General features: G+C 31.5%; 9 protein-coding genes across 13 annotated transcripts in view; 7 read left to right on the forward strand and 2 right to left on the reverse strand.

Moving 5' to 3' along the window:
- Window positions 1-944, forward strand: part of LOC126841318 (uncharacterized) — a 10,681-nt gene extending 9,737 nt beyond the window's left edge. Inside the window, exon 3 of the mRNA XM_050577718.1 lies at window positions 118-944. Within this exon, the coding sequence (XP_050433675.1) occupies window positions 118-291 (174 nt within the window). The 3' untranslated portion in view covers window positions 292-944. The remainder of the gene's footprint in view (window positions 1-117) is intronic.
- The window catches only part of LOC126841317 (uncharacterized protein CG3556), a 23,362-nt gene extending 19,877 nt beyond the window's left edge, over window positions 1-3,485 (reverse strand). For both annotated transcript variants that reach the window (XM_050577717.1, XM_050577716.1), the window contains exon 1: window positions 3,263-3,485. In XM_050577717.1, coding sequence (XP_050433674.1) covers window positions 3,263-3,437 — 175 coding nt within the window. In that variant the 5' untranslated portion in view covers window positions 3,438-3,485. The remainder of the gene's footprint in view (window positions 1-3,262) is intronic.
- An 8,591-nt stretch (window positions 3,486-12,076) lies between these two features.
- On the forward strand, window positions 12,077-16,106 carry LOC126841338 (uncharacterized). The gene is made up of 3 exons (XM_050577754.1): window positions 12,077-12,328; window positions 14,022-14,228; window positions 15,273-16,106. Exons 1-3 carry the CDS (start codon window positions 12,299-12,301, stop codon window positions 15,456-15,458), a joined length of 423 nt encoding a protein of 140 aa, XP_050433711.1. The 5' UTR covers window positions 12,077-12,298; the 3' UTR covers window positions 15,459-16,106.
- Window positions 16,107-21,434: 5,328 nt separating this feature from the next.
- Window positions 21,435-35,279, forward strand: LOC126841349 (ethanolamine kinase 1). The gene is made up of 7 exons (XM_050577765.1): window positions 21,435-21,687; window positions 29,596-29,925; window positions 30,969-31,097; window positions 33,133-33,395; window positions 33,713-33,954; window positions 34,263-34,488; window positions 35,017-35,279. The coding sequence occupies exons 2-7, from the start codon at window positions 29,797-29,799 to the stop codon at window positions 35,084-35,086; spliced, it is 1,059 nt and encodes a 352-aa protein (XP_050433722.1). The 5' UTR covers window positions 21,435-21,687; window positions 29,596-29,796; the 3' UTR covers window positions 35,087-35,279.
- LOC126841350 (uncharacterized) lies at window positions 24,066-27,345 on the forward strand. Its single transcript, XM_050577766.1, has one exon. It carries the CDS (start codon window positions 25,965-25,967, stop codon window positions 26,571-26,573), a length of 609 nt encoding a protein of 202 aa, XP_050433723.1. The 5' UTR covers window positions 24,066-25,964; the 3' UTR covers window positions 26,574-27,345.
- A 1,799-nt stretch (window positions 35,280-37,078) lies between the features above and the next one.
- Window positions 37,079-38,510, forward strand: LOC126841411 (FGFR1 oncogene partner 2 homolog). The gene is made up of 4 exons (XM_050577882.1): window positions 37,079-37,548; window positions 37,620-37,868; window positions 37,943-38,089; window positions 38,178-38,510. Exons 1-4 carry the CDS (start codon window positions 37,414-37,416, stop codon window positions 38,232-38,234), a joined length of 588 nt encoding a protein of 195 aa, XP_050433839.1. The 5' UTR covers window positions 37,079-37,413; the 3' UTR covers window positions 38,235-38,510.
- On the reverse strand, window positions 38,391-40,821 carry LOC126841412 (signal peptidase complex subunit 3). The gene is made up of 5 exons (XM_050577883.1): window positions 40,535-40,821; window positions 40,382-40,457; window positions 39,365-39,451; window positions 39,183-39,286; window positions 38,391-38,644 (listed from the first exon to the last, which is right to left on the reverse strand). The coding sequence occupies exons 1-5, from the start codon at window positions 40,675-40,677 to the stop codon at window positions 38,524-38,526; spliced, it is 531 nt and encodes a 176-aa protein (XP_050433840.1). The 5' UTR covers window positions 40,678-40,821; the 3' UTR covers window positions 38,391-38,523.
- Window positions 40,822-43,057: 2,236 nt separating this feature from the next.
- LOC126841408 (zinc finger protein 501-like) lies at window positions 43,058-49,329 on the forward strand. Of its 3 annotated transcripts, XM_050577877.1 has the most exons (6): window positions 43,063-43,729; window positions 44,227-44,406; window positions 45,343-45,522; window positions 45,987-46,181; window positions 47,910-48,919; window positions 48,953-49,323. In XM_050577877.1, exons 2-6 carry the CDS (start codon window positions 44,246-44,248, stop codon window positions 48,991-48,993), a joined length of 1,587 nt encoding a protein of 528 aa, XP_050433834.1. In that variant the 5' UTR covers window positions 43,063-43,729; window positions 44,227-44,245; the 3' UTR covers window positions 48,994-49,323. The 3 variants fall into 3 exon arrangements, with proteins under 3 accessions (XP_050433835.1, XP_050433834.1, XP_050433833.1); XM_050577876.1 differs by having other exon boundaries at window positions 47,910-49,323; XM_050577878.1 differs by lacking the exon at window positions 44,227-44,406 and having other exon boundaries at window positions 43,058-43,729; window positions 47,910-49,329.
- A 7,190-nt stretch (window positions 49,330-56,519) lies between these two features.
- On the forward strand, window positions 56,520-59,177 carry LOC126841414 (uncharacterized proline-rich protein-like). 2 transcript variants are annotated; one of them, XM_050577891.1, is made up of 5 exons: window positions 56,520-56,635; window positions 57,858-57,872; window positions 58,170-58,184; window positions 58,448-58,610; window positions 59,059-59,177. In XM_050577891.1, the coding sequence occupies exons 1-4, from the start codon at window positions 56,569-56,571 to the stop codon at window positions 58,606-58,608; spliced, it is 258 nt and encodes an 85-aa protein (XP_050433848.1). In that variant the 5' UTR covers window positions 56,520-56,568; the 3' UTR covers window positions 58,609-58,610; window positions 59,059-59,177. The 2 variants fall into 2 exon arrangements, with proteins under 2 accessions (XP_050433848.1, XP_050433847.1); XM_050577890.1 differs by lacking the exon at window positions 59,059-59,177 and having other exon boundaries at window positions 58,448-58,774.
- Window positions 59,178-66,526: the final 7,349 nt, after the last annotated feature.

Genomic DNA, 66,526 nt, shown 5'->3' on the forward strand with positions numbered 1-66,526 from the left:
GCGCCCACCGGAGGGTTAAATCGCTGCCGCGTACAGGGCGTTTATGACGTTATAGCTGTGTATATTTTTACTATATTATGGTTTGTGTACTATTTTTGTGTTATTTGTACATTTCAGACGTTTTATACGACCGCCGTGGGGGCAATCTTGCACCTGGTATCGACGGTGATCGTCGTCTTGGCGATATTCAACCGAGACTGGACGTGGGACGACAGGCTGGTCGGTGGCATATTCATCGCGGCCAATGCGGCGGCCTACGGATGGGACTCGTATCGCATCGTTATGTCTTAATTAAACCGATAGCAATATCAGATTGTGTAACACTGTTATTATTGTTAAGTGCATAAACCAAAAAAAAACCCAACAAGTGTCTCAAAAAAAAAAAAAGCGTGAATTAACGATTAATTCCATATCGTGATCACGATCCGGATCGTGTAATTTAATCAGTGTTAAATTAATCAATTGAAAAAACAGACAAGTCGCTTTTTAAATGAAAAAAAAAAAAATGGCAATTTTGTTGCCAAAAAATTCGTTTTCGTACAAAACTATTCTGTTATTTATTTTTAAATACGAGTAATATATTGTTAAGAAAAATTTAACATTTATTTTAGATTATTGTTTTAACTTGATTTTCTTAGATTTAAAAAACAAAGTGACTTACCTGGGTTTTCCCCGTTTCCTTTAACTACAACCAACGCCGGCGCACACTTGTGCGTTCATTAACGAATTAAAATTAATTTATATTAATTTATGTGTACATTGATTTCTTAATGACGATGTGAATAAACTAATGTGAATATTAATTAATTAACGAGAATGTGAAAATTAATTTAATTATGCGAACGTTAGGATAATTAATGCGATTATTAGTTTAATTATGTGGATATCGATTAACTAATGCTAAAATTAATTAATAAATGTGGATATTAATTGATTAACATTAATTTATAACTATGTTTTGGTCAAATATAATCAGGTGTGCTCAATGATGCACAGTGTAAAACCCACAACAAGAAGAGCAAATAGTTAACAGTATAGTAAACGCAGTATAGTTATTGTATTATTCACAATGTAATAATAACACTTGTACAATAATAGATTTAAGACTTAATTTCCGGCTCAAGATATTTTTCAAAATGTATATATTACTATTTTCCTCGTTTGAGTCTTTGTGGAAAATTTACAAAAAAAAAACCAGTCGAGTAAGTACAAAATGTAATATATTAATTATTAATTGATTAACTAATATTAATAGATTAATTAATTAATATTAAAAACCGTCGTACCTACGTCACGTGACATTATATTATTATTATTTATTAAGCGTCTTGTCAATAGGTATCTTTTTTTATTATTCGTTTGTAAGTCTTTAATGTTGTTATTCTTACATTTTTATTTTGGTGACTTCTTTGTGTCTTTTTTCCAAAGTAGTTGTACAGTTTTTAGCGTTTATTTTTAGAAAAAAACGTTTCGATTCAAAATAATATTTACAAAATAACACAATATGGCGACGATTTATAATTTGTTTATTTAGATTTTCTTAGTTTTTTTTTCTTTCGGATTTTACATTCAAAGCGAACAATTTATTTTAAACGGAATTATTGTATAATAAAATAAATATATATATATTATTATTTAAACGAGCTTTTGTCGACAAAATACAATAAATATACTTTGTCGATACTCGATACACATTCAAGTTGGCGTCGCTTATTTATTTTAATTTGTGTTGTGTTCAACTACAATAAATTGTTATTTTTTTTTTTTTGTAATAATATTCGTGTGGTTGTATTTTAATCGAAAGCCTATTTACTCTGAGAGCACACTTAGGGCTTAAACCAATCGATTTGTATTTTTTTGCATCGTGTAAACAATTTAAAAAGACATAATACGTTTTGTATGGGAAAATCGATATTTTTTTAATCTACTTAAACGTTTTAAAATAAAAATATAGTGGAATTGTCGTTTGGCAGTGATATTTTTTAAAAAGTATTGGTCACTTCTGTTCTTTGGAAAACAAAAAGTTGTACGTTTACTTATTTTTTATTCAATTATTAAACTTTATATTTAATTTACAACCCCCCCCCCCCGTTTTGCGGCAACCACGTTGTAATTGGGTTTCCACATTAAGATTTTATTCCTGGTCGGAATTAATAATTTCACAAGTAAGTATACGTTTTGTTGAAAGCGAAATGTAGCAAAAAACACAATATAAATCAAATCAAATGTCAGCTTCTCGTTTTGGGAAAGCACAACTTTTCCAAAAACTTATAAGTTAGGAAATACTTTCAGACAGAAACTCCAACCTGAGTTTTGAGTGTAAAATAATTATTGAAGTTAAAAAAAAAAAGAAGGTTTTTTTAGCTAAGCAAACGGTCGCTGTGGGTAAGTAATTTTCAAAAATATGTATGTTTAATATAGGAAAATTTGACAATTATTGTTTTGAATAAAAACTCAAACGTGTAAAGTGACCAGTACAACTGTGAAATTGTACATTATGAGTTTTGAAAGAAAACTAGAGTTCTCCTTAAAATTTTTTTTTTGTAAATTTAGTTCATGACTTTTGTTTGAAATGTTTTTTTATTGTATTTTTTTAAAACATTTTAATCGATATTTGTCGTCGTTGCGGCAATTAATTATAATAATATGCAAATTTTGGCTTGGTAACGTTTTCACCCCTCAAAAAAAAAAAAAAAAATTACCACACTGCCACCAGGAAATGTATTCATTTTTACACAATATTATATTGTGTTATTTTTTTTTGGTGTTATTTTATACAGTGAAACTTTTTTTGCCGGTCTGAAATCACTTTTACCTGATAATAATTGTCCAGACACAACTTGGCCAACTTCTAGGTTTGTACTTATATACTTATAGTCAACCAAAATATGAAGAGTACAGGGGCAGAATAGGAAAAGGCCGTTAAGCAATACATTATTTCTTTAAACAGGGTTTTTTCTTAGATTAAAAAAAAAAAACAAGGGATTTTTCTTAATTTTTTCCTGTACCCTTCATATAGTTTTGAGCGGTACCCTCTGAACTCTGTCGCCTATGGACATATTGATTGATATATAAATATGTGTACTTAATTAAATTGTTTACTTTCTTAAACTGTTGATCTTAATAATTGTATACTAAGATAATTGGGCTACAAATAATACATTTTATAAACTATATATATATAATATATTATTTAAACGTAAATGTATTGTTAATGTTTGATCGTTTCGGTGTTTGCATATTGTATTGGCGCGCGGCTTACCCGACTTATCTTTGACCGCGGTCTTCTGGGCCGGCTGACCGGCGGTGGTGGCCAGGTGGTGCTGCTGCTGCGTGGCCGTCGCGGCCGCTGTCAGGGCGACTGCGGCGAGCAGGACAGCGTAGTAATAGTATCCGGCGGCGGTAGCCGGCGGCCACCGTGGACGTCGCGTAGCCATATGACTACTACTGAGGTGGCGCGATGCGGCGGACCCGGGCCATTCGAGCGACGGCGGCACTGTGTGCGGTGCCGCTCCGTCGGTGTGTCGCGCTCGGCCGTCGCGGGTGCCGCGACGCCGCCGCTCCGACCAGTTGCGCCGCGTGCGCGTTCGATAAGCCGGCGGCACGGCGCGGCCACGCCCACCGGCGGTCAACCTGACGCCGCCAAAGGGACGTGCGTGGCGCCCGCACGTCGCGGCATAACCCATATTGTGTTACCGCCGTGTTACACCCCGGCACCAACCCGCCTCTCCCCTCACCGCCGACCGGTGTTCGGCACTAAAGCGCGCAAAACATAAAACGCATCCCCTTTGTCTGCGCTGGGGTGGCGGCGGCAGCGGCCGGCCGAATCCGCGGTGCCCAAGAGACGCCTGCCGCCGCCGCCGGACGGCAACGAGAGCGAGTGCTTTTTGGCCGCGATCGAAAATCAATGTGTGTACGACTGTATTGGAGCAAATAAGGAGAGGGGGAGGTTCGAAAGAGCTGGCGATAATTCCCTATGAAGAAAAAAAAATTAGCATGATAATAATAAAACTAGAGAGATTTTTCGCGTTTACTCGTCTGTTCGAGTAACGTACTCGTGTTTACTCGTGTACACACCGTTTTACTCGGTTTGTTTGCTCGTTTCGCGTACCACCGGCTTTACTCGACTTATTTACTCTTTTAGTTAATTAATAATTTAGTCTCGTGTTTTTTACTCGTTTACTCAATTTATGTACTACTCGTTTTACGCGAAGGGCCGCGCTAAATACTCGTTTTGTTTACTCGACCCGTTGACTAATTCACTCGGTTTGTTTGGTGACTCGTTTACTAGTCTCGTTGTTTGCTCATTTAGGTACTCGGATCTATTTACTTTTATTCTAGATCTGTTTACTAGATTTTCTTTACTATATACACACATTTCGGGTGACGTTTTATTTACTTGTGCACCGTTTCCCTCCCCTATCGAGGCAAGTTCCTTCCTTTGTTTCAGGTTGTTTATTCAATTTTGAGACTTTTTCTCAGTTTTGTGATATTTATCAACAAAACAATATATATATATATTGTTAAATTGTATACATTGTTTTTTAATATGTATCTTTGAAAATAAATAAAAAACAGTGATAAAAAAAAAATGTTTTCTTGAACAAAACAATTTTGTAAATAATTGAAAACTTGATTTAAAAAAAAAAAAAAAAAAAAAACCATCGCTCGTCCGTTGTTTAAACCGAGACGGAACAAGTTATTTTGTTATTGTCAAGAAAAAAAAAAATCAATAAAAATACCAAAAGTATTTTCACTCGGAAAAACGTTAAAAAATTCACTTCGCTTGTGCTGTTATTTTTTTTTTCTCTCGCCATTGATAAAACAAATAAAATGTAAACACCCCAAAAATTCCCGGATAAGTATATTATAATGAATATACCCTGCTGTGTGAAATTAGTATAATAATTGTCGGGGGCGGATCCGGAGTGCGTTAACGTGATCTGGGGGGAGGATTTTCAGCAATACAGACAATATGTTATGTGTATTATGTTCAACTATTGGAAATACCTGAATATTTTCTCAAACGAATAAAGGAATTTAGCCGAAGAGACAGCACCTATCGCAGGTAAGTCCAAAGTTATTTAGCAAATAGCTTAACCGCGCAATTTCCGGCGAGTAATTCAAAATTTGCATAATACGAAAAGTGAAATTCATTCCGAAAGCCACTCCAAAGTCAATTTAAACCGCCCAAGTTTAAAGCGTTATAATCAAAAAGTAGTTTGTCGGAAACTCGATGAAAATATGTATATACCTACCTAACACTTATAAGCTACTGTAGTCCTTGTAAACGCAATGAAAGTCACGCAGGCGGTTCTCTTCAGTCTTCTGTATTTAATATTATTAATATTGTCCTTTTTTTTTCCATTGGATTTTTCTACTATATTATATTGTTTGAAGCAGCTGTCATCAAACGACCAAACTGTCAACAATTTCCAATTACACAGATTAGAAGAAGGGGAACCAAAGGAGAAGAAAGCTGATGGCGTTAACACAGATCAGACAAAACCAGACGGTGCAAATGAAAACAAACCAAAACTCTCCTCAACTCAGAATGACCAATGGTAGAAAACAAATTCCTTCTATGAGAATAACTGCTTGTATTGCTTGTCGTCACCGGTAATTATAAAAAAAAATACTCGATTACATAATATATAGTGAAATGTTTTGTACGATAATTTTGGTTTCTAGAATGTGGTCACACTGAGTCGACGCTAGGGTTTTTGTTATCAGTATAAATGACCTTCCTGGGTAACTGATAAGATGATATTAGATAAGTGGCAGAGAATCTAAATAATAAATCATTTTGTCGAATGAATAAAAAACAAAGCTTTTAAACGAATAACAATAATAATAACATTTTTAATTAAACCTTTATTTCGAGGTTTTTCCTTAACGGTTGAGAGAATTGTTTTTTTTTTTAATTTTAACGGCTTATATTGTATTTCCAATTGATATTATCCCTTTTGAGTATTCGTAACATTAATAATATATCATTATATTGTTTACAAATCGAATAAATTAATTCATTAACGATACACTGATTGTTTAGTTGAACAAGTCTTAAGATTTTCATTGTATGGTTTTCGGATATTGTGATTGTTTTTTTGACTTCTTGGAAAGTCGGCCGCTATTGAAATACTTATCGTTATTGTTTGTCGCTAAAACAACAATAAACGAATGGGCTGTGAAAGAGTATTTTTAATATTCCAATTGGGGAAGCTCGGCAAATAAAGGATGAATTTAATATCCGGCCCGAAGGACCGAACGTTGGCGTCTTATTTGAATTAATATCGCAGTAAGAGCGACTGCTATGCAAAAAAACAGCTGGTATTACCTTTGTTTATTTTGTTTTGCTGCAGAAGACTGTATTTTTTAGAATAATATATTTATGTCGAAAGGCTCGAAGGTTCGTCGCTGACGCTTTCCGTGCATATAGTGATGGCGTTTACCGTGCAAAGTGCAAAGTAACTGAGATTTTTTTTTGTCAAACTAAAATACATAATCATACACAGACGGATGGATTAATTATTGTTATCGTTCCAGGGTCGAAGGGAATTTACGGCCCAAGGGATGCGGGAATTTACACCCCTCTCGTCCGGTTCAATGAAGGACTCCGGTAAAATTATTATTACTTCGACCGTACTCGTGGCAATCAAATTTATTTCATAATGTCATATGTCTACACCGAGCTGGTACATCTGTATTAGATTATAAAACTATATACCGTGTGCGAGTGCAGCACCACGTGTAATGAACTTTCGCGATGAATTTAATAGGGTTAATAATAAATTATTATAAACGGGTCGGCTGATATTAATTTAGAGACCACGGAGAGGTTTAGCGGTTTAACACATTACTCCGGGCCGTCGTCAGCCGACTTATTGCGAAAATTCCCTCGGTTATTCACTCTGTAATATATATATGTATATATGAATCAGCTGTATACCGCCTACCGAGTTGTCTCTAATGGTGCGAGAAATATAGCTGTTCTCAAAGTCCATTTCAATGTTCCAACAATCGAGTAACGTCCAACGTCATGGCGCAGATGAATAATTATATTGTCAGCGGTTTACCGATGAGATTGAAAATTAGATAAATTGCCGGTGGCTTCTAGCTTTTCTTTTGAAACACACAACACAACCCTAATAGCACCAAGAGAACACGGGCAGTGTGATTTCTGTCAATGATTTCTGCTAAGGATTTCCTACACCAACCAGTGGGTAGTCCATGCTGGAATCCTGATGTTATCTGGGATCTAACGGAGTGGTAAAAAGATATCTTTGAGCTAGTGTCTTGTGTGTGTCAAAGCCTACGTGCAGGTCACGCTTTTGGGAGACAAATATGAGGGGATTAGGGTTGACGAGATGGAGACAGAAAATCAACTCTAAGTTCATGAGTAGTGTTTATGCGTGCAATTTCTCCATTTTCTTTGATAAAGATCAAGTTTTACTACATATTTCCGTATATCATCACCACTCTACATCTGTCGTCGGTCTATTATTCACACCTCGAGAATAATAATTCGGTTCGACGGTTTAAGCAGACATCAGGAGGGTCAGTGACACATCTTTGCCAAAAAAAACCGATATCGTTTATTGTATCAACCAAAGGTCACCACCATGGGGATGTGCGGATGTTTGTGTACATAAGGAAGGTCCCCGTGGAATTGAAATGAGACGGACTTACCGCCGCCGTTGTTTGCTGGCAGCTTCAAACTTGCCCCTATCCCTTTTTCTCCCCTTCTCCCTTTCCTGTACACACACACACACACACACGGTGCCGTCTGCCTCAGTCGATAATAATACACGTGGCGCCGGATTGACCGAAACGACAAAAAAGGGGGAAATATATAAAGCCACGACGACAAGAACATATAATAAAAATATTATTATTCTCCGGAGGGGAAAAAAAATAGAAAATACCGCAGATTCGTCGATACCCAATCAGATGTCTATTGAAATCGCATTATTATTATTATTATTATATTCTCAGCTGGTCTGTTGTCGTGCCGGACCGTCGCTGTTTCTGGTGAAATTACATACATTTCCATACTACTCGTATGTTATTGCTTACTACGGCGATATTGACAAAATATAATAACAGAAACTGGATGGCATCGAGAACTAAGTTCAACAGCCCTCGAACATACAGGGCGATCCATGTATCTCGTCGTTTATCCGATCTCTGCTGTCGGATAATCTAATTTTAGTTTGGCAATTTTATTAAGCTTATATTCATCATGTTGTACAATACGAACTCTGATTGGGGCGAAAGTCAGTCGGTATATCTTAACCCTTTGTTACGTTCGTTATGATGATTTCTACCCTGGGCGACCGTGGCGGACTTACAAAAATATAATATTCTCTCTTGGTAAACACATGTTATGCTGCGCAAAACAGTTTATCGTTTAATTGTATTTTTATTAAATTAAAAAAAAAACTGACGCAGAAGGCTGAAAAAAAATTATGGCCGAGCAGAGATTTTGGCACGAGATACGGTTTTTTTTTTTATTTGTTTTTATTTGTTTTTGCTACCCCCAAGAAAACGGATACCGTTGTATATTGCAATCGATACAAGAAAAGCCACAACGAGCCCCCCTCCCCTCTCATTCAGTTGTTTATAGCAGCTTAAATGCACAGTGAACGGTACAATAGAAACTGTATGAAATCGTCAAAAGGGAATTTACTAAGGCATTCGCGTGGGGCGGTGATTAATTTTCAATTGTTCAAACTTGGAAATAGAATTTCGATAGTCGTTGTGATATTACATAATAATATGGTAATAATAATATTGGCATTCATATGGCGGTTGCAAATAATTTGGACGAAAAATGTCTTGACAAGACTGTGTGCTTTAGACTTCTCGGAAGAGCCTGGGAAAACTGGCGAAAGGGTTATAGTTGGATGGACGAATTACAGTTGGAAATTCCAAAAATAAAATTGAGCTTGCCCGTCATCCATCGTTGGATACACCGTACAATGCAATTATTGGGAATCTCTGCTTTTTTGTCTTCCTTTATTAAATCATACAATCTGTAAATTTGATGTTTACAAAGAGATTTTTTTAAATCATTTACCATTCAATTACCCCAATTACCGTTAGAGCACCTCTTTGCCACCTGCGAAAAACGTTGCAGCTACTTACCGGTTTTACTAGATTTATTTATTTGGAAACGAGCCTTGAATCGTTATCAGGACTTTACATTTATAGCTATACCTCACGAGCAGAGTTGGCCATTATTTAGATAAAATGTTATTTAAAAAATGATTCTAATAAAAGTTGATTATTCATACAGCCACAATAAAAAATGTCCATCTCTGCTATCAAGTCCTAGGATTGTGCCTAAGAAACCGCCCTGGGAACAAGGGTATTATTAGATTAACAGGTATTCAGTCGACATAGACATTCATCCAACAGGTATATTCAATCAACAGGTGCTGTTGATTACACACTATGCAGCAATAGTATGTTAACAACTGCCGCAAATATTTTAATAGACCATATCAAGTATCAACCACCCCAAAGAGCGTTCACCCTAATATTTAAACGCACTGTTACAACGGTTTTTTTAATTTAAATTGATTTATTTTCAACGCCTAACAGTAGTACATTTTTGTAATATTTATATAGATGTGAACAAGTAGACTGTTGTAACCGTTGGGGAAATGAAATGTGATTAGTTTAGCCGTTGTCACGCGAACTTGAGAGTGTTGCAAGTGAATTAGCGCGTTTCTTAAGCCGGATCTAAATGGCAGGAGATTGAATGTCGACAGTATTTCCGGGGTCTCGTGTTTCCCGTTTGTAAACTTTTCCAGCTATATATCACTTAGGCTTTATCCCCTGGGTGGCCTCGTCGGAATTTAATACCGAACTCGATTGTTTTGTATTTTTTTTTTTTTTATTCGCCAGCAGTCCGTAATACAACAACAAACGTTCAAGTATTTTTTTTTTTTTTTTTTTAAATATATTTCAAAAATATCTGATCGACAATTATTTAACCGTTTGTGTGTGTTTGTGGGTTGGTCAATAAATACAATATTATTATTACATTGACCGCGAATAGAATAGAGTAAGAGACAAGACTGACAAACGAGGAAAAACTTGCCCGTCTGACACGAATCGTCGCGGTAATTACACTTATAATGACTACACAAAAATTGTTTTTTGTTTAAGTGCCTTTTGCGCTCAAGTCGTCACATTTGTCAGACGAGTTTGTATTTTATACCCTATCGCACCTTATTAAACAACACTGTTAACGATTCTTTTTTAGAGGAATTAGTTTCCTAAAAAAACATAAATAATAATAATAATAACGTCACACTGTTACACTGTTTATTTACAGGTTTGGAAAATATCTATTTATTTTTTTAACACACTTATAGCCATTGTAATTGAATCATACATTTAAAACTATTAATAATTATTCAGCAATTACAGTTTTGACAAAAAAAAAAAAAATACTTTGAAGCGCAAAAAAATAATTGTTATGTTTCAGAAAAGGATCTCTGTGAATCTATAAGAATGTATTTTTCTTGTGTTAATATTATTATTTATGATTTGTGAGCAAAACATATGAATAGGTTCATTTTTGAACATTGTTAAATTCGTCATTTCTATAAAATATAATAATAAAATAAATTGTTTTTTTAGTTATATGAGCAAACAATACAAAAAAAAAACAACTACCAAACCATATTCAAATTATAAAAACGCAATAAAATGTTTAAATAAAACCACTCGGCACCTGAAAATTAGATTTTTATCAAAAAGTATAAATTTGTAGTTAATAAATTCAAAATTATGTATTAAACAACGAACCGTTGATTAAATTAATAAAATACAAATAAATATAAATAACAATAATAAACATAAATAATTTAATAAAAAATAATTTTGAACAAAAAAAAAATGGCCAAGGATGTTGCACAATATATTTTGCACATTTTTTTTATCATTACACCAACAGGAAACGTTATATTTAATATAACCCATTAATGTTATTTAATGTGGCATATTAACCATGATATTATGTTTTTTGTTTTAAAGAAAAGAACCTTTTTTTTTAAAAATAAAATCTAATGCAATATGTTATTCTCTGAAAACAAAAGACATATATGTATGTACAAATAAAAGTTAAAGGATGCTTTTTACATTTTGACAATTTCGCTAGAAGCATAGTAATGTATTTATATTATTGTTATAGTTCTTTTTTTTTTACATATCTATATTTTATAAAACACATTTCCGGGTGTGGCGAAATAGAGATGGAAAATAAATGCTGTCTGTTCAAACCAAAACCGTATAGATGGTGAAAACTATATAAAATATAAAATAATAGTATAGTATAAATAATTTTATAGACAACGACGATAGGGTATTGGGTGTGACTTGCTTGTAAGTAAGCTAACTTAATTCGTTTGTTTATTCTTATAATTTTCATGCGTTAGAAATAAAATGTTAATGTGCTATTTACGATTATGGTAAGAAGCCTTGTGTGCTATTGAGAATTACCTACTTACTCGCTAGATTTGATGACCAGATTTGAACATAATGTTTAGGTTTTATTTTGTTAAAAAAAAAACTCATTAAATTTAGGTGACACCCTGTAGCTGTTATACAGTTGGATTAACTATTTAACTATGGCGCTATAGTTAGAAATTACTATCTAGGTGTTATTTTGTATATTTTTTTTGGATAAGATATTATACTTCTTTACTAATTTCGCTCCAAAATGCTGTGTGTGTGTGTGTGAGATTATATCAACAGGTATTGTCGATCATGGTATAAACAGAGTTGTGTGCGTCATTATGCAGTAGTAAATACAATGTAATAATTTATAATTATATAAAATATGACCTCGTTAAAAAAAAAAACGTTAAAAACAGCCGTAGTAGACTTGGGCGTGTGTGTGTGTGAATGGGAAGCTATAATAGTATTAATATGTATTATAGTCCATACTAAAAACCACAGCACACCGTTTTTAGAGTGGAACTACAGCAAGTAGTAGTGGTAGGTATACCTGTAAACGAAGTCTGTGTTGTACTGTACGGTTAGTCAATGTACAATGTTTTGAAAATAAAACACTATTAGAAACCAGTAAAAGATAAACAGACTAGATAGCAAACGGTTGGGTAAAAAAAAAAAACACAGTAGAAATGTGATAGCCGTGCCATCATATTATTAGTCATTAGCTTGTCGGACAGTCGTGTGGAGTGTACTATACAACGTTGTTGGTGTAGTGATAATCATTTTTTGATAATTTTTAATTTGTTAAGTTTACCATTTCAACGAGAAAATGTTGATATTTTTAAGGATCGCCCTAATCGTAAGTACTAACTAGTATTTGACTAATTAATTTTAGACACAGACGTTGTAAACATAAGAAAAGCAGAGTAGGGAGAATGTAAACAAAAATAATGTTTGACACTGTTTTTGGAAAAAAATCACTATTTACAGATGCCCCTCCCCACCCCCCCTTTTGTTTGGGGACCAAAGGCCATCTTGTACTTAATTATTTATGCTTTACAAGTTTATTTATTTTTTTGGTGCAATTGAATTGGCTCCAAATTTTGAATTGAACCCACTGCACTGTGTCATGAATGTCTAGTACATTTTCAACTTTCACTTCAAGTATATTTTGAGAACCACTTGTTGTTAGGAGCCAAAATTCAATTGTATATTCTTTAGGAGCCAATTCAATGCTTGTCATTTTTTTTTTTATAATACAATAATCGATAGATTAGAATATATTATATATTTTTTTTAATATGTAACTTACTTACCTAACCTAACCTATTTCTACGACTTATATATATATACATTACTTACATGTATTTGAAGTGAATTTTTTTCATTTCTAGATCTGTCCCTGTATTTTGTTCTCGACTATTGTGGCAATTACACCACTCGATCCCGATTTTAACCTATTGTTTTAAATACATTTTATTTGTATGCATAAAACAGTAACCATAACTCATCATAATATTTAGTTGTCATTTTGCCGAACGTTGTACTGCTAAATGTAAATGAAATTAATTGTAGCACAGTATATTACACTAAATTATTCATATGATATTGGACTCTGTGCGCTGTTATTGTGCTCTTGTGTTATGATTTATCGGTCCACTATAGTATGGTCCATTAATTTCCACTACGGTAAATGTTTTTGGTAATTTTTTGTTTTTTATTGAATATACAAGAGGTCAATTGGGATAATTGCCCAGGAGCGGGGCAGATGTAAATTTACAATTTATTTATGTGTACACTGTACAATAACAAAGACAATTTGTTAGTCTTCTTTTGTGTTGTGCAACACAAAATCGTGGAATAGTTTTTCTTGAAAAATCGCATTCATTCTATTTGCTTAAACTTGGCCCAAAATAAGAAAAGTTCATCTGGGGAGGTCCAAGAAAGTACCTGACAAAATGTTGTTGGATGTAGGTTCTTGGCGTATTATTACTTAAAGGCCAAAGCAAATTTTACCGCATGGTTCGGTACACAATAATTATTACTCAATTAATAGTGTTGAGATTGTCTGCGATTTATTTAAATTGTTTTTCCCGAATAAACACTCAACTGTAGATGTTTTGAAACGACAAATTTGTAAAGTGGTAGATAACGTGTATAATAATTATTATGCAATACAATTCTCAGATCCGCGCACAAACAATGCTGCTTTTAGCCGGTTAACAATGTAAACACTACAAGTCCCAAACGCTTTGGATTATGTTCGGCGATAAAAAAAATGAACCAAACGTGTATACTTAATGTAGTCGTTTGTCATATTATTATGTCTAATATAAAAAAAAAAATGAATTTGTAAATTATTGTTATTAGGTATTATTAAAATATGTACTCACGTTTTTTTCCCTTTGAAAGCCTGAACAAAAAAAAAAAAAAAATGAATACTTTTATAAAAATAATTTTTTTATGAATTATTGTAAAAAGGCTAAGAACAATAGTAACAATAGTTTTTTTATTTAAATTGTTATTAATTGTCAACATTTTTTCCTCCACAGGTTTTCCCATTACTCATAGCTATATTTATGGCCGGATTTCAAAATCACAATCTTCGCGATTATCTTTTGATGCTCCAACTTCAGGCGCACCAACCCAATTGGTTTAACAAAGTTATCGTCACCCAGGTTACGGTGTACGTGTGTTTGTTCTACAGCGTGTTAATCGTTATCGGTGAAATGATTAAAGAGCCCGTTTCCAAAAAACTGGTAAGCCGTTGTTATAACCTCACAAATCGTACGACGATAGTAGCTACATAGACCCGCGTGTAATACTGAAAATGGCAGCTTTTAATATTAACACCTATAATATGGTTTACGACTGGGAAGACGTTTCAAAGTTTGCCAAACACATATCAACTTGTGGTCCTGTTGTTGACATGTGATAAGAGATAACGGGTGGAGATAAAATAAGAGATAGGGACGATGAAAGATAACGAGTGATAAGAATGGGTGATAAGGTTAGAGGAGTGGTTTGATGCCATAAGACATATTCATGATTAATAATTTATATATTTATCTTTGATCAGGATAACATTTGGGTTTTTTTTTTTTAGGAAAGCGCAATGTGTTTATTATTTATGAATTGTTTTTAAATGAATTTTAAATTATTCGAGATAATTTTTTTAACTATAAATTTTATATTAACTATACAATTTTTTATTCATTGGCATAGCTACTATCAATTATGTTATTGGCGAATAACAAAATTATCTATTATTTGTTATCTGATTAGTTATTCGTATTTGCCCAACTCTATTTTTGATAATGTTATATTATTTAAAACGATGGAGACAGAAAAAAAAACCAGTTTAATACGATTTTTTGCTGGCAGCACATTTTGTAGAACAAGACGGACAAATCAACGCTGTGTTAAGCCTGCACAATATGCTTTTAAAAATCTAATTTACTCACTGAGGGGGAATAAGTCTGACGTAATAGTGTATTAGTTTAAACTGTATTAAAGTTTTAATAATAAATGTGTCGATAATAAAGTTTTTTACAATTACTTTTTTATGTTCATTCAAGTACTTTAGTTTATTTTTATTTTTGGTTCAGGGGTGTATTATATTTTGGCAAATCATTTGTGCCACGTTTTAAACTCACTTGATTTCTTTTATAGAAAAGGTAATAAATGAGATTATATTTTTTATAGGAGTTCAGTACATAAAAATATCTGAGAATCTGGAAAAAATTCAAATTTGTCTAAAGCAAACCGGTTGTGTTTTCTTTTAAACTTAAACCCTTTTTCAGGTGATTTTTTCGACCATTCTGCTGACAGTATTTTGTCTGACCTCAACGTACTTCCTTATGCAACTGCACAAAGACTTGGAGAAGTTTGACTTGTTGTTGTGCTCGTCGGCGTTTGCGATCACCGGACTTCTTTTTACCTGTGACGCAGTTATCACAACTCAGCAAATCATTGCAACGAGTCGATAACACCCATTCGACTGTAAAATGTATACTTTATGGTATTTTGCATCCTAGAAATAGTTATTATTATTATTATTTTTGTGCAATATAATTATTTTACCTTTAACTAAGGTATAGTTCATAATATTATTATATTGGACTGTGATTATTATTACTACTTACCGTCTTACAAGGTTGACAATGAAAATATTTTGTTTTTTTTTTGTTACAACAAATTACAATTTTTTTTTAATATATAAAATCGACTTTGAAGGCGAGCGATAGTGTGGCCACTTTAAATCAAAATTTTTTTTCTTATGTATGTTTGAAAAGTATAATCCTAAAGAAATTTTAATATTTCATAAAATGATTGTACATAAAAAATTGAAATTGAAAACTAAAATACTTACTAAATAAAAACGATCGCATAAAATAACAATAATTGCAATGACAATTACTTTGATGGAATGCGATATCGTCATTTTGGTAACACTGCAGCTCTCCTTTTTTAGCTTACTTCATGACACCGTTTTACTCATTGCTACCTTGCTGTATTGTTTATATATTTTTTAGAACTGCCATCAAAATGATGGCCGACAAGGTATCAATCAAGACTGTAACAATAGTATTAAAGTAAATTTGAAACCATAATATAAATCTATGAATTTTTTTTTTATCTTATTATCGATTCATTTTGTTTTATTCAAAATGACCGCCAAAGTGTTATAATATTATAAATCTGTTAACAAACTACCATTTATTTATCCGATTGTTTTTTAGTATTTCAAATAAGTCTTATATTATTATCACTGTGTGATAAAGTGGTATGTGATATATCTACCGCATAAATATACATATAATATTATTATACATCTATATTATATGCGTTGTAAGATACATTTTTTTCAATAGCAATTATTTCTTTCAATAATCAGCAAGTTTGATTAATATTTATTTGCAACCAAAGTAAAATTATCAGAAGCCGAGTAAGTACTTATTAAAAAAAAATAAAATCTATAAAAATATAAAAAGTAATTTATATTATACTTCTTGGTATTTATAATCGAATACAAATAAGTATTTTATTTACAAGTTAACGTTTTAAGTAGAAAAAAAAATTATAAGAAAAGGTTTTATAAAATAACATGTAATAATCGTTTCGAATATAATGAATTCAGAAATACAAAAAATCTATATTATTAATATTTTTATTTTTATTAAAAAGTAAATAGTACAAAAAACAAAATATGATAAAAACTTAATGTTATTTTGGAAAATCATTAAAAGTATGAGTTAAGAATCTTGGACCAAAATTAAAAAAAAAAACTTGAAATTTCAACAATTAACAATAGCGATTAGCATAATAGTTCAAAATTTAATCTCTATTTAAAAATAATAAATTTGGTGAACATTTTTTAAACGTAATTTTAGGTAATTGTATTTATATTTTTTTAATTTATTTTTTTTAATTTTTCGACGGATCTGTTTTTTTTTAATGTTTGGCATAACGATCCTTAGTTTAACCTGATATTTATTTTGTCAAACCATAAACTGATATGGAAAGCTATACTGGTAAAAAACAAAGTAATACTAGTCGTATTATATTTTTACACGTTATTCATGTTTGTTGGCAAATAACAATGACCTGAATGTTGCAATTGTTATTTAGAAAATAACGTTCACAAAACCAAAATATAAATAAATTTGACCATTAAAAGACGTGATAATATTTTTTAACCGAAATCCCAACAAGGTCGACCCTGACTTAATTGTTGCAAAACAAAAATCGATTAAATCAATACTAAATCATTGGGCAATGACAATAATAAAAGATAGTTTTTTGAATTTGACTGTTCGGTTACCTAAACCAACTATGATTATATATTTTAACAATTTTTCCGAATTTCTATTATGCAACCTTTTTATTATTATGATGATATAATAGATTTGAAATCGTTTTTTAAAATAATAATATTAAAACTGAATAAAATTATGTTTAAACAAGATTGGAGCTGATTATAATTTTGACTTAAAAATAATCACTTCAGTGCAGTATGTAGACTTGAAAGGAATAATGTAAAATCATTATTAATAATACATATATAATTATATACATTAATATAATACATATAATTTACTTTTACACTTTTCTCACTTATCAGGTTTTATACTTCAACTACTTGTATTTTTTAAATACACAAAGAAAGATGACCTGTTATCTGTTGCCTGTTATGCAATATATCTAAACTGCAAAATACCAACAATATATTATTTTGTTTTATAATTTTTTTTTTCTTTGGAAATACCGTCAATTTTTATTTATTTACAGAGTTGGGATTATTATTATATATTTTTTTTTTGTACATGCGGTCTGAACGTCGGTTATTCCTTCCAAATATATTATTATCACCTGTTTTGGGTTTTCCCCAAACAAGATCATTATAATATAATAGTATATTAGTATACGTTACACATTTTTCAAGGCTTTATTAAACATGATGGTTTTGTTTTTATTGTAAAAATTCCATTTCTCGGAGTTGATAAAACTCGATTTAATGTCGACGTCGAACTTGTCGGAAATGTCTTAGTTAATATTTTTTCCATAAGACATCTCGTTCTCCATTCCCCAAGGAACTGGATCGATTTATGGGGTTCTCGAAAAATTACACAAAAAAGCTTGTGTAAAATATACACCTCATTAGAAATCAAACTCTTCTTACGATGTAAGGTATCAGGAAAAAAAGTGATAACAGCATTTATATATATTTGAAAACAGATTTTGTGTTAAATATATATTAACTCTAAACACGGCCGTGAGTCGTTTTATGAATATTATATTTTAACATAACAAAATATTGTGTAAGCAATTAAAATTTAAGAACATTAAAAATACATTATTTAAAACCAATTTTTTTTTATTGTTTAGCTTTGTCCGTTGCAATTAATTTTTTACGAGACGACCGAAATCATATTACAGCGGTCGTAACTTTGCCGGCAAAGTATAAAATTTAACGGTTTACCTTTTTTTATTATACTTACATCATTTTTTTGCCATTCGATCAGTGTCCTTCTCGCCACCGCAGATTAGATAAAACCAGATGGACGATAATGTACATTGTCTTTTTTATTGATAGCTAAAAACCCTCCTGAACTCGGTGTGACCACATTGTAGAAATGAAATTATTGTACAAACTATTTCACAATGATATATATCCGGGGACAACAATCAATAAATTCAGTGATGCCCAGTTCTCAAGCAGAATTTTTTTTCCACAAGTGGTTACCCTGTGTTGAGAAGGGTTTAGATTTCACGATACAAAAAGGAACCATCAACCATCGAGGTACGATTTTATCGATTCGGAAGGCTTTATCGAAAGTATATTATAACAAATCTTGAACAAGTCAAAAGCACTATTTTCTACATCGAAATACAATAATTGCGCTTTTCGTTGAAAACACTAAAAAGAAAGGTATTAATCACTCGTACACTTATGTAACTATATTGTTCGCCGGTCGAGTATACATTATAGACTTTGCATTGTATTCAATACGGATAAAATACAAGCACTTTACACTAATACCGAACGATCACGCAGTGTTCACAATGAGTCACTTACCGTTTATGCACATTGCAAACGTTTTTAAAAATCCCAACCCTTTTTGGTTTAGTGTACACCTCGTCGTTCTGATGACTGTCTCGCTTTATATAGCTGGGATTGGACGGATTATCGTTTCACCCATATAAGAGTGTATACAGATAGACAGTGTTTGTCAGGGGGTGGGGAAGAGGTAAGAAAAAGATAGAGGAGGGATGGAATAGTGATAACTGATAAGTGTGCATGTAGGGGGGGGGGGGTTAGATAAGGGAAGGTATGGGCGGGAAAAGGAGGGGATGGGTTGGCGTGTACTGTATATTGTATATGGTCAAAGGGGCGCCATAAGACGTACCCCGTTGGCCGCCATTGTTGTAGACAATAAACGGTGATATTCAGTCGTTACTGGTTATAGGTCGGTTGTAAAAGAAATCTTTTTTTTTTGTTATTTGATATGACTTTGATAATACTTTAGCTTTCCTTTTACAAAACACGCTTTTATCCGTTTCAAAACTCCTTCCTTCCCCCCCCCCCAAAAAAAAATAAAGGTGAAAAAACCCGTATTAGCACACTTGCCATAACGACTTTGGTCATTCGATTCCAACTAGCCTTTTATTGCTTTTGCCAAGCACAATACACTTCCGGTATATGATCGCCCCGAGGTTCATCTCAGATTTACTTATGCTATGTGAATTTTAAACTACAATCAAATACTTGCTCACTACATTTAACGCCAACACAATATTATACACCTATAGGATAGACTGACAGTAAAATAATAATTGTTTGCAACTTAAAAACATATATTTTTTCTCTTTTTAGTATTATAATAAAAAATAGCATAAGCAATGTAGTATGTGTTAAACATTTTGTTGTATTGCGATTGTCAGATAATTTTTAAAAATCATTTACCCTCTTGGAAACACCACCCAAACAGACTATACAGAAGAGTAGTTTCCAAGTGGGAGGAAGCTATTGAGACGTTTGACCTCTTTTTAATTTGTTCCCTTTTTTTGTGAATGGTGAAACGCATACTTCACTTTCATATCTTATCGTCTGAAGGGCCTTATTCTAAAAATCTAAAGAGTCTAGTGCTTGGAACGTTCCTAAAAAGAAAAAAATAATGGGTTTATTTTTGCGTTACAAAAAATGTATTTTGTAATTTGTAATTCCTTACAAAAAAACAAAAAATATACATAAGTATAGTTTAGTAAGTTGTTTAGTTCTCGAATAATCCAATTAGTTACTTTATTCGTTCATATTGAACACATTTTGTTTCTCAGTTTTCAGATGACAATAATACAGTAAATAAAAAAAAATGTATTTGTTGAATTCACATTTTTAGTTTTCTCTTTGTACAAACTGGAAAATTAAAAAAATCCAACTTTATTTTAAATGATGTTTATTATTTTGGAAACTATTTAAAAACCAAATTAACGTTCTGAAGAAATTCTAAAGTCATATTAGGACTTAAGACTTAAAAAAAATAACAAAAAAAAAAAAAATAGATGTAGTTTGGTTGTTTTTTCACCAAAACATATTACCAAAATTTGTTGTAATTATTATAGTCGTGTTTTACTTATATCGTTGTTAATGTATTTTTATTAATGGCTTTTAAGGCGTTTTATATAGGCAATATGGAAACATTTGGTTTTTATTACATTTTGACCATAGCGGTTTATCTTATGTTTGTGTTACATAAGCTTCAAGGTGTTATTTTTACCTTTTATAATTAACCCTTAACTCACCATTGTATCTTTATAGACACAATATTTTATATATTATACACATTTTTGATAATTAAAAATTAGTTCTTGCCAAGATTTAAGGTAGCCATTACAGTGGTAAAAAAATGCTTTTGCTATGACCAAAAAAAAAAACCCTCAAGAAAAATATAAATCTCTTGAACCAAATCTCTCCGAAGTTTATCGTGCGGCTTTGCGGGTAAAACCCATGTTTTCAAAGCAGAAGTTATAAAAAATGTATACATAATATAAAAATAAAATAAATGTACATAGTGTATTGTACAAAACAGATAATATATTATGTTTTATTTTTTACAAACTGCTCGTGTGGCCACAAACGTATCGAATACATAACATGATATGAAGTTCGGGCACGTGCTTTGAATAATAAAAAAAGCATTATTATTATTATTATTATTACTGCTTGAGCTGCTATAGTAGTAGCTGTAGTCGCTGTACAGTAGCGTTTTCAAAATCGATCGACCCTATAACCGTTACCGCGGTTACGGTCGACTCGACGGCGTTACCGCGGCGGCAGCGGCAACGACCAACGTTATCAGCTGCAGCTGTGTCATATTTTATCACCACGGATCGAAATATTATATGAAATTCGCGTTATCAGATAGGTGATAACGCGTTCGAACACGGGCGGCAACTGCTGCAGCTGCTCCGGCCGTCTATAGACGTGTTGCTTAAATGATTCTGTGCCCGTATTGTATTACTATATAAAGAAAAACAATTAAGACGCCTATTTTTATATAGGGACATAAAACCAATAATAATAACAACATCCGTTTTGGAGTGTAAGTAAACGAAAATTGACTGCTTTCGGCTTGTCAGTGTGTGCCCGCACTTATCGTGGTGACGACCGGCCGCGTCCGACCAATCAATCGCGATTCGTGTCCCAACAGATAACACGTGAGTATACCATGTATTTTATTATTTATTATTATAATAATATATGCAAAGTATACCCGTTGCGCCTATAATCCGGTTTAATATCATAGTAATTAGGTAGTATCACTCCTACCTGTATACAATGTACATAGACCGCGCCGTGTACCGTTTTGGCAACCGGATTTTGGACGCAAACCTATATGATATTATACCAACTGTGTATCCATCGTTGCGTCTATTTCGCTGTCGTAAACGGTTACTGCAAAACCTATGGGAAATTATACATTTTCTTTAAGTACAGGGCGATTCATACAGGGTGATAACACTCTCTCAACACCTCTTGAAATAATCGCAATTTTCTAGTTTTTATTTTTTAAATTATTCTCAATTTAAATACACAATTAAACACATTATGTAGGTACGTTATCGTTTAAAATTTAAAAGTCGATAGACGTATGGAAAATATTAAGATATGTAAATATTTAGTAGTTTTATATAATTATTATATATTATGTAAAATAAAAGATAAAACAAAAATGTTTTCAAAAAGAAGTGTCTTGGTGAATCACCCTGTATACTGTATCGAGTTCTATGAAAAACGAGAAACTTTGATCTCTGTTGACCTTTTAATTTTTATCTTTACTATCAAAGTATTACTCGCTTGTAATAACTAATAACCGTAAAGAGAAAAAAAAAAGTAAACATCAACAAACAAAATATAATATATATATATATATATATATATATTAGATAAATCGTCGCTATTCGGAAAACAAATTATATTTAATTGCAACTGTATCAATACTCGATCAAATCTAAATTATAGCAAACTGTATCAGTTAAAACTAAATATTTTCTACCGAGCCAAAAAAAGGTCATCTTTCTACGGTTCGTTTTAGCTGTTATGGAATAATATGTGTAGATATTTAGAACGACATTGTTAAATAATATATTCTTTTTATAATTATCAGTCTCCTTGTTTAACACGATCACGAATACCGAGTAGTGTATTATGTAATAATTTTACCAAGTATTGTATTTGTAAAATATAATTATTTGTGTCTTGTGAACAATTTGCTAAACTATAATGGAAAAAAATGTAGTTATTTTCAAGGTCGATAGTTCTGAGTAAGGCAACGCTGGATTGTGTGTGTGTTTTGTCTCAACAGCACTTAAAGTCAACGTGACAAAGCAATAGCAACATCCAAGATATAGGAACGATAAAACATTATTTATAGGTAAAATTGTTGTTTCCATTTACCGATAAGGTAATTAGCCGTTAGGATTATTATTAATAGCTTATTTCTTTTTTACCGCAGGCCTCGTCCGGCTTAACAGCGTCTTTTACATTTTTTTTCTTCTGAAGAACTAAACGGTTTAAGATTAAAAATAATGCATAAAAACAAAGTGGGGAAAGGGTGCAAAAATCACAGCTAAGAATGAAAATTGGACCAGATTCAATGTGGGGCTATAACATGTACAATTTTCTTGGTTATCCAAAGTCCATTCTTTTTTTTTATTAAGGGGGTAAAAAAAAGTGAAAAATTACACTTTGACAGTAGTAGTAAAATATTTCTGGGTGTTTATGTGTATATAAATCGACGGTGAACAGTCAATGAAAATTGTCAATGTTCTAAATAAATATTCATCGATGGTAACATATAAAATCAATAGCTGTGTTTAAATCGTTAATAGTTTTTAAATACCACTTGTGTGTGTTTAAGGAGCAAGTGTAGTGCCGAGGTTTTTTATTTTTTTTTCACATTTTATGGAGTACGGTTTTGGAAAACTTCAAAATTCACTTGTGACTCAATTTACCAGCTACCATGTTTGTCTTAAAGAGAAACCATTCAAGATATTTATGCTCGAAACGTTATTTACCGTTTATTAGCTTTGTAGTGTCGTTAATGACCGGGTTAAGTCATTTTGTTGATTTTTTCTTTGAACTAATTACAAAATTTTTCTACAGGAACCTAAAAATACAATAGTTATCAACATTATTTTGGTAAATAAAACTTACTTCCTTAGATTGCTTTTTTTTTTACTCTAATATTTTTTTTAGTCTAATTATTTCTTCTTTTCTAAGGTTCATCCGTTTAATTACACTACACTATACAGTATACTTAAAAAGATGGGTTTTCTCGTTAAGTTAAAATTTTAGTCTCAATCTCAATAATTTATGTATACGTAGGGAAAATGCGGATATTTCCTTTCTCTTAAAAATAATAAACGGCTCATTAACTTGTTCCCTTTTATTAGATCGTATTCCTTTTCACATCAAAACCCAACGAACTAATTATGGCCAAAATAAACTCTTAGAGAGAATTTCGAAGTTGGTAAATAAGTCCGGTTTGGACTTTTTCCGTTACTAATCAAACATTCATAATATTAGTATTTTTTATTGGTATTCATTTTAAGTTTTAGTATTAATTATTATTTAGCATTCTTATTTGAGTAAACTTAAAAAATGTTACTTCTAATTGCACACCTATGTCTATGTTGAATATTCTACACTGTACTTGAGCCAGTTGAACCTAATTGAAAATTTGGCCGCAAACGTTTTTAAACATTTTTACTTATTTTAAGCTTTTGTCACACCACGTGCCAAATTTCAAAATTTTATATTTCTCTAGGAAATATATATATATTACAAGCAGACGTCCGCATCGATCGAAATGCGTGACGTGGGTATGAGACGTTTTGGATTATAATTTGAGTTTTGTCATTTTTCTTCTTTTTTTTTTTTATTCCCCAGAGAAAACGACTAGTTGTCGGTTTATATTAAAGCTCCTATTGTCGCGCTGTCTTCTTCGATGGATTTCAATTTTGCACGCATTGTCTGTTGGTCCATCGTTATTCTGGCCACACAATCGGCCGCGTTTTTTACCCTCTCAGATTGACAACTGCTGTTGCCGGCCAGGTCTTCGGTCGAGGTCGGGAAAGCGCATTTTTTTATCCTATCGCCAACGTCGTCGAGCCAGGCCGACAGACCCTTTTGTCTGATCAATATTTCTTCGAGTCCTTCGCGTTTCACCCGCGCGTTTTCTATCTCGTCGCCCACGTCGGCTATACGGTTCTTGAGACGTTCCATGGTGGCAATCAGTTTTTTCCTCGTCGGTTCTTTCTGAAAACACAAATTTTAACCACAGTCTCCACCGACAAACACATTGCAACGCATCAGATCCCTTTCCCACACCTTCTCCTTCTCTCCCAAGCAAATTTTGGATTGGCCACAGTCTAAAAGTTGCTCCTTCTTCTTCGTCCTGACTATTTGGGGTCGGCCACCCTTGCCCTTAGGACCTGCACTCGTCACGATCTCCCACATCATCTTCACATATACCAGCAGTCTTTAAAGCGTTTTCAATCGCATCCAACCACCTCTTTTCATGCTTTCTCTTTTTACCTTTTCATTATTAGATTACTGCTTGTGATTCCTATCTTCGCCGCATAGTCGGCCACAACACGCTCTTGTAGAACTCGCATTTAAGTTATTAACCACCTTTCTGTCACAAAACACCAGACGTTCCTCTTCACTTGATCCAACCGCACTTAAACCTGTGTTTGACATCCTCACCAAAGCCACTGTTCATCTGAACAAAAGTTCTTAAGTACTAAGTAACTATCAACATCTTGTCATTTTTTCGCCTTGTCAACCTCTTGACCTCTTCCCAACTCATCTAATCCTAAGTCGCTTTTCTTCAGGTGCTATTCTTCACACTTCAATCCTCGAGTTAACTTCTTTCAAACTTTCAGTACCATCATGTATCTCCGTTGTAGCTGTATCTATTACAGAATCCTGGTGCACACCAACGTACCGTTTTCAAAGGTTGTTCGTTGACTTCACGACACAAACGCTCGTCGAAATACTCTGGCGGGTTATTGTTATTCTTTTCGGTTGCCGATATTATTTTGTCCAGAAGTAATTTTCGCTTTGCCCTCGACAACACGTGCCATTTCCACGGATCACACTCGTCCGAATGGTCGTCGACGTACACGTGTCTCTCTTCGGCTACCAGAATTGTGTTGGAGGCGATTCGCGATTTAGTCAACGACTGTCGTACGGCCGCATACGTAGTCATACGGGCTGAACGGGGTGACCGGGAAGAACCTGCAAAGTTGAAAACAATATTGGGTTTTTTTTTTACACTCCAGAAAACAAACGGTCCGACGACATCAACACCGAAGAACACGTCCGGCTCGTTTCGAGGGTAACGCGTTAGCGGACGGCTGAAAATCAACAAAACGCGGTTTTGTACGGAAACGCAGTGTAAAATACATCAATAAATACTTCTAGTGAAATGGCCGAGGCGAATTTGCCCACAGACACTGCGGCCGTCGCCGGCAAAACCGCCCGGAGTCTGTTCTACGACCTGTACCGGGTGGGACCTCCTTATCCGAACAGCGAGCTGGAAAAGCGCAGGAGAATACTGAAGATAATGAGAACCGACAAATCGGACGGACCCAAGCCGCCGGCCAGACCGCCGTTTTGCCGGCCCTCGAAAGACATGCCGCTGCACGAGGTGTTCAAAGACATAATGAACACGGACGCGTTCGTCATGCGAGCCATGGAAAGAAAGTTCACCTGCGAATACCCCAAGTGGCAGGTAAACGACCACAGGCTGGAGAACGTCGTGGACCCCGCGATAATGACCGCCCTCAAAACCGCTCCGGACCGCCGACGCGAGAAAGACAAATCGCCGCCGACTACCGCCAACCTAGTCGGTCAGGCCGACAACGCGAGCAGCAAGTTGAGGAAAAATCTCTTGGAAAAACCAAATCCGAAAAATATGCAGACTTCGGCGGCGCCGGTTGTTAAACAGATAAACGCGGACAAGCCGGCCAAAACCGAAAAGACGGTAGTCAAAGAAAACAAATCGAGAAGAACGAAAAAGTCGCCGGCCAAATAGATTACATACCAAAGAAAAAAAAATCAAGTGTGAAATCAAATTTTAAATAAAATCTTTGTTGAGAATTTCTTAAAATTCCCTCCACAAACGCGTAGTTCTTATTCAGCGTTGGAAAAAGATCAATATCTCCTCGAAGGAAAGACATTAGATCGTGGCAATTACTATTTCTATCCTCCTCCCTCCCTTGCCCTCCCCTCTTCTCACTTTCCCCATCCAAAAGACAAGGTATTCAGTAAAACAAGCTAATTTCAAATTACAAGAAAGCGCACAGATGTTAAAATTGTTCAGAAATAATAAAAAAAACTTAAAATCTCTAAAGACATGTTAATAGCGATGCTACATGCCATAAAATTGTATACATCAAAATACGAATTAACGGGTATCATCAGTCTAAATTACAACATTTTAGACCACCAGAAAAACCAAAAAACTAAAACGGCTACAAAATCTTCACTTGATGTATTTCACTTGTAAGCCAAAGATATTTTCTATTTAAACATGAATGTGTCACGTCCATTTTTAACATTATTCGGGTCAAACAAAATAAAATTCTTTATCCCATTGGCGGCTAAAAATGCGTTTTGTATTATCTCTGTAAGTAATAGTCCAATTTTACTGATTGTTTCACCAAAATGTAGATCATTTTTTACTTAATAAGTAGATAGCTTAAATATAACCAACAAAATTTATATTATATTATACCTACGATTTCATGTCAATCTTTTATTAAGGAATAACAGTCAACCGGTATTAGGAATATACTATTGTTAAGTGGGGCTGTAAATGCAATTTATTTTATATTTCAGTTGCTGTTAAAAGAACCATTAACGTGTGTCAGATGTACCTTATTTAATTACACAGTACGTCTACGTTTATTCGGATGAAATGAACATTTTTCAATTGGAAAACACAAAACAAAAATAATGTTTAATAAAAATACCATTTAGATTGGTTGTGCTGTTTGTTTACAATTATTATTACCTTGCTGCTCGACGTTAAAAAAAAACTGGTAAACAGACTTTTTATTTTTATTTTACACAGCTCAAGTTAATTTGTAATTTCGAAAACAATAAAGTAGTACTCGATCGACTTAAATTCGTTTCATAAAAAAAACAAATATATTGACATATTGACATTGACTTCAGTGAAAATATAATCTTCGAAAAGCCTAAGTTGGTTTTCTTTTTTATTGAATTTCCATTCTAATATGATATACGGGTGGCGTATAAGATAAACCCTAAAACATCTCCTAAACCGCTTAACTTTCCGTCGGAAAAAATAAGAAAAGAAAAAAAATATTTGGAAAAAGATTAAAACAAAATGTAACGAAGAAACCGAAGTAATCTTTTTTTTCCTCCTAAATACCATGTTCAACATTTTTTATTTTGCCATAGTAAAAAGAAATGTACAAGGTTGCGTTTTAATGTAATAAATTGATTTTTGTAAATTATTAATTCGATAATTTTAAAGTATCCTAGTAAACTATTTAAAACAAATATCTATCTATCTATATATATATATATAATTAAAAAATGCTTAATGCGTTGTAATGTTAGGAAATTAAAATAAACGTTAAAGCATCGTATTGTAATATATATAGTATAATAAAAAGTATTAGCCAATCATACATAAGACCCGAATAGTAAGTATTATAGTATAGTTGTATAGATAACAGTTGTTGACTAAAAAAATTAAATGTATTTGTATTTTTTTGCGATTTAACAATCTACTTAAGAATAGATTTATGATATTCTGTCAACAATTTAATATAAACTATACATAATGTGGTGTATATTATTGTAGTTAATCTAAATTATAGCCAATAAAATTAATCTAACCTTATTGTTGAAGCGTTGACTCGATAAAAAAAAAGCTTATCCATTGATTTTTACCAGAAATAAATAAAAAAACGTTTTTTTCGGACTTAAAAATACTGCGATTATTATCTATCTTTCTATAAAAAAAATTAATAAGAATAAAATACAACTGTAATAAGCATATTATATTGTAATTGTTGTATCCGAAGATTTTTCATAATATGAATTGGACTGTAATTTTTATTTAAAAAAAGGTAAACCTTATCTCCTGTTATTGAAGCATATAACTTGTTTTGTTTAGTCAAACCTTAGGTGTGGGTTATACTTGCGTCAGGACATTAACTCAAATGTTGTAGTCAACTGCTTGGCATTCCAACTGCCCCCAATCAGTACTATTTATGACCGGGGGGTCGCAATAAGTAAAATACTATAAAGTAAGCTAAAAGGCGAGCTACAGTGTGACCAGAATGACGAATTTAAATATTTTTGGTACATATTTTGCAATTGCTTCACTGCTGTAGCCATTTAATACAAAACATATGGCTTATCAGCTGTAATATTATCACCATGTCATATGAAATTTGAATTGATCCATTGGTCTGTATAGTTGACAGGATTACACTGTGCTGGTTCTTAACAGCTTGTAAAACAAAATATACATTTTTTTTAAAGTGGTCACACTGTCGCTCGTCTTCTTGATTACTTCTTTGTCGAATGCAGGACATTATGTTGTTACAGCCATATATATGTTTACTCACATGAGGCACACCTTTCAAATTCCGTTGGATTTGGATACTTTTTAGAACCCCCTCTTCCCTCCAACGATTTCAGACCCTTTTGAGCTTACGGCTGGCTTGATATATGCTTACTCTATGGACGGGGAACGCACCCTGAGACAGAATACATCCACAAGCAGCGAATAGATCTCTGTCCCACTTTTACACCACTTTAAGAGGAGACGTGAACTAGACTTTTAAAGTACATAAGCGTACAGAGGCGACTCCGGGAGTGGGAAACAGATAAATCATATATATTATCGTGACCTACAAAACATACTTTTCCCCCGGCTGCGAGGGATCGGGTCCTTGAAAATCATGTAGGATTCTAGTCTAACGAAATGCATACGCCTCTGAACTTGATGGGGCTTTGTTCGATCGACGGTTGTCGAATACGCTCTAAAAAATAATAATATTGTTTCGTTGTAGCCGTTATCAGCTATTCTCTGACAGGCGAATATCGAATTCGAGTTGGTAATCTCTCTCGCTCTCTCTCTCTCTCTCCGTAAGGCCGTCCATTCAACGCCACACCTTTGCTGAAGTCTGACGCGGTACACAGAGCACTACACGGTCGGACAATGAGCGGTTCGTTGTGTTAACATCAGCTTAGCCCGGATAGAAAATATAATTATGGCAGCAGCCTTCGAACAAGTTCCACACGTGCCCATCTGCGTCGACGGCGAAAACGTCGAGTCCGGATCGCGAATCATCATGAAAGAGATCAGACCCGATTGGGATTTGGACAAAGCTCGGTGCAAGGTAATAACAATGTATCTGTAACAACTGTGAATAAGCGTGTAAGTCGAATTTTGCTCAAAATTGACTAGGTACGCTTGGATGCAGTCCGAAGCGTGTCTAGCACACCTTGAATAAATGTCTAACTCGTTGGACCAACAAGAAAACATTGACAGAGAGACGTGAGTTTATATGGCTGATTTAATGGCAGCTGGTCAGTTTAAAATCGCTCCCCTGTAAAATCACTGAAATCGACTTACTCACTTATTCACAATTGTTACAGATATTACATGTAATTATGTACTTAGCACGATGACTTTGCCGTGTGATCTCAATTTTCTACAAATTGGTACGTTCCTACTCTCTTACCAAGCTAGTTATTTTTATATCAATTTTTCAAACTCAAACGGTGTAACGCTTACATTTCATTAACTTTTTAAACTGTGAACAACGTACTAAACATCTTGACTGATCGATTACCAGTTTCGGATAACTATTTTGAAAAAATTTCCATCCTATTGTATAAAACACTAACTGGCGGAGTTATCATCATGTTATCATCCTAACCTAACCTAACCTAACATTTGAATACATATTTACTTAGCATTTTCAACTTCTATGAAATTGGTACACAAAATGGCTGCCTCCCGGGTAGGGAAATTTTTCAATCTCAATACATGAATATTAAGTTTAGTGTGACTTGAGGCCTGAAACCCAGACTAATAGTACATATTATTATTATGTTGTGGCCATATTTCGTATAAAATGTTCTCAAAAATCTGTTAGTAGAATTTTTTTAAATTTTTTTATTCCTGAAATACCAAAAAAAAAAATAAACGAAAAGTGACTCTCTAACCGTATTTGTTTTCCGTGAACTGTTTTATTCCATTGACCGGTCGATTAATTATTATTATTGAACAGATTACAACTCCCCGGGCTTTTTGGATAGGAGTTTTTAGATTCTGTTGTATAGTTTTTTTTTTCCAAGTAAGAATGTGGATTTTTTTATGTGCCTCGGCTAGTCCAAGTGGTGCAGATTTTTTTACCTTTTTTTTTTTTCTCATTAGTTGTTTACAGACGGCATTACCAACAAACTGGTCGGTTGGTTTTCAGGGGACGACGGTGTGCTGGTGCGAGTCTACGGCAAGAACACGGACAGGCACATCGATAGGGCGGCCGAATGTAGAAATTTTAAGGTCAGTATGTAATAAATAAGTAATTGACTTTTTTGTTTGGTGGGGGAGAATAAATAAGGAATTAAAAGGTCGGCGACACCGTTAAACTGTCCGTCGCAAAGAAGTTCAGATGTTTCGTGGCGTTTAATTTAATAGAAAAAAATCTATTAATCGCTTATGATTGAACAACATGATGGTTGGCCGATGAAATAGTACTGTTATATCGTCCGATTTGTTTGTGTAAATTCTACACAGCACAGGAAACGTGCATTCCTTTCCAATTATCTACTTAATAGAAATGTACTATATAGTTGTGGTTTTATACAATTTATTATATTAAGCGACGCGAGTTTCTTCTTATCCGACACTGATCGATTGCAGTTGGACTTTGGGTTTTATTTATATGGTATATACTCTGTGAGTGACGCGTTAATTAGACAAACAAATTAAGTGTACAACTCGGAAGTGTAGTATAGTGTTGTAACGTTTGCCAAGACCTAAAATAATAAAGTTTTTGGAGTGGCTAATGTAATTGCGTAGTAAATGTTTGATAAAATTAATTCAAACGCCGATGCGTTTGCATTCTTACAGATTACTAATCTACTTTTCCAAGTAGGGCAAGTTAGTGTATCGTTTAGCTAGCCACAATCAGAATTGAGTAAAATTAAATTCAATAACGAATAATAATAAATAAAACGAATCGAATATACCGTGTATTGATTTAAATGAAAAGGTGAAACAAATTAAAAAAGTTTTTCAGCCGAGTCTGCAACCACGAAAGAGCATTTTCATGTCTCGTTGAAGTACCGAATAAATTTAGAGTAGTGGTGGAATTATAGATAATGATATAGTATATTAAGAAGCAGTAACAAGCAAGTATATTAAAACATCAAGTTTCTGGTTAATATTGTAGTGTTTAAAACAATTGGCTTGAAACAATTCATAGAGAATTTGGGCCCTTAAACTATTTTGAATTTATCATTTAGTTATAATTTGAACGTTGGTCGTACAACATATCTCTTATCTCGTACCCCCTATCTCCCACCCCTATCTTATATCTCTTACCCCTACCCCTATTCCCACCCCAACTGATAAAAATTACTAAGCTTAAGTTACCATAAGAAAAAAAATACAAAATTTTATTTTATCTTTATTAATTTAGAACATATTTTAAGAACTTTAACGCTAATGACATCTCGAAATGTTCAACAAATAGTTTCTATCTAGTTTATTTTTATCTCATTCGTTTTTCATCAATACAATATTTGGTTTTCGAATTGTTGTAAATGCAAAAAAAAAAAAAATGTAATGCAGTTGATTTGATTTAGAGTTTATTCTTAAAACAAACTTGCTATAAAACTAACTTTTAAATTTCCAACTTGGTATTGCCCAAACTTGACTTTATGATACACAATTGTCAATGACTTTCTTGGGCGTTTGTGAAGGTACGGATTTTGCCTTTGAAATTACTTGTTATGTGAACTTCACAAAGTGTCTGTCTAAGCGGATTGGACGTAGTTTGCCTTTTACATTACTATACATAGCATCTTACCGTGGACCGAAAGCTGTACAATAATTACCGGGCTTCTATAGGGCACACCGGAAGGTCGGGTTAAGTGAAACATATGAAGCAAGTACAAAGGCGAGCTGCAGTGTGACCAGAATGACATTTCTCTGGTACATTTTCGAATTTGCTTCACTGCTGCAACCAAGTTGTATAAAACCTTTGTCAGACTTGGTTTATCAGTTGTAGTATTATCATTTATCACCATATCATATGAAATTTGAATTGGTCTGTATAGTTGATCAGGATTATACACTGCGTTATTAACAACTTGTAAAACAAAATGTATATATATTTTTCAAAAGTGGTCACACTGTCGCTCACCTTTTTTCGATTACTTCTTTGCCGAATACAGGACATTGTGTTGTTACAGATCTATATTTATTTACTCTCTGGGGCACACTTTTCAAATCCCAAAGAAGACCCTTTTGCGATCAGGGCTGAATTCATTTTTGGCGGTTTTTCTTACATATTATTATTGCGTTGTTGTAGATTTTAAACTATGCGGGACACGCGCCAGATCTGTACGCCACTTTCGACAACGGTATCGCTTACAAGTTCATCGAAGGCGAAACCCTGGACACGATCACCGTACGAGAGCCCAGCGTTTACCGGTTGGTCGCCAGACAAATGGCCGAGTTCCACAAGGTGGATATCGGCGACCCTTGGACGACCAAACCGCAAGTCTGGGACAAAATCGAACAGTATTTTAATCTCATCCCGACCACGTTCAGTTCGGCCGACAACGACGAGCGGTATGTGTCCCGGACACTTGCAAGTGCCACAGCAGAATTAAAATTAGCCCAAGCTCATCTAGAATATGAAAACGAATGTGTGATAAGAGATGACTGAAAAGAGACAGATAATAGTCCGCGTATCACAGGACACGTCATCGTAGGGAGGGTATGGCAAGGGGGGGCAGGGATAAAGTTTGGAGGGAGGGTTGGGATGGCATGGTGAAAATCCCCTCGGACACCCGTTATCAACCGATCATCACTTGTTGTACTCAAGATTGTAGTGTGCTAGAACCGAAGGAATTTTTGATTTGATGGAGTTATTTTTTTTCTCTCAGGTTTAGGAAAACGTTTCCACAAGGCTTGCCGGGCTTACGGACCGAAATCGACACCGTGAGGTCCACGTTAGAAAACATCAAAAGTCCCACCGTGTTCAGCCATAACGATTTGCTGCTGACCAACATAATAGTCCAGAGGAACGCGGCCGGACATCCCGCCAAGGTGGCTTTCATAGACTACGAATATTCCATGCCCAATTACCAGGCATTCGACATAGCCAATCATTTTATCGAATTCGCCGGTAACCACTTTGTTTGTGATAATAATAATTAATTACGACCCAGGAAAATGAAATGTTCCCATGATTGTATCAGAAAGTCAAGAAGTTTCTCAGTTAAAATGATTTAAAAAAAACTTAATAATGTGATAACATTGTGAAAACATTTTACCCTACTCTTACAAACTTATCAAGCCTCCTTATCTGTTATCATTCCTTATTTATGTTATCGCCCCTCCTATCTTTATCTTTTATTATCTTTTATTTTATTATAGGCCAACGGCTACGGAGCAGATTTTTTTAACAACGATTATTTTTTTACTACTCGACAGGTGTGCAGCAACCGGATTTCTCGTTGTATCCCGGAAATGAGCTGCGGACGGACTGGCTGAGGATATATTTAGAAGAATACCTCGGTCTACCGATGGAACCGGACGACTCGAGGATAGGAGATTTGAAGGACCAAGTGGACTTGTTCGTGAATCTCTCGCACATACTCTGGATTCTCTGGGCCATCGTCCAAACCGAATATTCCGAAATTGATTTCGACTATATCGGGTACACGCGAATTTCGTTTCATCGTGAAAGCGTGATAAGAGATAAGGATGGATGATAAAGAGGCGCATCGGCCAACGCGTTGTTAACCGTCGGCCATTGTCAGCAATGATTTTAATAATTGGCGGACATGTCCCGTTTGTGCACCTAATCGTTGTTAAAAACGCAGAGAATGTAAAAAACAAACAGGTTTTTTAATAATCATAGATCGGTGGGTATAAAACCAACATGCATTCTATTTATGGCCGAGAGATCAAAATCAATGTGCTTTCTTATCACACTACCTTATCTCTTATCATTTCTCCTTATCACGCTACAATATCTCTGATAATTTCTCCTTATCACTCATCCTAAAATCAAACAGTCAGCGGGGGGTGAATCATGAGTAATGTTCAGTTGAGACTGATGGAGGGTTTTTTCTCTTCCTTTCTCGTTTTTCTGTAAATTTACCCATTGACCTTACACTACAAATATTAAGTTTTGTTTCGATTCGTTATTTAATTACATATTTTTACAAAACTCTGTTTACAGCTATGGCGAAGCCAGATACACACAGTACTTGATTACCAAAAAACTACTCGAAAAGGTTCCGCATAAGTAACGAACGGACGTCGGAGAACAATCGGCAACTCACAACTTGTCTTGGATCACCTTGATTTTACCAACAGACTGGAAGTAGCCTTGCCAATTTTTACACATTCCAGTCACGCTTGCCAATCGTTGCCTACCTAGTTGATAATATTTTATAACGGTTACCAAAACGATGGCAATAAATTACCTATTTTATATTTTAACAGAGTTAAAAATTGCTTAATGCGCTACATATGTTTTGATAATTAATAATCGGTTCAAATTTCAAACGTTTATACATTTTATAATAACATTTATATCAAAAAGGCAAAATGTTACCTTTGAAGACATATTTTTTTACCTTTTACACATATTTTATTTTGATTGTACGCGAATAGTTTGAAAATATTGACTAGTAACCGTTACAATTACAATATTATACATATTACTATTCGAATGTACAAGCAAGGGGATGTACAGGTAAGTATAAGTAAACGAAATTCGTTTGATAGAATTTTCTATTGAATGCAAATACTTTAATTTGTTGTTTCTCCGCACAAGCTATTCATGGTCTACTCTCTCAATTAGGTCTAATAGCTACTGGAAAATAATATTTACAGATGGTATTATTTAGGTTTAAATAAAAAAAAAATCTATCTAAATATATTCAATAGTCATGTATCCATTGCAAACAATGGCTTTCTTTAATGGGTCCAACATATTTCATAAAGCTCATTGTGGCTATATACTGATCGGCTAATCTTAACATGCAGCTATCCAATTTCTAAATCAATTTTTTTATTTAGCTAGCTCTGAATCGTTAACAAGCATACCTATTAGTTATTTTTCACCTAACCAATGAAATAAGTACACTTTTTGACTAATTCTTGGACTTTTCTGACTTGGCAAAATGGACTAATATTTTATTATCAAAATATATCGTTAAAACAAACATGAAACATGTCATTCATTATTAGTCAAAGTCCCTCAAAGTTTTGGGAATATTATGAGAACAGAGCTAAAGCAAATAAAAAAAATCATCTTTGCTTCAATTTAAAATGCCCGTTTGTATAACTGACAAAAAGGCGATTAAATTTTCCTACGAATCGTTCAAGATATTTGTTAACGACTAACTCTAAAAAGTGTAATATATGATTAATTATAAAAGTGGCTTTAATATCGTTCAAGTATATTACTCAAAGGTTTTACATAAATACATGGTATGCAGCTTGCTTGGAATACTAGTATGTTTTTATCAAAAAAGTTACCAGAAATGCTTTTTAAACAAACAAAATAATAATAATAATATTATTTATAAATGTATATAACATAAAAATATTGTATGTTATTGTATTTTTTTTTCTACAGCAACTATACATAATTTCTGCAAAAAAATAATGTTACTAATTTTCCTGACAAGTGACAATAGATAAAAAAAAAAAAAAGTTTTTGGGAATTGGGTAAATAAATTAAGTATGGGTAACCTACCTAGTGACTCATCGCTATCAGACTATATATATATATATATATAATAAAAAAAATAAAACTAAAATCGCATTTGTTTACTAATGATTTTAATTAAAGTAATTTAGCTTAATTTGTAAATCAGAGTTGGCATAAACTCGGTTTTCTTTTTTTTTGGCAATATAAGTAGGTGAAAAACCCAGTATAAAGAAAAAACGTTAAAACCAATATTTTCCAATAGTTAAACACAGCAAACATTTATTGCTGGTCTAAAACAAAACAAAGAACACACACTGGGTGTTTAAGAACTTAGAGGGGCCTTTTCTTTTTCCCCTGCAAGTTATTACAATATTATTTTACATTTTACAAATCTATATAATTCAAGTTTGCAGCCCGTACTGTTTCGATAAATCCATTGTTGCCAACACGACACAATGGAATTTTGTACTCTTGGTGGTCCCGACGGGTTGAAAGGTTGGCACCGCTGAGTATAGATAATGACGACGTTTAGCACTGTGTTATCAGCAACAGCTGCTGCAGTTGTCGACGGTGTGGTGATAACAGAATTACTGATTACTAACCGAAACATGTAAACAATTCAATAACAATATACTTATTAGAATATTAAAGCGTGTCGAAAATTGCGTTATTGCGTTGTTCTCTAATTGGCAGTCTTCTTCCAGTACGTTTTCTAGCCGACTAGTGTATTCTCTAGCTTTTATTATGTGGGTCGAACTAGTTTTGAACGGCGTTTCGACCATCAGTTAAATCGTTGCGTAGGTGTCGAAAGTAATTGGTCGTTGTCCGCCTACGGTGTAACATCATCAATATATTACATTATTTATTCACGTTCATACAATCATATCGTCTGGCCATTGGATCACAGTCGTCGCCATGTCTGTCACCATTCAGCAGATACTGTCGGACGCAAAACGTTTAGCTTCCAAACTCAAAGAAGACGATACGCATGCGGACACATTGCTTTCGCAAACGCAGTTTGTCTACAAGAAGATCGACGCTATGAAACAGGTGTATATCGGTTATTATAATGCATTTTGTGACCACCTTATGAATAATTTTTGTGTCGACTGACCCATTAGTATGCCGACGATCTATCGGAACTTAACGACATGGAGGAAGGTGGCATACCGCACGAAGATCTGGTCAACTCGATACGTACGGAAAGTCGGCAGCTCCAAGAGATCGTGCGCGAAAACCAAATACTCAGGGCCATGGTCGCCGAACACCAGACTGCGCTCGAGATGATTATGAGCAAATATCGGACACAAGTTTCCCAACTGCTGACGCAAACCAAAGAAGACAGACTGATGTCCGATCTGACGGCCAAAGTAAAATCTGTTATCACGACGTCAAGTGTGTTTAATTACTGTATTCATAAAGCTCGTTAATTTTGTTTTTCTAGACTATAGAAGAAAAAAACGAGCTGATCGTACACCAAGAAGAGCGTATCAAGGAGATGATGGCCGTAATGAGTCTCGCTTGTCGTCTAGAAGCCGAAGAGGCTACTAAAAAAGAAGAGACTATTGGTCGACTACAAACCGAAAACCAAGTAACGCTTTCATGTTCAATGAAAAATTAATTTTACCAGAAACTCGGCGGCGCTCGCATTTTCAAATGCTGTTTTTGTTTTGTTTCAGACATTGAGAAAACTTCTAAAAATATCCAGTGATCTGAGTCCGACAGAAAAACCATAAAAAATAGCAGTCATACATTCTTAAAATATTTTATTATAAATTTTTAATATAATCAAAATATTATTAAATTCAAATAGAATATAAGATTCCATAGGCTGTATTTTGTTTTTTTTAAACAAGCTGTGTGCTTAAAACAAATTTAGAAGTAACAAAACGTCAAACACAATAATTCGGACTTGCCGTATAATATATTCGTAAAATTATTATATAATTAGAGAAAAAAAAAGAACAAACATTTATTTTACAAAATATAATAAAATTAGGAACCGTCGTCTACACCTTGTCGTCATTACCGTGTGTATTCTGAAGGGAAACCGAAAGAATGAGATCCAATAGAACCAACTAGTGGAAGTCTGCCGACGTTAGGAATAATGTTGTACGACAAAGTCAAAGTAACATTTTTGTTACCCCTATAAATAGAAAAATATACAATTAATATAAAATACATTTAAATACTCGTAAGTGTATTGTGAACACGTAGTTAGATAAAGTTGTGTTGTAATTTAGAATTTAATCGACAAACTAATAATGTACGAACATTTAATAATAAAATAATGCACGATTGATCGCCCAAAACTAAATTGTATCATTTTAGAGAATTATTAATCTTCTGATGTCTATTTTTTTAAATTATATTTTGTTAATCTGATCAGATTAAATTTTGTTTTAAGCCAGCGCAAACATTTGTAACAATATCTCGCTGCAGTTTACCACTATGCCACTGAATATTACTTCTTACTAAATTGTAAAACTTCACGATAACAACAAATAATAATAATATTGTTACATACTACTCGATTTTGTTATTTAATTATTAGTTTTTCAATTAAAATAATGTAAAATCTTGTTTTCTTTAAATGTATTTTTTCTTGTTTGCTAAATTATAATACATATATTATATATTTTTGTTTCCTTGTTATCGACACAATGTTGTTTTGTTTTTCTTACTTAAGACCGTTGCCGTCGTCCCAAAAATAGTACTTGGTACGCATGTTTTTATAATGTAAATCCGCGTTTTCGCCTCTTTTGATAATCTTGTCCCACAAAACGACCTAAAAAACAAAACGGCGACCGTGTTAAAAGTTAAAACTAACTTACAGATATTGTGCGTGGACGTCGATGGTACATACTTGGTTGAGTTCGTTAGTCGGCGTTTCGTATTCGGCGGTCATGTATATAAACAGCTGTTTGACGTTCCAGTTGAACAAACTAGTGAGATGTACATGAGTTGGCCGTTAAGAAAAACAATACGAGGCACAAAGTAACAATTTGTTACTTAATACATAACTATAGTTAATTAATTATACAAAATAATGATTATATTATCGTAATGATTGTTTATATACTTTGTAGAATATAAAACTGCCAAAAAGAAACCGCCACAATTCTCCTTGCCGGCCGCCATACATTAACAGCCCGTCCCGAAATAACGAAAACAATGTGGTGTTGCCAGAAGAATATGTTTTTACGGAGGGCATCTATTTTATTTTTATTAGGTACAGTTTTTAGTTTTGGTAATTTCTACGGATTTAAATTTAAAAAAAATAATAAAAACCTATTACTCAAAGAGTTGATGTAGTTTTTTCAGCAAGAATTATTTTAATACTTTTAATTTCAGTTTAGAATTAATTAAAGTCTTATTATAATTTACGATATTATTTTAGAAGCACTGCTACTGCCTCTAGCACAGTATCTCGCGTATTTATGTAATGATATTTCAAAAAGTCAAAGCAGTCAAACCTTTTGAACAAAATAACCAAAACATATCTAAGTAGATTGTGTTCTACTCGGGCCACGATCGTTTTAGAACATAAGGTGATGACATATTGAACGACATGTTTTCATTTTTTTTCAATATATATTTCTACTCGATACGAGATATTGAAAAAGGCATTTTTACAACAATAATATCTAAAGACATAAATTAAAAAACATATAAGACATACTAAGGTAACGAAAAACGCCGTCTTTCAATTCTACAGCGGGTGTTTTTTATCGTTCTAAATCAATCGGGGATCGAGTAAACAGCATTTTAGGCAGTCAAGATTTTTAGCTAGAAAATGGTTTTTGAAACGTCGACTTAAGATCGGTTTGTTTTTATTTTAACAAAGAGCTCACTACCCTTTATGTGTTAATAAAAAAAGGATATTGGCATCGAGATTGAACGTGATATGTCCCAAGTCGTTCAGCTTTTTGGCCACTCCGTACTCGGGCAAGTTTTTGCTGAAAAATTACACAATAATAATAATGTTGTTTTTAACGTGATTAATTAATAATCGTCCAACCGCTACTGTACTCACACTTCGATTTTCAGAGTTTTCAGAGCGGTCTCTTTTCGGTAGTCGATCGTGATGGTTGACAAGAAACACGCAAACGTCAAAGTGACCAGCACGCTGAGCGTGTACGCCAGCACGGCGTTTCCACGGGCCAACAACGAATGCATGGAGAAGGTATATTTAAAATTTGAAAATAAAATGTATAATAATTATTACAATATTAGTTGTGAATTTCTACGACGGCCGTGTCGACGTCAACCGGACGAGTAAAGATAATATGCCGACTAAACTGTACAGGTAAAACGACGGCGGTCCGCACGTAAACACTTCGGTGGCAATCGTTATCACAAAATCATCGACTGATAACGAATACATGACGTGTGATATCGCCGTACGGCGTACGCTTAAATAAACACAGTTTCATATATTATAATATTTTATTAAAAACTACCGTCTGTTATGCATATTTTATAATAATACGGTTTATGACATTTATATAATAAAATTAAGCTAAAGTTGTTATATTACGGTATAATTATTAAATATTTTATTACTGCTATTATTATTATAGTACCATTGGGTATATACCATGCGTTACCATATGTTACCACTTACCATCGAGCATGTATTGTACACAGATATATATAATAAACTAGATTGCTAACTGTACATGCCACCAATAGAGAAGATTGAAGCAGCCACTTTCCGCCATTTCGGTGGGAATTATTATCTTTATTCAGTATTTAATATAATTTAATACAAAAACTAACAAACAAATACAATATAATACTACTGATACGTATGCCAACTGAGCTAAATTGCTCGTATCTGACATACGGAGTTCTAATAATAAGACAATGTATACTGTTTACTAACATAGAATGAAAACACAACACAATTATAATGGAAATAATAATAAACGATAATCGGATAATACTATAATACAAATACTTAATTTCTTATAACATTCTTACACATAACGACATTTTAATAATTGATTTACACACACATTCTCATCAAGGTCACCCACTATTTTACTTAATAATTTTTAATAGTTAGGGCATTGGTATTGTTTGAAAAGAGTTCACATACTTTTTTAATTTGACTTTTTACATCACTATCAAAATTATTAAATATTATTTTACACATGTAATCAGGGGAGCTTCTTGAGCTAGTAAGGGATGTAAATGGTGTTTTTATAAATTTTCCTGTTCTCCTCTCTAGAATTTCTATACCTTTTAGTCTATGCCTCAGTATGGATTTTATTAAGATTTGTCTAATGTATAATTTATAGACAGATAATATATTTGTACAACTAAATAATTCCGCTGAAGGATATGATAATGGGAGGGAGTAGTCTACCTTTATAATATATTTTTGGGCAGTGTGTACTGTAGCAATTTCTGTTCTATTAGCACCACCCCAACAAGTTATACCTACCATATAGTAGAATTGAATTGCACAAAGCCAGTGATGTACCTTGTGTGACGCCATAATCTTTTTCACAGATGGAGCATTTGTGTCGTACCCCACCAATATGTATGCGATCATGAGATTTGAGGTGAGATTGTCGACCAAATTGTTTTTCACAGACATCGCATTTGAAGGGTTTTTCGGCAGTATGTGTCCTTTTATGAGTTTTAAGGTGGTACTGCCGACGAAATGTTTTCAAAATTTATTTCAATTTTTTTTTTTTCATGTATATACAGGGTGATTTTTTGTATTGCGAGCCCCTAAATATCTAACTGGGTTTATATACTTATCACGTACAACAATGAGAATTATGTATTTTTTTTTGTCAGAACACCGCAGTCGTTTCTACGGAAAATATTAAATTTTGTTCACATCAAAATAGTTTTGTCTCAAATCGAAATCACAGTGTCTAAGAATTGTTGTGGAGTGCTCTAATTTTTTTTAAATTGGTTTGTACTTACTGTTCACCGATTCGCATCAAAGCGTTCATTTAAAAGTGATTTTATCACTTTTAGTTATAATAATTCCTGTAGACCTGCGACCTGCCCCCGTTTCCTCTACGCCCTGGCCCAACTGAACTAGCATTGTTTAACACTTATTTTGTTTTTTTATTCTTATATTGAATGTTAATTTTACTAGCGTGTGTGGCCTATGTATTCTAACACAATTAGCGATTGGTGTTTCCGAAACAGATCAAGACTTAGTTAAAACGCGTTAATACATTTTACAGGATGCCGATGCAGGTAAGTATACACAGGGACGGCGCCAAGGGGGGGCGAGGGAGGGCGGTCGCCCCCTCATAACAAATTCTTGCCCTTCTCTCGCCCCCCCCCCAGATATTTTGCTAAATAGTATAATTTTAAATATTTGATAAATAATAACTGTATTATTATATATACAAATTTAGTTATTACGGAAATTGTGAAAACAATTGTTGTTTTGATTTAAACCTGTTTATCTATACAAATTTAGTTATTAGTTGGTGACATTGCCACCAAATGTGGCCTATTTTTATCAATATATTTTGAGTGTTTTTGCAATCGGTTATTAATAATCCGTCGCCCATATAATTATGTGTTTTGGTGTATATATATATAATTGTAATATTTACGTTTGTGTGTGTGTTTTCCAAAAATTCAGTGTTTATTGACGGATTGTTTTGGTTTAATAGAGTGTAGGTATAACACGATAACTATAATCTCCACTGACTGGTTGTTGGGCGTTTTATAAGCCTTCATTTTTACTTCGACTTTCATAGAGTACAATAAGAGAGCTATATGATGGCCGACAGGTAAAAATAACGCTTATTTAAAAAAAGTTTACCTCCAAGCCACGGTGTAACTTCACCTGTGGCAATCACTCGTTATCACAAAAACACCCACCAACGCAAATCTGCCGTGCAGTTAGCATTAAAACCACAGTTTACAATAATTATTGTTAAATACGTTTTGTTTTTGTTAATAATTGAGATTTCTTTTTGTCAATCCGGAATTTCTGTGAATGACTACCAGTTAAATTAGATTTAGAGCCACGGGTACAATTTGTTTTCAGTGTTGGTCCGGTTCGTGACAATCATTAGTTCTTCAATGAAAATAACTTGGCCGAATTCGGTGATAAATACCTAACCAATTGCGTCGTGTTTCGTTTCAATTTGCATTTGCAATTGAGTTTTGTCTTGCCTGTTAATCCTTTGTCATAGGTTTTTTAGTAGCAGCCTTCGACTGCGGTTCACGGCAACTACGTTGTGTGAGTACCCGCCGTTTTGTATTTCTAATTTATTTACATTATTGCCTTGGTTTCTGTCTTCCATTGACTTAGTATACTGCTTGTGAATAAATAGAACCATAGTCTTGTATGTGGCTGTATATTACTTATTATTTACTCGGTGGAATGACACGGGATCAACGCCACTTTAAATTAATCTAGTCCGTCAAATGGGGCTATCGTCTAGCACTAATTTTTATTGTATTAGCTTCTTACCTACAAGTCATACTTGTAATTTTGTGCTATTATAATTTAAGTAATTTAGAATTTAGTTTTAAATGTTTAAAAAAAAAAAAAATATGCTATTCAACATTTTGTTGGTTTTTGTATTTCAAATAATGTAAACTAAATTATTCTTTATTTTTTTTTATTGTATTCAAGTTTGGGCAATCTAGGCCAAATGGGGTAAAATGATGACTTATTAATCTTCTATGCATATGTGGCACAGAAATACAACTAATGTTAAATGTTATTTATAGAGTTTTGAAGAGGTATAATATGTTGCAAATTAAACAAGAAAATGATGAAACAGAAGAACATTCCTTTGAAAAACCGTTTGAAGTCATTGAACCTAAACCGTTAGATGTGCAGTTCAAAAACAATAAAATTTCTTCAACAGAAGAGTATTTAGTAAAGAATGAAGACGATAATACTTATGAGTAAAGCAATTTTTATTACCTTATTTTTTTACTAAGTAAAACAATTCAGTTTTTGTAATGATGTCGTCCTCCGTAATTAAAAAAAAAAAAATGAAATAATGATGTCCTAATTTATTTTCAAAATACCTAGTATTTATAATATTGTTTAAACAAATATTTCCGACGTTATAAGAAGTAAAGAGAAGTATGAACTTTCCTTGAGTAACTTAATTCACTTATCTTTACCTTCTTCTATGCTTACCTTGTTATTAACGTGTTATAAATCTTAAGGGTAAATTTTATATTAAACATTAGAGTTTATTATCACGTAATTAATGTTAGTTCAGGTGTACCACAAGGAGGTCATTTATCACCGATTTTGTGTTTATTGTTAATGAAATCCCAAATATTTTTAACCATTGCAAATGTCTAATGAAAATATTTTTTTTTACTCTCCTTTAAGCTAATAGATCTTCTATGCTTACACCAACAGGCCAAACTATTGATCTATTTATAGATTAAAGCCTAAATATGCAGTTGAATAATATTTTGGGTTTTGTTAATTACTGACTTGATGAGCATTATAATGTGTCCAACAATAAATAAGATACTGACATATTGGTGAATGAAACACAGTTTAAAACCAAAATATATTTAATACAGCTGTTGGAAACTGATCATGCACATCTAATTAATTTATTAATATTAAAAAAAAGCCAATCACTTATTTACTTATTGAAGTATAAAATCTCATGTATCCTAAAAGATAGGTACTATGCTTTGTACATAGGTTTGAAGGACACAGGCTCAATGCCACTTTAAACTATTCTAGTCATCATTATTATTACAATAATTTGTTATTAAATAAAAGAATTAAAACTAGATAGTTAAGTTATGCTATTCATTTTATATGCATCTATGGCACAGAAATATAACTAAGTTTGATGTTAATTTTAGAGTTTTGAAGCGGTATAATATGTTGAAAATTAAACACGAAAATGACGAAACAGAAGAACAATCTTTTGAAAAATCATTTGAACTCATTGAACCTAAACCATTAGATGTGCAGTTAAAAAACAATGAATTTTCTACAACGGAGGAGTCTTTGGTAAAGAATGAAGGCGACAATACTTATGAGTAAGGCAATTTTTGTACCTTATTTGTATTACTAAGTAAAACAATTCAGTTTTTGTAATGATGTCATCCTCCATTATAAACCCGTTGTTGGTATCAATGTTATTGTTTCGCTGACTTTTAACTTAAATTAGGAACCATTTTTTTATATAATAAAAAATTGTTTTGAAACTACATCTCTTATCAATATAATGTTAAATCAAAATACCAAAAAAAATAAATTTGTAAACATCTATTTGTGGGTATGATTACCGGTCAAAGTCTGCAGTACCGCATTATGTTAGCGTTCATCCACACGAGACTTACTGTGTTATATATATATATATATATATATAAATAATATTTAGAAAACATTTATACATTTTTTTTCATTATATTTTATAATGAAATCATGTACATTTTATAATGTATATGTTTTTTTAATTTTAATACAATAATATAAAGTATTGTATTTTTGTTTGTTGTAGTTTTAGCAGAAAAAACGACCAATTGAGTATCAAAATTGAAAAAGATTGCTTCGATGATTGTGTTTTCGAATCAGAAATAGAAATTACTAGGCATGAACTGTGTTATGCTGAAGAAGAGCAAACAACGTCGTTTGACTGCAATTACTGTCAGAAATCTTTTAAGACAAAACGGCGAATTAAAAACCACATTTTAAGGTAACCTCGAACTTAATAATGAAAGATGGCATTTAAGCATAACTTACCGTTTTAAGTAAACGTTGATTTCCGGTTAGGCGATTAGGTTGTTAAATTATTATAAGATTATTGCATGTCACGAATAACAGTAATAGGCGTGGTTTGGGTACTAGCTGAAAGCATTAATCATCATCATTGGACAAGGACGTTTATTTTTGTATTCAATAAATTTCATTTTTTTTTGTTGTTATTAAACAAAACAATAATTTCAAAATATGGTTGATTAAAGTACAATTATAAGATTGCCTCATTATCGGCAGTGTTGACATAATTTAGCAATTTCAACTAGGTACATTTCATAATTTATACACTCCTTTCACATCCCAATATTTACAAACCAGACTAGAAATATTATAAGTCATCTCTTAATAGCTCATTCTAAATGTATTCTAGTTTCCCTATTATTTTCTCTTAACAATCACCGGCAAATTTTAAGAGATAAGTAAGTAAGTAGGTATCTAGATTTTACAACAATTTTTTTTCTACCATTCTACCTACAACGATTTCAAAATAATGTGGTCCCTTCACATAAAGCAATTTTTTATTTCTGCCCATATCGATAATAACTATTTATTTATACATTGTTTTACGGACATGCACTTCGAAAATAACTACTAATAATATAAAGAATTTTTTTTGTTTAACGTTCTGAACAATTTTAATAAGTAGACTTGTCTGTTTGTTGCTTAAAGCTCTACAATTGTATAAACCTTTTTTAAATATATTTATTTGAATTATATTTAACTAAAATATACCTGGTGTAGATACTGAAAATTACTGACGATAGGATGGAGACCCTATATTTGTCTATGGCCACTCAATTTATATTAAAAGTTAATAATTAGAGTTGTTTTATAAAATATGATACTGTAATATATGTATTATTTTAATTAAAAATTACCATGCAAAGTAATTTTACCCTTGTAATATGTTTCTAGTCACTGTGTCACGTTAAATTTTCTGTAATAAAATAAAATTTACATACATGCATGTTCTTTACTCTTTATTTTTTTATTTTGTCACTATTATCAATGCTAATTTACTTATACTTATCGATGGGATGATTATTTAATTATATTATTCTGTTTGTACTTTCCTACTTCTTCGACCCCTCTAAATTTTAAATATTTTTTTTTCTTAAAAAATAACATTCAGAGTATCCCTACTGCTAGTAGTAGTAGTATGCCATGATAATTTTTATAGAATATTAACACATTCACCCATTTTAAAATCTTTAAATGTATTAAACATGTAAACTGACCGTTACCAGTAGTATGTTTTGGCCGTAGCGGCTCCTGTTATCATGCTCCTGTTATCATATGATAACAGGAGCCACTACGGCCAAAACATACTACTGTTACCTATTTAGATTTGAAATATTATAATACTTACGATGTCATTTAAAATCCAAAATTTAGTGCATTAAAAACAAGTTAAATAAGCAAATTTTTTAAAAATTTCTAAATTTTAGAATATTAAAAAATTAGATTTATCTTTTTGTAAAATAACATGAATAAAAATATTTTCAACCTGATAATTGACAACTATTTTAGTTATTTAGTGTCATATGCCAAACCATTGAAATTGTTTTTTTTAAAAATTATGCTTGTTTGATGCATTAAGACCTTTGATATTTGGTACAAAATATTGACCTTAAATTAATTTTATTTTGTTTTATACGTGCTGCAGTATTCATTATCCGTGTAACAAGATCGGCACTTCAATTTGTGCAAACTCTATGGATTACTATACTCGAAACAAAGATGACTTAAATAGTTGTGGTATTTGTTTAACAAGTTGTTCATCAATATCGAGCCTGAGAAGACATTGGCGCATTCATACGGACGAAAAGCCTTTTAAATGCGGTATCTGTGAAAAAACATTTCGACAATCTTCAATCAAGAATCACAAAATGATACACGACGGTGAAAAACCCTTCAAATGCGATGTCTGTGAAAAACAGTTTCGTCGACAACATCATCTTAAGACTCACGAGAGAATGCATACCGGCGAAAAACCGTATAAATGCAATGTCTGTAAAAAAACATTTAGTCACCAGACTTCGCTCAAAAGTCACGAAAGGACACATACCGGCGACAGGCCCTTTAAATGCAACGCCTGTGAAAAAACATTTTGTCACCAGTCTTCCCTCAAAATTCATAAAACGATACATGCCGGCGACAGGCCCTTTAAATGCGATATCTGTGAAAAACCATTCAAAACACGACCTCACCTCAACAACCATAAAAGGATACACACCGGCGAGAAACTGTTTAGATGCAACGTGTGTAAAAGAACATTCAGACAGCAATCTGCTCTCGCGATACATTCAAGTGTACATACCGGCGAGAAACCATTTAAATGCGATATCTGTAAAACAACCTTCAGACTAAAATCTATTCTCGCGAAACATTCACTCATACATACCGGCGAGAAACCGTTTAAATGCGGTGTCTGTGAAAAAGCCTTCAGTCTACAATATAATCTCGCGGACCATGCACGTAGACATACCGGCGAGAAACCGTTTAACTGCGACGTCTGTGGAAAAAACTTCAGTGTCCATTCTGATTTGAAGAAACATTCGCGTACACATACCGGTGAGAAACCATTTAAATGCGGTGTCTGTGAAAAATGCTTTGGCAGACAATCTCACCTCAAGTCTCATGAACGCATACATACTGGTGGGGTACGATACAAATGCTCCATCTGTGAAAAATCGTATGGTCGCCAAGGTACTCTCAAAGGTCATCAAGCAAAAGCACACGGCTCATAGACTCGTTACCCTCACCACGTGACTAGGCATTTGGCAGATTTTAAATATTTTTTCAGGATCTATTTGTTATTATTTTGCAATTTTTTTGTTTTTTGTTTTCTCTTGTATCTTTTTTATCGTTACTATCGTTTAACTGACCGTTACTATAACTATGACATTTTCCATTTCATTTTTCGACGGATCACTTGAACTGTTTAGTTTTTATACTTTTACATGCATTATTGTAAAAAAAAAATTGTTCATATTTTTATTTTTTATTATACAATGTTAGTAGTTTTTTTTATAATTACTGTTGGCTTTAAGGAGAAAATATTTATAAAATATGTGAGTTTATATTTTTAAATTTAAATATTTATTTATTTTTATGCAACGAATCATATAATGGAAATTATTTTTTTTATCTTTTAATTTATTGTGCTACTTTTAAATTGTGTTAATTTTTTTGTTGGATTAATTATACATTTAAAATAACTAGTTGGTGAAATAGTTTCTATTCTTTAGTAAAACATGTTCATAATCCACTAAAATAACCGTGGATAATAATTTAAAAATACTATTTTTCGTTGTATATTTCTGTTTTAAATAAATATTAAAATTACAATTTTTATTTCTAATTAATCGTATATGATTAAAAAATTAACTTCTTAGTCTTTAATTAGTTTAACTTATATTAATATAATGTACAAATATACACTTGTACAAACGCATTTAGTGAACCTAATGTGTTTTATACATGATAAAACATTGTTTAGCGTTTACACAACTTTTTGTGAAAAATGCTTTGGTAGACAAATGTTGGTTACAAATGCTCCATCTGTGAAAAATCGTATGGTCGCCAAGGTACTCTCAAAAGTCATCATGTAAAAGCACACGACTTAGGCCTCATATACCTCTCTTTTTTATTATTTTGCTTTTTTTTCACTTGCGATTTTATATGAATTAATGATACACGAGTATACTTACCATACAGTAATGCATTTACAGTATTTTTATCGCAGGCTCCCACTAACAACTTTGGAAATCACCAAGCTGTTTTATTTAGTTTAGGTAATAATATTTCACTAAGACTAAAACAGTTAAACACTTGTAGAAATATAGTATAATTGTTTATAGTTATAAAATCATTGATGCATTTAAAAAAAATATTTGTATTATTATATGTGAACACTGGACCTCTTTTATTTGATTACTTATTTTATTTGATTACTACTTCTACTACTATTTACTACGGTTTTTTTAATATTTCCGTTGAAATATTTTTATTTTTAATAATGTCTGTTGATTTACTTGAACATTTCTTTTCTGTACAATTTTTAATAGTTTAAGATTGTCTAGTACTTTTTAATAAATTATTAAATAACAGTGCATTAGGCTATCAGACATTTAAAACATCTTCAGCACAATACAACTTTCAGGTATTAACTAAGAAAATTTGATTATTTTACAACAATTTTAAGACACTTTGGTTTGTGGAAAATTATTTTGACGTGAACAAAATCAAATATTTTCTAGAGAAACGACTGAGATATTCTGACAAAAAAATACCGAATCATTATCGCTGTAACTATTAGAGTATAGTTGTACACTATAGTTTGAACTCTAAATTAAGATTTTGCGAAAAATTACCTTTACCTTTCTCCTTAATAACAAGCGCGAGTAGCATCCTCTTAGTTTTATGCGAAGAGAATATAATATTATGTTTTTATCAACGAATCTACTGTGGAACAACAACAGATACACTTGTGTGTAGTAAATGTATGTTTAAGCGTTGTACATCTTATGTCAAACATTTGATTTTAAAACAAATAAAATTCAAAGTTAATATTCACCGGTTTTGTTTAAATGAATATAAATTTATATTAAATTTTAGACGTATAATGAACAAGTATTATGGAAAAGTAACTTTACCGAATCTGTACCATGCGTTATTATTATCGATATTATCTGTAGCTAATATAGTAGTAGCCTGGTTACCAAAGTCGAACGCGAAACCTAGACGTTTGTAGAAATTTGTAAATACCTCATTTTCAAGCTTTTTCATTTCTTCAGTTATAACACCACTTCGACGTTGCTTGTACAATTGTTCGATTTTTTCGTCGTTTGGAACGATGCAATGGTTTTTTTTTTTTTGAATTTAACCAAAGGTTCTTGTCGATTGATACTATCAATTGAGTTGAACACAAAAATGTCGACTAGTTTTGGATGTTAATTTTTTTGAAGTTATTCAAGTCTCAAGTTTAGGGCCTTCGGGCGTTTTTGGACATTTTTAATCGACCGACGGTACAGCCAAAGTTAACGGCCTTGATAAGTTATATGGATCGGTTCGGCGACAGCCCAGAGGATACAGTACTAGAAACGCAACAGAGTCATGAACAAATGGTAACCGGTATAAATAATTTGGTAACCGATTTTGCCATGGCCCTTAAGGTGGATAAAACCGGAAAAATGGATTGATTATTATACCAACGAAATCGTTGTAGAAATGTCAGCCGATATCAGTTCGATCTTGGTAGAAAATCAAGAAAAAGCGCTAGCAATTATGCTGGTATGATCGACGCAGTTAAATCTCGGATTGGCCGGATTTTAAGAATCGGAACCCGGATGAATTTTCGACGGCTGCCAAAGATAGTTAAGATAGTTAACAATTATTTAATCAATAATTAATTCGTAGTAGATATAACGCCGAAAGTTATATGTAGATTTTTAAATTCTTATCATTTTAATCGTTCAATAGCTGCTACAATCGTGTGTGCGTAGCAAACGTTTTGGAAGCCAGTAATAAAGCTTTGAGATCAACTCGATTACTAAAACGTGACCTTTTTTGTTTTCATGCCTAAATTTGTCCATCCCTTAATGATGATAATTTATTTACTACTGCAGTTCGTGTTGCTAAAGGTACGGTATTGTTTGCTAACACGTGATCATTTTAGACATAGTCGGACAATGAAAATTTTAATTAATACACTTGGAATTTTTGTACGTTTTTTTTTTGACGTCGACTTTCTGTTTTTCCATTACCACCGCCGTCTCGTTATTGTCCAGATGAGATAATTTTCGATAAAATCCAACACATTTTTGTTCGAAACTGTCACTCGACGACAGTTAAACGCAAGCATTTTGGTGCAGCTTTGTAAAATTTGTAGACTTATGTGGTGGTTTAGTATCATTTTTATCTCTACAATTTTTTTTAAATTTTTTTAAATATTGCTTTTTAAATATCAATTAAAAATATTTTGTTAGAAAATAATTTTTATTCCAATTCATATAGAGAATATGTGAAATTCCATTTAATTCATTGTATTACGAAATACTTTATAAAATATGTATGAAAAGCCATTTTTCGTTCGACTGTCTAGGAGAAACATAAATAATGATTTCTATCCTATAATACTATACAGGGCGATTTTTTTATCATGAGCTACTCAATGAATCATAGAGTTTAATAAGAAATTCATTTTGTTTTTCACATAGACTTTATACAATTTGATCTACATTTTTCACAATTTTTTCGGGTTTTACCCCCTTTCTACTTAGTATATTTGATAGAAGTTTTCGAATTTTAAATGGTAACACGTACATTTCATTAGTAATTTAAATCGAGAAAAATGTACTAACAGATTTGACTGGTCCAAAACTAGTTATGAGCCAGTCAATGCGTTTAGTACATTATTCTCAATTTGAAAAATTTATGAAATACATGCATTACCATTTAAGTATAAATAGTTTTTATCAAAAAAACTAAGTTAGTAGGGGGTAGGAACAATAGAGAAATGTAAAAAAATTGAGATTACTTTATACAAAAAAAAAAAAAAATAGTATAATTTCATGTTAAAACCCTATGAGATATTGAGTGGCTCACGATAAAATAATCATCCTGTATATGCGTATGTATAATGTGTATATATATATATATATATATATATATATATATATATTACCCATTAGGTAACTACTATATCCTTAGTTTATACTGACCTATTGGGACATCTCTGAATTTAGCATCTAAAATAACATGTAATACAAAGCGAATTAATGTTTTTCTAACTTTAAATAAATGTAAAAAATCATTAATTATCTATTATGTAATATTTATTTTACGAAAATAATATTTACCCGTTTTTCTCACAAAACGCGTCTGACTTTCGTTTGGTTCTTGTTGAAACTGTCCGGTTAAATTCATTTGAAACAAATAAAATATTAACTACAAAAAAAAAAAAAACATGCCGTATCGTTGTTAGATAATAATGAATAATAAATAAATACAACACCGACTATTGTTTACTGTATAGAAAAACTGTTTATCTAACAACCAGAAACTTGGTAACGCGTCCATGGGCACTACATTTCTATACTATATGTATACTATATGGGTAACGTGGTGACGTTATTAAACATTTTCGTTTTTGATCGATTTTATTTAATTCCATTTCAACTCTAAAAATGGCCGACCCCATGCAGTTGCGAGTGCAAGGCGAAGATTAGAGATAATATTAGAGTTTTCTTACTTTAGTGTCCAAAAATTGTAACGTTAAGTCATATTACCAATGATTGTTGTTGAGTGAAGAGGAAGCGGAGTGTCTTAGGTTGATAGCGAGCAGCTGCATCTTAATTTTATAAACAATATACATTTAATCGTTGCATTTTGGGATATGAAAAGGTAAAGGCGAAAGGGGTTTGTATCCTACTTTGACCTAAATACCTTATATATATATATATATATATATATATATATATATATATGTATAATATAAACTTACATGCAAATTGATTCTTTGTGGACGGCCGCCTTTTTCGAAAATTCCGTCGTCTCGGTATACATAATCGTTTTGATCACTGTTTTGTGTTTAAAGTAGTCTGGGATTACAAAAATTAAAAAAAAAACGTCTAAAGAAATCATAAGAACTTTACGGAGAGGCAGTAATTGTTGTTCAAGTTGATGTAAAAATAAAAGTAACGATTTTGATTTACCTGTTGCCAAGCAAATTATTAGACGTGTATGTCGACAAATGAACTATATTTAAAAATATTCTGAAACTTTTTATTGCACTTCAACGTGCCAGGGTGATTATGAATGCTAAGGTCCTTTGAAGCCTTATTCATTCCCAAATATGGAAATCATTTGAACTTTACCTTATGTAAACGCAAGTAGTGAAAGATTTTTTTTGCTGTAATAGAATGTATAAGATGAAAAATTATTAGTGATCATCCATAAAATCATTAGTCTATAATCCATAAAAAAATTCAAATTTATCCATTTTATGTACCTATCGAAACAAATTTAATTTAAGAAATGGAATGGGAAGACCATAAAATACAGTACTTTGCCTCAATAAAATGTAGGAAAAAAAAAATGGTACTTAATTATTGAATAATTTACTTAAAAAAAAAAAAATAACCAAAACAGTATAATTTAAAATTTGTAAACTATAAAATTGTCTCAAGACAATGTAATAAAGCGCAAATACATGAAAGTACGTAGAATTGCCTATGCAAAACGCCGTTTTAGAAATAGCAGTAAAATGTAATTACCAATTTACCATAACTAAAATGTTTTTATATCCTTAATGGTAAACACAAGAAAACCTGTTTAACACCCATAGTGGTATGTATTTTACGTTTTAAAATATTTTCTTCGTTTTTGGCTCGAGGAGTTCGGGTCTGAGTTCTCGCCCCTTAAGTTCATACTTTATCCGAGCTCTTCTTAATGAGCGGTTCGTGGATAGATTGGTAGCTATGATGATAATTTACGTTTCCAAGCACATTATTGTCATTAGGAACAATGTTCTTTTTATGAAATAATAAAGGCAGGAGTTGTAAAAAATGTACAACACCTATGTGTACGAATCCAATATCAATAGTATTCCTGTTTCGAAGTATTTATCAACCTATGGCTTGTTTATTAAACCGTTGAATTTTCACAATAACAAGGTATATTGGTGCAAAACCTAAAAAACGAATTGCGAACGCTATAATTTGATAAGCTGAAAACGCCAAAAGAGATATTTTTTTCGAATACATAAGTAACAACAAAAATCCGTGTTGTGTATATCCCTAAATATTTTTTGACGTTGTGAAAATCGTATGTACAAATATCTAAAAACGTAATACTTCTTTAGCGGGTAAAAAAAAAAAAAAAAAAATACTAGGTTTTGTTGACTTTAGCTTAAGTTTGTTTGGAAAAAAAACTGTCAACTTCTGATCTATTATAACCTTTGTATTTTTATTATGAACATTTATATCGATAAGATTACACATGAAAACAAAACAAAATTGACGAAATATTGTTTTTTTTAACTTTATAATAAAACATAACTATGTAGGATACTCATGTTCAAATACATCGGTTTGAAAAAAAAAAACAGATATGGGTAACGTTCTGATGACTTAGGCTCAACTAGATTTGATATTGCTAAATAAAACTCAATTAAAAACATTTCAAAGTTAATTTATGTCTAAAGAAAAAAAATCAAAAAAACAAGTTGAATGTATACAATTTTAACGATTAAAATATATAAAGGCACTATTGTTATATGACTAAAGGGGTAAAGTAGCGCACCTTGTATTAGTATGTCATGTGATAATATTATAGCTATTTAAAAATAATTTTAATGAAAACTTGTTTTCGGCCAAAAACCAAACTACACATTTTTTTGTTGTAAAATACAACGATGTTTAATGTGTTAAACTTTAAAGATTTTTCATTTGTTTACATTGCTACAGTAACTTTAGAAAAATGGTCGAAACACTTAAATACACAAACTGCAAAACTAAATATAAATACAACACGTTTTTACTGCAGAGTAATAATAAAGTTGAATCTTTATGACACCCACAGACATTTGTCATTTGTTTAAACTGCAACAGGCAGTTAAAACATATCAAGACAAATAACTAAACACAGTTATTGTTAGAATTGAATTAACTTCCCACCCGCATTCGTCAAAACACATAAGTGTACGATACATAAGTTGTTTGTCATTTATTTGCATTGCAAACAGACGTTGTGAAATATTCGAAAACAAAAATTGTAATGATTTGATGAAAAAAATTTAAGATTTAAGGGTTTATTTTTAAAATATACAAAATCTGAAAAAAAAAACAGTTTTCCGGCAATTAAAGAAAAACTGTATTCCCGAAACTGTTTTTCCTTTTAATATGTTATGGACACATATAAGTTCTAACAACTGACAAGTTTTCAACTTAAAGGTCCTAAAATCACTTGATCTAGTTTGGCTATATTTAACTAGGTTCTAGAACCAAAAACAAACATTTTGTGGTTTTCTTGCACGTTTTTTTATTTGCAACAATAGTTCACAAAATGTGTTTTTTTGGCCAAACATGTTCGCAAATAATACTGAATCATACTGCATACACAATAATTGTACATTAATAATGAACAATGTACACACTCATCATCTACCAAATAAAACAAACATTTTTTAATTTTATGCAGCGCATAACTCTATATATAATGTAAGCAATTGTACCGTTGATCTAGTATAGTATTCAACTTCTTTGTTGTTTTACTTTAAGTCCGTAAATTAATAATATTAATAATCTCAAAAAAAAAAAAAAATGAATTTTAAAATCATAATTTTGGTTTTTACAGCTGTATTTTTCATTATAATGTCGGCGTGTACAGGTAAATAAAAAACGATTAGTATACAAATGTAAAAAAAAAAATGTACTCTATTTTTGTAATTAAAAACAAGATTATTCATGTGAATAATATATTTTCAATATGACATGACAATATATTTGTAATATGATCAAAATTGTTAAACATTTTTTCTTTATCAATTAACAATGTACACTCCCTTCACCTATCAAATGAGACAAACAATTGTGTGTAGCACATATCTCTGTGTGTAATGTAAGCATTTGTACTGTTGCCCTAGTATAGTATATACTAAGATATTACTAAGTACATTTTTAAGATATTTTTTAACAATATGAATTTCAAAAGTGTCATTCTGATTATAACCGTGTTATGCATAATCATATATATTGCTAAAGGTAGGTACAGAAAAGACATTTAGTTTACAAATGTAACAATAATGAGGTTGTGTTAAAATTAAATGTTGTTCCATATGAGTAAAATGTTTTTAGTATGACATCTGAGGATTTTTTAGAAAAATAAATTCAACACTATTTATAGTCATAAAGTTATTTATATTATACGAATCTATTTTTAATGTTTCAAGTGATAATGGAATATTTAAAAAAAAAATCGTTCCATTGTTTTTCGCTGATCTGATTTCAATGACTGATATAACTTTTTTTTTTCGATAAAGTATAACAGCAGGTTTAAAATACTTCATATACCTTTATAGTAACATAGAATTGGACAATTGTTAACCCATATTAAATAGGTAATTGAAAACGACAAATTTAGGAATGTTGGTTAGGTACTGTTCATAAATAAATAAATACAAATTATTTTTTTGTAGCTCCTCTAATAAAAATTATTACAGTCGTAAATAAAATTATATGGTCATTAGCAATTTTATATAATTTTCTTTGTCCAGTAATAAAATTATTTCATATATAACTTTTACGTGAAACATATCATATATTTGGCTATAATAAAACTAAACGCTTTTGGATTAAAATTTAAAATATATAATTTATACACAAGGATAAAAAAAAATACACAAGTCGTGTAAAAAATGATATGATTATATAGCTTTGTTTATTCAGTATCACAATTATTTTACACTTATATCTTTTACGTGGAACATACATATGACTATAATAAACCTAAACGCTTTTGGATTAAAATAAAAATATACAATCTATACATGATAATTTATACACAAGGATAAAAAAAAATTGTTTAAGTCATTTTTTTTTCAATCTTTTAGGTCACCCGGGAGGAGGTAAGTTAATGGATAATATCAGTTTATGCGCTTTACAAAATATATACTAGCAGATTTCAATGCAGCTTAAAATGTGTATAAAATGCTACAAATGCCTTAAATTGTCGAAAATAAGAATACGTTTGTCAAGTTCATAAACATATTGTATAATTTTGTATATCCAGTTATAATATTATTTTAAGAATATTACATTTGGCTATAACAAAATCAAAGCTTTTGGATTAAAAATGAAAATATACAATTTATACACAATGATAAAAAATAAGTATTAAAGTAATTGTTTTTTCAACGTTTCAGGCACCCGCCCCGTTGGTAAGTTAATTGATAAAATCCATTTATATGCTTTACACATTTACTAGCAGTTTTGAAATTATTGTTAATAAAGCTTAAAGTATAAATAAAACGCTACGAATGCCTTAAATTGTGGAAAATCCAGTTAAAATATTATTTTAAGAATATTACACGTGGCTGTAATACAATTAAATGGTTTTGGATCGAAATAAATATTAATAATTTAGACGTGACGCACTAGGATAAAATAAAAAAATTCAAATAACTTTTTTTTGATTTTTCAGTGAACGAAAAAAAAACAATTAACAGACCACTCTTGGCGGTCGCACCGCTAGCACAATATCCACCAGCACCACCACCACAACAAAATCCAGCACCACCACCACCACGACAAGTTCCAGTACCACGACCACCACAACGACAAAATCCACCACCACGACCATAAAAGTACAATTCAATATGTAATTTTATCATTCGTTTTTCAAACGACTAAATTAATGGTGAAAATGTTGAATTATTAAATTTTTCAATTTTTTATAACCGATTTTTTTACATAAAATAGTTTGATATTTTAAAATCACAATTTTTTCGAAATTGAAACAACGGATACTAGTAAAGATTTTATTTTAAACGGAAACGCCTTGTACTTCGTAATTTATAAAGGAGCGTAACTTAATTTGAATTAAAATTCATGTGTAAGCTAATTTTAAATAAACGATTTTTTTACACAATATTTTAATATATATATATTTTTTTTTTGTGCTAAAAACGACAGTTAAATTTACAAATAAAACTGTAGTATCCAAGATCCGTGTGATATTCTCAAAATTCATATGCTACCTAATATGTGTATACTGTAAAATGTTTATCATTGGTAATCATAATTGTGTTTCAGACTTCAGATTTTTTCAATAATAATGCATTTCAAATCACACATATTTTGTTACCTATTGTATAAATTATATTGTGTCAATTACATATACCTATCTACCAATAAATTTGTGTTTTATCGTCTAATCTTTTCCAACAATTTGTTTTTAATTCTTTATAATAAAATGTCTATGGAAATGCGGCAATGAGTGTCGATTGTTAACTTTATAAGTTATAACAAATATAGGTATACCATGTATAATTAATTTTGATTATTTTCTATTTAAACTCTTTATGCTCTCGACTTAACATTGATGCTTTGTCTGGTCAGGTTAAGTTAACCACATAAGTAATGGACAGTACGGCAAGTTTCTTTTTACTTTTTAAAAAAAAAAACCATGATTCCAGTAATGAAATTAATACTAACATTTATTTTTATATTCCTACCATTGCTGAAGTTTTCTGTTATATAAATGCATTAAAAAAAAAAAAAAACAGTTTACTGTCATAAAAATAGGAACATTACTCATTTACAATAGCCTACGTATGTTAAGTATGTGTTTTTAAGTATGCATGTTTTGCCAAACTACTATTATCTACTCAATTGGCAAGAACAAATAATGACACAAAGAAGTACGGTTAAACACATATACTATTTACAAAAGCTATGCATGAGAGCTGCGTGTGGCAAATAACGGTTTGCATCACACATTTTTTAAGATTTCAACATAAGGGACCTCTACATCTGCTTAATTTTGGTCGAAAACAACTCATTTTACTTTAAAAGTACTGTTCCTAAGAATAATTCCGATTTAAGTTTCGAAAAAGTATTTGAGTTCTTAATGGCACAGTTTTAAAATTCATTTCAGATAATTTATTATTTCAATGAAAACAAATTGCGATTTTTAACTTTTTTAAACTGAATTACTTAATTAACGAAAATGTCACGAAGACTTCAAATGTTTCTTCAAAACTTAAATCAAAGTATTTTTAGGAACAGTACGTTTGAAGTAGAAACACATGTTTTTCTACAAAATAAGATACTATACATGCGATATAAAAATGAAATATCAAAATAGATCCTTCTTTTTTAATAAATTCATTTTAGCTTAATGTTAAGTTTTAATGAAAAATTAGCCATTTAATGAGCCTTGATAAATGCTAGTGTGTAGAGGCCCCTTAAAGTATCTACTGTATTAAACAAATACAATTTTTATAGTTTTATTATTTTTATAACAAGTTGTATTTCGGCAAATCTAGTTTTATTATTTGTGTTTCTTATCGTTGGAATTTGTACCATATTTTTTTCCAAAAATATAGCGAATACAACGTTTGTATAAAAGCCAATAACAATACTAAAAATAAAAGGTTTTCGGACCTACACGTTTATCTTGTTTTTTAGTTCACACATATTTTTTAATGTGTTCGTAATGTAATAATAAATGTAGCGATAGCTTATGTGCAGACAGAAGATTTAACCAAAATTGAAAGAATCCAAATGTCTATTTGAACAATGAAAAAATAAGTAATTGCAAACACACATAATTATATGTGCTGTTTGTATATCGTCCCATTGTGAATAAATAATTTTATTTAATTTACCTATAAAAACGAATTTTGGATAATATGGTTTTTTTGTCACCTATTATGGTTTGTTGGTATGTTTGACATATCTTCGCCAGATATTCGTCTTTTGTCTACATTACCAAAAGATACAAAATGTATTGTTGGCTTTTGTACAATACAGAAATTTTAACAAAATGTAAATATACTAATGATAATATTACTGTACAATTTTTATAATTTTTGTATTGTAATAACGAATGCTGTGTGTATTTAATCCGTTTATTTCAGACAAACTCTTTGAGATTATGTAAAATATTGATAGAGGCTATAACCATGGAGGAATCACATTGTACTTGAACAAAGTTACAATATTAAAATCGAATGAAAATTTGTAAACTTTGTACAAGTTTGAAAACTTGTACTCATAAAAAACAAGATATTTTAAATTTGCCAGATAGTAGCAGTTTGTTATGAATTCATGAAATATATGTTTTTGGTTTAATAGCTTACACAATTTTATTTTTTACATTTATATTAATCTACAATCTGTATTAATAACTTTATATTTTTGCTATTTTGAAATGTTGTCATTAGATCCTTTCTGTAAAAAAAAAAAACATTATTAATTCATAGCTTTAATAGAATTTATTTGTATTATGACGTTACCTATTATACAAAAAAACAATGTAAATTAGTTATGTTTTGTATTTTCATAAGATCTCTAGGGAATGATATTTTATAATATAAGAACTATATTCATATATATTTATATTGGTGAATATTGTTACATTTGCACTATAAACACCACGGTTTTTATTGCAGTTATCTGTTTTACTTTTTTAATAATTTTTAGGTAGGTATAAACGCGTGCAGATAAAAATATCTCTACTCGGTTTACTTTACCGCACTCCACCTCCCGTCTACAGTCATCCTCACTTTTAAATTAATATAACTTTTGGACGGATGAACAAAAATACAAATTTCTATCACTTATTTATTTAAAAAAAATTAATTTAAATAAAATGGCTATCTTGAAAAAAAAAATAATTGAAAAAAGGAAATCAGGTAAGTGCAGTTAAAACCGTGGTGCTTTAGCGCAAATCAGTATAAATAATTGATAAAAAAAAAGTAGTTTATTAGGTAATTCAAAATATAACGAAGATTATAAATCAAAATGCATTAATATACATTTTTAAATAAGTACAAAATTATACAATTTAATCGAAGTCACACAACTATTTTAACCTCAACTAGTTTTAAATAAAGGTCAGTCACATTTTCTCAACAGGGTTAAGTTAAAAGGTGTTAATTGTTTCGCAAGTTCAAAATATTGCACATTATAAAATATGTGCAAAAATAATACATTACAAAAATAATTATTTAATTTTAAAAATTTAATAAAGAAAGTGCACATTAGGCTACTACTAACTCTACTGTCTATACTATACCAGGAGGATTTTTTTGGATAGCTATAATTCAACAAATTATACATATCAAATTAATATTTGTTAACTTAAAATTGACATAATAGTATTAATAAAAATACAAATGAACAGTGAATATGTAAGAAAATAATTTTCATAAGTGAATCGCCAAATAAGTAACGTTCACTTTCATCATTGTCGTCAATCCGTCGCCGGAGAGGGGGATGACGGTTCCTTTTCACAGGACGATTGCTCGCCCAGCAAACGGAGCCCTGTGACCGAGTGTCGAACCGGCGACGGTGAGCGCTAACACACTGCCGTGTTACCCACTCGGCCACTCCTCCTCGAACGTTAACTTTGTTAATGACAAAAATTTCTTTTAAAAATTTAAGAAAAGGTAACCTTCTTGGACTCCGGTAGGTGTTTCTAATGTCCGAGGAACTCCACAAGCTTTTAAGTAAATAAAGTATTTTTAAGATATTATAAAATATAACGAAGTTTACGAAATGCATTAATATACATATTTAAACAACCGCACAATTATGTAATCTAATCAAAGTCACACAACTATTTTAACCTCAACCAGTTTAAAGTAAAGGTTTGTCACATTTTCGAAACAGGGTTCAGTTAAAAGGTGTTAATTATTTGTCAAGTTCGAAATATTGCACAATATAAAATATGTGTTTTATAATAATACAATTTTTATTGCAGTGTATACAGCATATTTAAATTGTTTTTAAGATATTCGATTATAGAACTATTAATAATTGATTTTTTCAAAATAAATAAACAAGAGACTTAAGACGTCTAAGATAAATTAGCTTTCATCGTGAATATTTTTGGTACCATAGTTTAATTGTGCAAACAAAATTTAATGAAACAAAGTAGTGATGATAACAATTAACATCACACTAAACCAGTTTAAAGTAAAGGTCTGTCACATTATCGAAACAAAGTTCTGTTTATTATTTGTCAAGTATAATAACATAATTTATATTACAGTGCATACATATTTAAATTTGTTCAAAGATATTCGATTATAGAACTATTAATAGTCGAACATTTCAAAATAAATGAACAAGGCATTTAAGACGTCCAAGTTAAACTAGCTTTTATCGTGAATATTTTTAGTAAAGTTGTTAAATTGTGCAAACAAAATTAAATGAGACAAGTAATAAGTGACGGAAATACATACCATTTTCTAATGAAAACCAGTCTAAAACACAAAAAAGACATGAAAATGTCAAAATGGCTGATTTTTTGGTAACGCTTTTTTCGTTATTATTTTTTCGGCGTGGGAGAAATTGTGAAACAAGTATTCTACAATCATTCTGATTAATCTTGACAAAACCAGGCAAATAAAAATATTAACCTAACATTTACCCAATTTTATATAATATAAACAAAAGAGTAATTCTATTTAAAACACCCTCATTCCCATATTTTGTAGAATTTACGTTATTATTTTATACAACTTTACAAGTAGAACATTTGAATTATATTCAGCTAAAATACAAGAGTATCAATAAAATCATATAATATAATATATATATATATATATATAATATGTCAGTAATCATTTAGTCTTATAGTAACTACAATCAGTCACCTTTTCAAAGGGATTGCTTATAATAAGGAACTTATTCGTCAATGATTTTACGACTTAAGACTCGGTATAATAATATATTTAATATTTTGATTAATGGTGATCGGTAAATATCAGGAATATTTAAAATATTAGTCATTATTCATGCAACGCTTACCAAAATTGTTTATTGGTAACGAAATATTTTATCCGGCACATGTGTTTGTTTAGAAATATGTACATTCTGTTATTTTCCAAAAAAACATTGCTATTTGCGTCATACTTTAATAACACTGTTTCTATACAGTTTAAAAAACATTTGTTAAATAATGTATATTTTATTCCTTTGAATATTTTTTTTGCGACATAAGTTTCCAAAATAATTAAATGTATATGTTTTTAAAAAGGAAAATTAAAACTTTCAACTAAAAAGATATGTACGAAGATACTAAAAAAAAGGAAAATTTGAACACCACAAATTACCATTTTTTTAGAAAAAAAATTTGTCATCCCTGTGTTTGTCCCTAATGAATCATCTGTATACAACAGAAAACATCAATTTGATTTATTCTGACATCAGTGATACCCTCCTACACAGATAAATTGTATAGTATACATGAAGAGTGAAAGTGTCAAACGTTCCAAGTGCCAAAGTATAAAAATTGTACTTTATAATTTGATTTGTATTTTATCCATTACCGGAAACAATTTTGTACATTTTTCAAGTAAAGAATAGTTGTTTATAAAAAAAACAATTATATTTAAAACTCAAAAATGTGTTAAAGTGTTTCCGGTAATGAGTAAAATACAAATCAAGTTAAAAAGTTCAATTTTTATACTTTGGCACTTGGAACGTTTGACACTTTCACTTTTCACATGTGTACATCAATTCGGTTTATTTTTATCCTATTGATTTGTATACCTACCGCCTTTTTACTTTTTTATTTTATCTGACCAGCCTAATAAGTTATTACTACGAGGCTACCCACATGATTTATTGTATCTAACAATTTATACACATTTGTTTGAGTGGGTGTTCCACACGCCCTCCCTGCATTTGCCTCCCTCCAAAATTACTTACTGCCAATTTGTACAATTTGTTTTTAATTTACACACTACGTTCTTACAGCCATTGGGTGGCGCCTTCTCGAGCCAAAGAGGCACGCAAGCGGATAGTTTTTCAATATTTTTTTTTTTTATGATAATAATTACAATACAAAATGATAAAACACTGAAGTAAATAAAAAAACTAAAAGTACTTTGTACGACTAAATTTCATCGTAATAGACATGCTCGTTAAGTTTTAAAATATTCCGCGGATGTTGGTTCCGAATGATCGTTTATATTTGGCGTTTTTGCCCATATTTTGAAAATGGTAATATTCCTAAATAAGCATCCAGTATTAGTCCTATTTACAACTGTTGCAGCAATAATGGACAATTTGACTACCTTGGAGTTAATACGAGAAAAACTAATTATTATCAAATTGCTTGTCACATATGTTTTAAGAAGTATTTGAAAATAAATCGTATTCTTTAAAATTATGCATTCTATTCTACGTTTGTGAAAACAATATTATATAACATATAATTAAAGATTTTTTACTTTCATTTAAAGTTAGCAAAACATTAATTTGAATTGTATTACATGTTGGTTTAGGTGGTGAATTGAGATATGTCAAAATAGGTCAGTATAAACTAAGAAGTTAATAGTTACCTAATGGATAATATATATATATATATATACATACATATTATGTACACACATATAAAGTACACAGGGTGATTATTTTTTCATACACATTTTTTTTATAATGTAATCTTAACTTTTTACATTTTTTTTTGTTACTACCCCCCTCCCAACTTAGTTTTTTTGATAGAAACTTTTGATAATTAAATAGTAATGCACACTCCACCTTTCCTCCCGCTCTAAACTTTAAACCTTAATAACTTCAAAAATATGTTATCAAATAAATGTTTGTCTCTATATCAAACATAGTTTTAATTGGATCAACTATGAATATACTCTGCGTTGAAAGGTGGTATACAAATCAATAGTTCAAAGATTTCAAAAAAATGATTCAGGTTGATTACAGATGATCAATTAGGAGATGACATTTTTTTTTCTAAGATAATTCTAATTTCAGTTTTCCTTTTAAAAAACATTTACATTCAAACATTACAATCAATTTGGAAACTTATGATTAAAAAAAATATATTCAAATGAACGTAATATACAATATCAAACAAATATTTTTCAAACTATAAGGAAACAGTGTTATTACAATATGCTGCAAATGGCAATGTTATCTGAAACCATATTGTGTGGCTAAAAAACAAGTGTGCAGATGAAACATTTCGTTAGCAAAAAACCATTTTTGGTTAACGTAGCATGAAATTATTGTCTAATATTTTAAATATTCCTGATATATTTCTATCGAAATAAATTATTATAGTTTTAAATACCTATATGATTGCACCGATCTTTAAGTCGTAAAATGATTGATGAATAAGTTCCTTATTAAAAACAATCCCTTTAAATAACAAAATATAAATACAAAATATTGTACCGTGTGTAACTTATAAATTAAGGTCATTAAGGAACTCTCCAAAAATACAAAGCTGGCTCAACTAAAATGATGGTTAATATAAAAGCACAATAGATATCAAAAAATATTAACCTAACATTTACCCAATTTTATATAATATAAACAAAAGAGTAATTATATTTAAAATACCCTCATCCCCATATTTTGTATAACTTACGTTATTATTTTATACAACTTTACAAGTAGAATATTTGAATTATATTCAGCTAAAATACAGAAGTATCAATAAGATCATATAATATAATATGTATAATATGTCAGTAATAATTAAGTCTTACACTAGCTACAATGAGTCGCTTTTCAAATTTGT

This window comes from Adelges cooleyi, unplaced genomic scaffold (assembly GCF_023614345.1).
Source record: "Adelges cooleyi isolate 19-005CV unplaced genomic scaffold, UGA_ACOO_1.1 ACOO_flye_CR_arks_rails_tigmint_CR_PRNA_381, whole genome shotgun sequence".
NCBI classification, from domain to species: domain Eukaryota; kingdom Metazoa; phylum Arthropoda; class Insecta; order Hemiptera; family Adelgidae; genus Adelges; species Adelges cooleyi.

Coding starts and splice junctions, on each gene's coding strand:
- LOC126841414 (XM_050577891.1), top strand. CDS start 56,569: ATGAATTTTAAAATCATAATTTTGGTTTTTACAGCTGTATTTTTCATT.
- LOC126841411 (XM_050577882.1), top strand. CDS start 37,414: ATGTCTGTCACCATTCAGCAGATACTGTCGGACGCAAAACGTTTAGCT. Junction 37,869..37,942: donor TGTCCGATCTGACGGCCAAA/GTAAAATCTGTT, acceptor TTGTTTTTCTAG/ACTATAGAAGAAAAAAACGA. Junction 38,090..38,177: donor GACTACAAACCGAAAACCAA/GTAACGCTTTCA, acceptor GTTTTGTTTCAG/ACATTGAGAAAACTTCTAAA.
- LOC126841338 (XM_050577754.1), top strand. CDS start 12,299: ATGTTGATATTTTTAAGGATCGCCCTAATC. Junction 12,329..14,021: donor TTTTAAGGATCGCCCTAATC/GTAAGTACTAAC, acceptor TTTCCTCCACAG/GTTTTCCCATTACTCATAGC. Junction 14,229..15,272: donor AGCCCGTTTCCAAAAAACTG/GTAAGCCGTTGT, acceptor ACCCTTTTTCAG/GTGATTTTTTCGACCATTCT.
- LOC126841350 (XM_050577766.1), top strand. CDS start 25,965: ATGGCCGAGGCGAATTTGCCCACAGACACTGCGGCCGTCGCCGGCAAA.
- LOC126841349 (XM_050577765.1), top strand. CDS start 29,797: ATGGCAGCAGCCTTCGAACAAGTTCCACACGTGCCCATCTGCGTCGAC. Junction 29,926..30,968: donor TGGACAAAGCTCGGTGCAAG/GTAATAACAATG, acceptor TTTTCTCATTAG/TTGTTTACAGACGGCATTAC. Junction 31,098..33,132: donor CCGAATGTAGAAATTTTAAG/GTCAGTATGTAA, acceptor GCGTTGTTGTAG/ATTTTAAACTATGCGGGACA.
- LOC126841412 (XM_050577883.1), bottom strand. CDS start 40,677: ATGCATTCGTTGTTGGCCCGTGGAAACGCCGTGCTGGCGTACACGCTC. Junction 39,452..40,381: donor CGTTCAATCTCGATGCCAAT/ATCCTTTTTTTA, acceptor ACTCATGTACAT/CTCACTAGTTTGTTCAACTG. Junction 39,287..39,364: donor CGACTAACGAACTCAACCAA/GTATGTACCATC, acceptor TTTGTTTTTTAG/GTCGTTTTGTGGGACAAGAT.
- LOC126841408 (XM_050577876.1), top strand. CDS start 44,246: ATGTTGCAAATTAAACAAGAAAATGATGAAACAGAAGAACATTCCTTT. Junction 44,407..45,342: donor GAAGACGATAATACTTATGA/GTAAAGCAATTT, acceptor TGTTAATTTTAG/AGTTTTGAAGCGGTATAATA. Junction 45,523..45,986: donor GAAGGCGACAATACTTATGA/GTAAGGCAATTT, acceptor TGTTTGTTGTAG/TTTTAGCAGAAAAAACGACC.